Genomic DNA, 72,089 nt, shown 5'->3' with positions numbered 1-72,089 from the left:
GGAAAAATCATTTCGGGGATTTTATGCCGTTTGGACTCCGTTCCAGAATCAGATCTGAAAAGAGCCAAAAACACACAAAAAACAGAAATTGGCACTTGGCACTGGATTAATAAGTCAGTCCCAAAAAAGATATAAAAGGTACATAAAAGATCCAAAGATGACAAGATAACAACATGAAACCATCAAAAATTATATTTATGTTTGAGACGTATCAAATAGTATGTAGTGTTGAGCACCATGTTTAAGTAGAGAGTTACAGCGGGAAAAGAGGTGTTACACCGCTGCATAGAGAGGGAGAGAGTTGGCATTGACAACAACAAGATTGTTGATGTAGATCACTATCACGCTCCTTGCCCCGACGACAATCCCACACCACCAGGAGAGAGAGGGGGAGAGAGCCCCTTCTTATTCTTCTTCCTTGGCCTCCCATAGATTGGAGGAGAGTTCCCCCTCTGGTCCATTGCCTCCATGGCGGCGAAGGGGCAGGAGCCCCTCCGGCATTGGACCTCACTCTGTTTTCTCTTCTATTTAATGTACTTGTTTTCTGGCCCTTCACCGTTTCTTAAATTCCAGAGATTCATAACTCCGATCGGTCTAAAATTTTGAGGGGATTTTTATCAATAAATTAGCGTTCTTGCGCCCGAAGAAGAGCCCCAACTGACTTAAGGGGTGCCACTATACACCACCCCGCGATAGGGGCCCCAGGCGCACCCTCGTGTCTAGTGGAGGCCGTGGGCCTCCATTTACGTTGATTCCACCTCCCAAAAGTCACATATATTCCAAAAAAATCTCTGTAAATATTTATCGCGTTTGGACTTCATTTGATATGGATATTCTACGAAACAAAAAACATGCAATAAATAGGAACTGGCACTTGCAGTGGATCAATATGTTAGTCCAGTAAATCATATAAAATGTCGCCAAAAATATGTGAAAGTTGTATAATATTGGTGTGGAATAATAAAAAGTTATAGACACGACGGAGATGTATCAACATCCCCAAGCTTAATTCTTGCTCGTCCTCATGTAGGTAAATGATAAAAGATATAACTTTTGATGTGGAATGTGACCTAGCATAATCTTGATCATATATCTAATCATGGCATGAATATTAAGATACAAGTGATTCGAAGCAATAGTATATCATTTGACAAAAAACACATCCATACTCAGTTTTACTAGCAATGAATCATGTCCTTTCAAAATAACAATGCTTGAAGAATGCTATCCCTACAAAATCATATAGCTTGTCATGCTTGGTCTTCCTAGCATAATGTATAAATCATGAGCACCCGAGTGTCAAATAAAGAAATTGGATCGTACATTTTAACATGCTTCAACTTTTTATTACTCACTCAATACATGAGCGTGAACCATGGATATAACATAAAGGTGGAATAGAATATGGTGGTAGGTTTCAAACGGGTAAAATTGAAGAATAAAGTCTCGCATCAACTCGCCCTATTAACGGGCTATGGAGATGCCCATCAATAGATATCAAGGCGAGGAGTAGGGATTGCCATGCAACTGATGCACTAAGAGCTATAAGTGTATGAAAGCTCAATATTAAAACTAAGTGGGTGTGCATCAAACTCGATAATGAAAAATTCCCACTAGTATATGAAAGTGACAAAACAAGAGACTCTCTATATGAAGAATATGGTGCCACTTTGAGACACAAGTGTGGAATTAGCATGCCCCTTCTCTCTTTTCTCTCATTTTTCCTTCTCTTTTTCTTTCTCGTTTTCTTCTTATTTTTCTTCCTTTTTCTGTTTCTTTTTTTCTCATTGTGGTGGGATCATTTGGCCTCCCCCATTTTTCATTTTTTGTCCAGAGTCTCATCTCGACTTGTGGGGGAATCATAGTCTCCATCATCCTTTCCTCACTGGGAGAAAGCCCTAATAATGATGATCATCACACTTCTATTTACTTCCAACTCGATATGAAAACCTAATATGATAATATGACTCTATATGAATGCCTCTGGCAGTTTACGAGGATGTGCAATGATCTAGCATAGCAAATGATATCACAAAACGGACAAGCCATAGAAATATCATGCTAGCTATCTTACAATCATGCAAAGCAATATGAAAATGAATGCTCAAGTCATCAAAACAAAAGTAGTGGAAGTTGCATGGCAATATGTCTCAAAATGGCTATGGAAATGATATAATAGGTAGGTATGGTGGATGTTTTGAGGAAGATATAATAAGGCTTATGTGTGATAGAGTGTATCATATCACGAGGTTTGGATGCACGTGTGAAGTTTGCACCGACTCTCGAGGTGAGAAAGGGCAACCCACGGTATCGTATAGGCTAGCAAATTGCGGAAAGGTGAGAGTTTGTATATCCATGGATTCACATTAGTCACAAAGAACTCACATACTTATTGCAAGATTTTATTAGCTCTCTCGAAGCAAAGCACTACTCGCATGCCCCTAGGGAGAAGGTTGGGAGGAGTTAACCATTGGGCGACTCCGATTATAACAACACAAAGGATTTCAATCAAGGATAAATTACGCTCCAACTTCATTGCATAACCAGAGACTATACACGCATGCTTAGGAATCAAAAACCTTAACATCAATATTCTTACTAATCCACAATGATCAACTAGTGCACCAACATATTACTATCTTAATGTCGCAAAACTAATGCAAGGAATCAAACATATCATACTCAATGATCTACAAGTTTTATCTAGGATTTTATGACTAACCGTATAATGACCAATTCCTTTTAACTCTATAAATAGATATAAGTTAAGCATGAGGTTTGTCTACAAGTAACAGTTTTCTATATGTAGAGAAACAGGCAACCCAAACATCAAATGATATAAGTGAAGCAGATGAAGCATTCTCTAAATCCATACTCAAAAGATATAAGTGAAGTGCAATGAGCATTCTATAAATCAACCATGGACTATCTCATACCAGCATGGTGCATTAAATAAAAGTGAAAACTAAACACAAAATACGCTCCAAGATTTACGCATATCATGTGAACGAAACAAAGATGGAAACATACCAATACTTGTTGAAGAAAGATGGGATGCCTTCCGGGCATCCCCAAGATTAGATGCTTGAGACTCCTTGAATATTTACTTGGGGTGTCCTGGGCATCCCCAAGCTTTAACTCTTGCCTCTCCTCCATCTCCTCATACGGAGACCTCCTCGAACTTCAAACACTTCATCCACACAAAACTTAAGAGAAAACTCGTGAGACCCGTTAGTATAATAATGCAGATTACTACCTTAAATACTGCTGCAAACCCATTCATATTTTGTTTTTGCATTATAGCCCCCGCAGTATAACTTCTCCATGGCTTATACCATCAACACAATCGATAGTTTCATCAAATCGAGCAAAACAATGAATCAAAAATAGAATCTGTCAAAAACACGACAGTGTGTGTAATCTGAACATTGATCATACTTATGTAACTCAAAAATTCTGAAAAATTAGGACAAAATAACAAATTTTCATAGCATTACTTTTTAAAATTTCCATAAACTTTCGACGTTTGAGTAAAAAATGTAAATTCATGCACTACAACCAAAGTTTATGTTTTTGCACCGCACATACCAACAAGCAATCTTATCATCCTAAAGGCAAATCTTGGCACATTATTTTTATAATACAATGGTATTTATACAAGGGGATAATTATTTTTGTTGAAAATTTTATGTAATCAAGATTCACAATGTTTCCATGGGCATGAACAAAGTTCAAGGCTAGCCCCCACTTCAACGGTGCTCGTCCTACTCACTTTCATTGTTCCTTTTGAAAAAGTTTTAAGTTCCCCACTCTATTTCTTTGTTTTTAAATATTTTAAAAGAACACAACAGAAATAAATGACTCTCTAAAACTTCTGTGTTGCCTCCCTGGCAACACTTTCTTTAAAGCCATTAAGCCACGCATAAAGTGCTCAAGTAATGGATCCACCCGGATCCCTAGGTATATCAAAGCCAACTTTAATTAACAATGATTTGTAATTTAGTAGTGAGCACAAAGCAACATATATCATGCATGCATCTTGTCCACAAGCATAACAAGTATCAAGTTAATCAAAAAGGGATATTTCAAATGAATCCAAGGGATCATAGCATTCATCCTTCAGTATGTGTGAAAGAAATTAAACAATGTATGAGTTGAAGAGTTACTCTCATAAGAAGCTGGGTATGGGTAGCTAATCCCATCTTCCTCCTTTTGTTCTTTGCTCACCTCCTCATATTTTTCATCTAATGAGCTCACAGTTTCAGAAATTTCTTCTTCCATAGATTTCTCCAAAATATTAATCACTTCCAAGGCAGCCGTCATTCTTTCAATAAATTCATTAATATCAGCATTTTATTCATAATTATCATAGCAATATTTAAGTATGGCAAAATTTTCAGGTGTGTAAACAACATCATCATAATTTTCACACTTTTGAAACAAAGGTTCAATTTCATAAGCACCCTTAAAAGCAACAAATTGATCTATTCGTTCCACATCATAGTAATCATATATACCATTAGCATAACAAACTAAGGTTTCATTATAATTAAATTCACATGAAAAGGGAAGGTGTCGTGCCTTCATCCTAGAGCAACAAGTATAATCATATCTCTGGCATAAATTCCAAGCATACCAATGCAACTTATGAATTTGATCCCATAACAATTTCCCTTTTTGAGTCAAGTGATAATCCCTAAAGTATTCACATTGATCCAACATTACTCCCATTATCAAGTTGACTGGGATTTTCTCAGGATTATCAAAGTAGTGTTCAATATTTTCCACATAACGAGCATCACGGGTTTTAGGAGGTTCCCCATCTCCATGAGTGGCAAGTACAACTTATTTGTTTTGGTATTTTGTGTTTCATATCCACAACTAAAGATACAAAACAACTGATAACAGAAAATAAACATTACTAAGTGATAAAGCAAACAAGCACACACGAGAATATTCACCCCATGCTATTGCTCCCCGACAACAGCGCCAGAAAAAGGTCTTGATAACTATTGCCTCTTGAGCTTGCGTTGGTTTTTCCCTTGAAGAGGAAAGGGTGATGCAGCACAGGAGCAGTAAGTATTTCCCTCAGTTTGAGAACCAAGGTATCAATCCAGTAGGAGAATCGCGCCAAGTCCAGAGTACCTGCGCAAACACTTAAGAGCTTGCACCCAACACTATAAAGGGGTTGTCAATCCCTTCAAGATTGATTGCAAAGTGAGATCTGAACGTGGAAAGTGCAACGAAGTAAAAGTGTAAGGCTGAAAATATGGTGTGAAGTAGACCCGGGGGCCATAGTGTTCACTAGAGGCTTCTCTCAAAATAGCAAATAATACGGTGGGTGAACAAATTACTGTTGAGCAATTGATAGAACCGCGCAAAGTCATGACGATATCTAAGGCAATGATCATACATATATGCATCACGTCCGAGACAAGTAGACCGATACTTTCGCATCTACTACTATTACTCCACACATCGACTGCTATCCAGCATGCATCTAGTGTATTGAGTTCATGACGAACAGAGTAACGCGTTAAGCAAGATGACATGATGTAGAGGGATAAACTCAAACCAATGATGAAAACCCCATCTTTTTACCCTTGATGGCAACAACATGATGCGTGCCTTGCTACCCCTTCTGTCACTGGGTGAGGTCACCGCACGGTATGAACCCAAAATCAAGCTCTTCTCCCATTGCAAGAATCATTGATCAAGTTGGCCAAACAAAACCCACAACTCGAAGAGAATTACAAGGATATGAAATCATGCATATAAGAGATCATAAGAAACTCAAATAAGATTCATAGATAATCTGATCATAAATCCACAATTCATCGGATCTCGACAAACACACCGCAAAGAAGATTACATCGGATAGATCTCCATGAAGATCATGGAGAACTTTGTATTGAAGATCCAAGAGAGAGAAGAAGCCATCTAGCTACTAGCTATGGACCCGAAGGTCTATGGTGAACTACTCACGCATCATCGGAGAGGTCATGGTGTTGATGAAGAAGCCCTCCGTATCCAAATCCCCCCTCCGGCAGGGCACTAGAACGTGCCCCAGATGGGATCTTGCGGAGACAGAAGCTTGCGGAGGCAGAAAAGTATTTTCGTGGATCTCTCTCGTAGTTTTGGATTTTTTTTGAATTTATAGGCGGAAGAGGTAGGGAAGACGAGCCACAGGGGCCCCACAAGCCTGCTAGGCATGACCCCCCTGGCCATGCCTAGGGGGCTTGTGGGGTCCCCTGGTGGCCCCTGCCTTGGTTCTCAAGTCTCGTGCGTATCTTCTGTTCCAGAAAAATCTTTTAGGAAGTTTTATTCCGTTTGGACACCATTTAAAATCCTCCTCTGAAAAGGGTCAAAAACACGAAAAAAAGGAACTGGCACTTGGCACTGAGTTAATAAGTTAGTCCCAAAAATATATAAAAGGCATACAAAACGTCCCAAGTTTGACAAGATAATAGCATGGAACCATCAAAAATTACAGATACGTTGGAGACGTATCAAGCATCCCCAAGCTTAACTCCTGCTCGTCCTCGAGTAGGGAAGTGATAAAGACTGAATTTTTGATGTGGAATGCTACCTAGCATAGTTGTCCTTTGTAACTTCTTTCATGTGACATGAATGTTAAATCCGTAAGATTCGAAAAAATAGTTTGCTATTGACATGAAAACAATAATACTTCAAGCAAACTAGCAAGGTAATCATGAACTTTTGAAATAACAAGGCCAAAGAAGGTTATCCCTACAAAATCATATAGTATGGTTATGCTCCATCATCCCCACACAACTAATTTAAATCATGCACAACCCCGGTATTGGCCAAGTAATTGTTTTCGCACTCTTACTTTCTCAAACCTTTTACAACTATCATGCAATACATGAGCGTGAGCCATGGATATAGCACTATAGGTGGAATAGAGTGTGGTGGTTGTGAGACAAAAAGGAGGAGATGGTCACACTGACTCGGCGTATCAAAGGGCTATGGAGATGCCCATTAATAGATATCAATGTGAATGAGTAGGGATTACCATACAAAGGATGCACTAGAGCTATAAATATGTGAAAGCTCAAAAGGAGAACTAGTGGGTGTGCATCCAACTTGATTGCTCACGAAGACCTAGAGCAATTTTGAGGAAGCCCATCATTGGAATATACAAGCCAAGTTATATAATAAAGTTTCCCACTAGTATATGGTGGTGACAAAATGAGAGGCTCTCAGTCATGAAGAACATGGTGCTATTATGAAGCACAAGTGTGGAAAGAGATAGTAGCATTGTCCCTTCTCTCTTTTTCTCTTTTTTTGTTTGGGCTCTTTGGCCTCTTTTTTCTATCCCTTTCTTTTTTATTGTGGGCAACTTTGGCCTTTTTTTTATTTCTTAACATGGGACAATGCTCTAATAATGATGATCATCACACTTCTATTTACTCACATCTCAAATCTTAGAACGATGATGACTCTACAGGAAATGCCTCCGGTAGTGTACCGGGATGTGCAACGATCTAGCTTGGCGTATGACGTTGAAACATCTCGCTAGCTATCTTACAATCATGCAATGGCAATATGAGAGTGACGACACAAGTCATGAGATAGAATGGTGGGAGTTGCATGGCAATATATCTCGGAATGGCTATGAAAATGCCATAGTAGGTAGGTATGGTGGCTGTTTTGAGGAAGGCATATGGTGGGTTTGTGCACCGGTGAAAATTGTGCGGTACTATAGAGGCTAGCAATGGTGGAAGGTGAAAGTGCATCTATACCATGGACTCACATTAGTCATGAAGAACTCACATACTTGTTGGGAAAGTTTTTTTATTAGTAATCGAAACAAAGTGCTAACCGCATACTCCTAGGGGAAGGGTTGGTAGGTGTTGACCATCGCGCGACCCCGACCGCAACACAAAGGATGACAATCAATAGATCAATTATGCTCCGACTTCCTAACATAGCGGTTCACCATACGTGCATGTTACGGGAATCACTAACTTCAACACAAGTATTTCTAGATTCACAACACCCTACTAACATAACTCTTAATATTACCAGATCCATGTCTCAAAACTAATTGAGAGGAATCAAACTTCTCTTTCTACTCAATGCTCATGAAGATGGAAGTTTTTGTATCCTCTTTGGGTACCATCACCTTTGGGACTATTTTCATAGCACAAACCAACTACCAAGTCACACACCGCCGTGCTCTAAAAGATCTAAGCACATAGAGCAAAATTAACTAGCTCAAAAGATATACGTGAAGCGCGCTGAGCATTCTAGCAAATTCACGATGAGTGCATCAGTGACAGCCCGAGACCGACGTTCCAGAAGATTCCCCCTTTATTTCGTTTTCGTCGTGTGAGTATTTTTAATAGTCGCATCATTCGCATCATCTGCATTGCATCGGCATCCCGTTGCCGCCAGTTTTCAAAACTTGCATCCGTTGTTAGTTGTCGGTTCTCGTCGTTGTCCCTTCTGAACCCGACCACACACGCACGCGCCTGCGACATCGTCAAAACCTGTTTTTAAAAGTGTGTGTAAAAATTTCTCTGATTGGGTTGAAACTTGACGTGCGGTCTTATTTAGATGTAGGTAGGCCGCCTGCCAATTTTCATCGCAATTGGAGTCTGTCTGGTACCCGAACTGTCGACCGTAGCGGCACCGTATTCGGTCTTTCATAGGACGTTTTTTCGGTGTTTTAAATTACGTTGCCAGGCGCCCGTTTTCCCTCTCATCTCTGCCTAGTCCCTCTGCACAGTGCACCGACCTGCGCGCAACCTAGCCCGAAAACCTCTCGGAACCCGAACCCGACAGTCGTGACTATTAGATCCGGATCAACCCCGTAGTACCGCAAACCATCATCGGTTTGTCCATTGAACTTCCTAACCTATTTATCCCGATCGTCCAATTTAATCAAAGCATCCTAACCCTAATCTATTTCGCTATATATTGACCACCTAGTATAACCCTAGACCAATCCCTAGAAATTCCCCCCTGTCCAGTCGGCGCCGCCACCCACTCCTGGTCTCCTCCTTCCTCGGGATCGAATCCCGCAGTCGACCAACTCCATCCTCTTGGCTAGTGGATTAGCTCGCCGTAGCATCATCCGGACGTGTCCACTTCCCCATCTCCCGCCTCTATAGACGCGTCGCGTCCATGAGCTCCAGCCTCGAGCTCCTGCCATGGAGCCCCGTCTCCCTGCACGGGACCTTCCCCTCGGCCTCGACCCCATCTCCAGTAGGCCAGGACCCCGCGTCCCTCCGGTCCCCTTCACCTTGTTTCCCTCTCCCCCTGCTATCCCCTCTCAGAGCTCTCTCTCTCTCTGATTTTTTGGAGCTACAGGAGCGCAACGGGGCATGGCCAGGCCACGTCTTCGCCAGAGTCCCGTGTCACCGGTGCCCAGTAGGTCGTCCTCCCTCCCCATCTCTCTTTCCTGCCCTCCTTCTCCTTCCTCCTCTAATCCCTCTCCATCTCTGGTTATTTCTTCTCTATGTGGGACCGATCAGATCTCGCCCATAGGAGCTCAAACCCCCTCTCAAATCCACCTTCTACGGCCGAAACCGGCGCTGCCAAGGCCTGCCGGACCTCGAACCCCCTCCAAGCGCGCCATCCCCGACTGGTCCTCGCACACAGCAAGTCCAAAGCCACTACCTTCGCCATGTTCAGTTAACTGTCACTGTGCGCGTGCGTTTGTGGGGAAGAAGACCAGTGCGTTTCTTATTTGTAGGACTCGCCTGCTAGTATATCACTCGAGCACCACAGCCAAGCTGGCTAGCACCACTCGGTTTCATCCCAGAGGTCTGGGGTTCGAATACCAGATTTTCCAATTATTTTTGCCCTATATCTATTGACGTGCACCCTGTCGAAGAGCTCTACTTCTGCTTAGAATCCTTTGCTATAGCAAAACAGTTTGCTAGCAGAGTTGGCTAGCGCAGCCGCTCTGGTTCCAAGGGATCCTGGGTTCAAATCCTAGCTGCCCCATATTGTTGTTTTCCCTTGTATTTTTTTCTTTTAAATGTTGTCACGCTTGGGACTGACCTATTGCACAGTGTCTTCAGATTTGGCCCAATACTTTTTTTGATCTACGCTAGGAATTTTTCTATTTCAGGATATAGGATATAGGTATATTTTCAAACGCCCGTAGATTCTATTCCGTGCGTCGGATTTCGACGAGTTAGATGTGTAACTTGGCCAAAATTTCACGTAGATTAATAATTTCCGGTTTTCATGCATGATAAAATTACATAAACGTGTTGTTTGCTTCGGTTTGTGTGTCGATATGTTAGAAGCGGTTTAGGTCGTAGATATTTAATCGTAGCTCCGTTGGAGATGTGCCATATATGTAAATGGGCCAGAACGAGGAGTAGAATCACGTGAACCACTTTGTTTTGCCATTTAACAATCATAAAATGTGATTAGGACAAATCTGGACAGAATTAGAATTTAACGCATGGGGTCATTTCGGAGATGCTATATGTCGTTTCCGGCCTCATTTAAAATGCCTAGCTAGGTAGATTAATTTGTGCTTCACCCCTTGCCATGTTAACAACCTTTTAATATTGTCGTGATGATAAACGGGAGTGAACTAAATAATTCTTATGCGGAGTTCCGCCAATATGCAAATCGTTGCATATTGAACTTCACTTAATGTGTAGTGTTTGCGTGATGTGAATTACCATGCCACGCCTTGCATATTTGAAATGGACATGCATCATATTAGATAGTTCATCATGTCGTGTATTTGTCGTGGTGAATACCGTGTGTTGATTCTTGTTTCCGTTTTACTCTGTCTCGATAGAGTTCCGCAAGCGTGTCGGAAAGTGAGGACCTGTTCGACTAAGTCGGTTCGTTTGCTTCACGGTGTCGTTCTTCTTCCAAGAGGGATCTCAGGCAAGATGACCATTTTCCCAGATACCATTACTATCATTGACATGCTAGTATCATCGTTTCTGTCGCCATGTCTCGTTGCCTACCACCTGTTAAATATCAGCCACTCAACAAGGCCATGAAAACCTTCAACCTGTTCACAACCTAGCAAACCACTGGTTGGCTATGTTACCGCTTGCTTAACCATGTGTTAGCGTTGCTAGTTGCAGGTGCAGTTGCTTCCATGTGATAAGATGGGTTCCTTGTTATATCACCATATTAATGCTATTTAATTTAATGGACCTATATACTTGGTAAAAGGTTGAAGGCTCGGCCTTTTTAGCCTGGTGTTTTGTTCCACCTTTGCCCCTTTAGTTTCGTCTACCGGTGTTATGTTCCATAATTAAGCGCTCCTAACACAATCGGGGTTGTTATGGGGACCCCCTTGATAACTCGTTTTAGATTAAAGCTGGTCTCGCAAGGCCCAACTTTGGTACTACATTTACCTAATAACCTAATAAAATTGCATAGGGACTTTCCGGACCTCGAGGATAATTAATTAACCCCCGGGCCAGTGTTCCGCATGAGTGTCGGTCCCACCTGAGCGATGTCCGGCACCCCCTGGTCACCCATGGTTTAGCGATCCCGACGTCTAGCTCATCCGTCGTGTCCTGAGAACGAGATACGCGGCTCCTATCGGGATCGTCGACACGTCGGGCGGCCTTGCTGGATTAGTTTTACCTTTGACGAGATATCTTGTGCATCGGGATTCCGGTGATGCTTTGGGTAATCCCAGAGTTGATGTTTTCCACTAAGGAGACCGACGAGATCGCGAGCTTCTTGATCGAGGATTTCTATGCGGCTTGTGGTAATTTGTGATGGACTAGTTGGAGCACCCCTACAGGGTTAAATATTTTCGGAAAGCCGTGCCCGCGGTTACGTGGCAACGTGGAAACTTTGTTTAACACTCGTTCTAGACAACTTGAAGTTAACTTAATTAAAATATGCCAACTGAGTGCGTAACCGTGACTGTCTCTTTCGTGAGTTCCTTCTCCGATTGAGGACACGGTGGGGTTATGTTTGACGTATGTAGGTGTTCAGGATCATTCATTTGATCATCAGTAGTTCACGTCCGTTATGCGTAGATCATCCCCCTCTTTATTCTTGTACTCGTAAGTTAGCCACCTCATATTATGCTTAGTCGCTTGCTGCAGCCTCACCACTTAACCATACCTCACGTATTAAGCTTTGCTAGTCTTGATACCTTTGGAAATGAGAATGCTGAGTCCTCCTGTGGCTCACAGATTACTACAACACCAGCTGCAGGTACAAATAAAGGTTACTTGACGAGAGCGCGTTGATTGTTCATTTGGAGTTGCTTCTTCTTCTTCTTCTTCATCAATCTAGGATGGGTTCCAGGCCGACAGCCTGGGATAGAAAGGATGGACGTTGTTCTTCTTTTCTCATTTGTTTTCATCCGTAGTCGGACCCTAATTGTACTGATGTGACTCTGATGTAGCTTGTGGCGAGTGTAAGCCAATTCCATATATCTCATCTTTTCAGTACATGTACTTGTAACGATATCCATTCTTGCAAAACAACGAGATGCGCTTCTATCCCTGACGAGGCCCTCGTGCCAAATTGAGGATAGGATCGCATCTTGGGTGTTACAAGTTGGTATCAGAGCAGTACCGACCTAGGAGCCCCCTTGATTGATCGAACTTGGCCGAGTCGAGTCTAGTGAAAAATTGCTTGGAGTCTAGTTATATATCGGAGAGTAGGATTCTTTTTCTCCTCTTCTATGCTCTGGTGAGGAATCTCGACGTAAGATTTTAATTCTACTCCTCTTCTCACTCAATTTTTTTTAGGATCATGCGGATATTTTTGGAATCTATATGATGCCGATGTGACGAAGTTCTGTCTTGGGGCCTCCTGTGTGACTTGATTTCTTCCGGGGAGTTAAGCTCCAGGGGATTCTCGAGCACATCGTTATCATTCAGATTTCTTAGTATCTCAAAACGAAGGATGTTCGTAATTGCTTCAATACTAGTAGTGGCGAGATAACCCCGATGTCCCCAGTACTGGTGCAGATTGTTCGGGAGTACTGCCATACTTTGTATCGTTGTGATCACGAGGGTCTGTAGTAGATGAAGGTCCGAGATTCTGGTTATGTGTTGACGGATGTGATACAATGGACGGGTTAGTATAGGAGTTGTGTGATATATTACTCCTTGTATCCGTGGACCAGATTGCATGACCAGAAATTTTGGGAGTTCTTAGGTGGGAATTCAAGGAGTTACTTATAGGACAATCTTCCAACAAACGCATGATGTTAGGTTGGGGTTCGACATCTAGTGGATTCGTTTGTTCATGGTCGACTTACATCGGTTCTTGTTGTGTTTTAAAGAGTCCTTGTAGCTTGCTATGACTCGGGGACGCTTCGTATGTCGTGTGTACTGCCTTGCACAGGATGGCTACTATAAGGATCGAGCCCGTGCGTTCCTGTCCACGAAAATATCGGACGAAATCTCTCTCATGAGTTTGTTCTGGCTTGTTTCGTAAGCCGCATCCTTTGTTTTGTTGGAATATGGTAATTCGTGTTGCTTTGATGTCAAGCGGTGATTTCAGATCTTTTCTAAGCAGTGTTCTCATATTCTTATGAGAATGCAAATTCTTTTGTTTAATCAAGTTGTCTTATCAATTCTTGTCAACCGGAGTCGTCATATCAATTCTTTTCCAACCGGTGTGCTTCTCTTCAAGTGAAGTCAATCCTCTCTAATATTTGCAGGATCAATCTCTCTTTTCTTTCCGGAGTTGTCTCATCTGTCCCAAGTTGTCTTTGTTTTTCCCGCCCTCCTACCCTTTTCTTCAGTGATTCAATTCTCATCCAAGTGCATTTCATTTCATTATTGCTTCCGCTATCTTTTCTTTCTTTTGTTACCCGGTGATTCGTTGTGGAGATTCTCACGAGGTATATTTCATCATTTCTTCATTCTTGTTCTCTTTTCCAGTGAATTCAATTCAGTTGTCCCTGTTCATCATATCCTTTTCATCCTTGTATTTTTCCTGTATTGGAAATTCTTATCAGCCTATCTTGTTTATTCATTCCTCTCTTTTCTATCTGGAGTGTTGAAGTCATCTCAGAAGTTTCTTGTTTTCGATTCTTTTAATTATTTCGAGGGCCTCACCTCATCTAGTTTTCATTTGTACCGGTGCAATATCTCTCTTTCTAAGCAATCTTTCAACGATGGTTTCTTTGAGTGGGCCCATAACCCACATGTTCTTTCCCAGGATCTTATGTGGCTCTTGTAATCTTTCCGGAGTTCTCTTATTCTGTTCATCTATGACGTAAGTATGAATTTCATCAGTCATATTCTTTCTTCAAGATCAATTTTAATTAATTCTCATATTTGGCTCAACCTTGCATTTTTATTTATTTCGGAGTGTCTTAGTTATTCTTGGTGGTGTTCTCCTCATTTTGTTCAGCTTGGAAGACCGAAGAGGAGTTTTCTCAAATTTTGGTCCAGTCTCTTGGAGATTCATCTTTCAGCGTTGTGGCATCATCTTGAATTGTTTCCAATTATGAGTGTTTCATTTTTTGCTATCCGTGCATTTTTGAATTGTTTTCATTCTCGATCCTCCGAAGGCCATCATTTTAGAAGATTCTTCGTTCTCAGCTTTCAACTTTCATCCTCAATTCTTCTCAATTGTTGTCTCTTCGTTCGTCTCTCAATGATTCTGGTGTCTTGTTTAAGTTTTCTCTCAGGTGGCTCATGATCTCTTCGTTCTCATGTATCTCCATTAACTCTTCGTATTTCCATTCAATTGTGAATTCTTACCGGTGCTTCCTTCAATTATGCTTCATGTGGTGCATATCTATCTCTCTCTTCAAGTTTCTTTCAAGAAGAATAAGTGGTACGCTAAATCCATTGCTTGTCATCAATTAAACTTGATGAAGGATAAGCTTAACATAATTATTATTCTTGTTCATAGTGATTGTATTCTGCTTCCGGAGTGGCTCATGATATCAATTCTTTTCTCAAGTGCTTATCTTTATTTTCCGAAGTTCCAAGCTCTATCAAGTATCTCTTTGAGAAGCTTCATCTAAATCATTGCAAGGTCTTTAATCTTGTTCTTTCATCATTTCATGCCGGTGTTCTCCAACTGATTCGTCATGGTGGTGCATCATGGTATCAATTCATTGTCTCAAGTGTTCTTCAAGATTCTTGTGATAGTAGTTGCCATTCTCTTATTCATTCTTTGATCCTAATGATCTAGTTTTATTCCCTTGTTCCGGAGGCATTGTGATGTTGCTCTTTTGGGTCAATCATGTTGTTCTATCAAGATCATGGTGTTCACTTGTTCTATTTAGTTGTTTGTTATGAATCTTGTCTAATTCCCATCTTATCAAATTTTTGTCCCGTTTTCCTACCGAAGTGCTGCCGAAATTTTCGGTGAATTCTTCCTTGTTTCTCATATCATTCTTCATCTCTTGGCAACTTTCAAGGATCGTTGGTTTCACTCGTTTGTCAAAGAAGCGACTAAGTTTTACCTCTTCTTTCTCATCCTCTTCCCCGTTCATTCTTGGATCTCGGGTCGAGATCCTCTTGTAGTGTAGGAGAGTTGTGATAGCCCGAGACCAATGTTCCACAAGATTCTCCCTTTATTTCGTTTTCGTCATGTGAGTATTTTTAATTGTCGCATCATTCGCATCATGTGCATTGCATCGGCATCCCGTTGCCACCAGTTTTCAAAACATGCATCCGTTGTTAGTTGCCGGTTCTCGTCGTTGTCCGTTCCGAGCCCGACCACACACGCACGCGCCCGCGACATCGTCAAAACCTGTTTTTAAAAGTGTATGTAAAACTTTCTCTAATTGGGTTGAAACTTGATGTGCGGTCTTATTTAGACGTAGGTAGGCCGCCTGCCAATTTTCGTCGCAATCGGAGTCCGTCTGGTACCCGAACGATCGACTGTAGCGGTACCGTATTCAGTCTTTCATACGACGTTTTATCGGTGTTTTGAATTACGTTGCCGAGCACCCATTTTCCCTCATCTCCGCCTAGTCCCTCTGCACAGTGCACCGACCTGCGCGCAACGTAGCCCAAAAACCTCTCGGAACCCGAACCCGACAGTCGTGACCGTTAGATCCGGATCAACCCCATTTTACCGCAAACCATCATCGGTTTGTCCATTGAACTTCCTAACCTATTTATCCCGAATGTCCTATTTAATTGATGGTTCCTAACCCTAATCTATTTCGCTATATATTGACCACCTAGTCTAACCCTAGACCAATCCCTAGAAATCCCCCCCTATCCAATCGGCGCCGCCACCCACTCCTGGTCTCCTCCTTCCTCGGGATCAAATCCCGCAGCCGACCAACTCCATCCTCTTGGCTAGTGGATTAGCTCGTCGTAGCATCATCCAGACGTGTCCAGTTCCCCATCTCCCCGCTCTGTAGACGCGTCACGTCCATGAGCTCCAGCCTCGAGCTCCTGCCATGGAGCCCCATCTCCCTGCACGGGACCTTCCCCTCAGCCTCGACCCCATCTCCAGCAGGCCAGGACCCCGCGTCCCTCCGGTCCCCTTCACCTTGTTTCCCTCTCCCCCTGCTATCCCCTCTCAAAGCTCTCTCTCTCTCTCTGATTTTTTGCAGCTACAAGAGCGCAACAGGGCATGGCCAGGCCGCGTCTTCGCCGGAGCCCCGTGTCACCGGTGCCCAGCAGGTCATCCTCCCTCCCCATCTCTCTTTCCTTCCCTCCTTCTCCTTCCTCCTCTAATCCCTCTGCATCTCTGGTTCTTTCTTCTCTATGTGGGACCGATCAGATCTCGCCCGCAGGAGCTCAAACCCCCCTCAGATCCACCTTCTACGGTCGAAACCGGCGCTGCCAAGGTCTACCGGACCTCGACCCCCCTCCAAGCGCGCCATCCCCGACCGGTCCTCGCACGCAGCGGGTCAAAAGCCACTACCTTCGCCATGTTCAGTTAACTATCAATGTGCGCGTGCGTTTGTGGGGGAAGAAGACCAGTGCGTTTCTTATTTGTAGGACTCGCCTGCTAGTATATCACTCGAGCACCACAGCCGAGCTGGCTAGCACCACTCGGTTTCATCCCAGAGGTCTGGGGTTCGAATACCAGATTTGCCAATTATTTTTGCCCTATATCTATTGACCCGCACCCTGTCTAAGAGCTCTACTTCTGCTTAGAATCCTTTGCTATAGCAAAACAGTTTGCTAGCAGAGTTGGCTAGCGCAACCGCTCTGGTTCCAAGGGGTCCTAGGTTCAAATCCCAGCTGCCCCATATTGTTGTTTTCCCTTGTATTTTTTTTCTTTTAAATGCTGTCACGCTTGGGCCTGACCTGTTGCACTGTGTCTTCAGATTTCGCCCAGTTTTTTATCTACGCTAGGAATTTTGCTATTTCAGGATATATGTATATTTTCAAATGCCCGTAGATTCTATTCCGTATGTCGGATTTCGACGAGTTAGATATGTAACTTGGCTAAATTTTTGCGTAGATTAATAATTTCTAACTTTCATGCATGATAAAATTACATAAACGTGTTGTTTGCCTCGGTTTGCGTGTCGATATGTTAGAAGCGGTTTAGGTCGTAGATATTTAACCGTAGCTCCGTTGGAGATGTGCCATATATGTAAATGGGCCAGGACGACGAGTAGAATCACGTGAACCACTTTGTTTTGCTATTTAACAAACATAAGACATGATTAGGACAAATATGGACAGAATTAGAATTTAACACGTGGGGTCATTTCGGAGATGCTATATGTCGTTCCCGGCCTCATTTAAAATGCCTAGCTAGGTAGATTAATTTGTGCTTCACCCCTTGCCATGTTACCAAGATTTCAATATTGTCGTGATGATAAACGGGAGTGAACTAAATAACTTGTATGTGGAGTTCCGCCAATATGCAACTCGTTGCATATTGAACTTCACGTAATGTGTAGTGTTTGCGTGATGTGAATTGCCATGCCACGCCTTGCATATTTGAAATGGACATGCATCATATTAGATAGTTCATCATGTCGTGTATTTGTCGTGGTGAATACCGTGTGTTGATTCTTGTTTCCGTTTTACTCTGTCTCGATAGAGTTCCGCAAGCGTGTCGGAAAGTGAGGACCCGTTCGACTAAGTCGGTTCATTTGCTTCACGGTGTCGTTCTTCTTCCAAGAGGGATCTCAGGCAAGATGACCATTTTCCTAGATACCATTACTATCATTGACATGCTAGTATCATTGTTTCTGTCGCCATGTCTCGTTGCCTACCACCTGTTAAATATCAGCCACTCAACAAGGCCATGAAAACCTTCAACCTATTCACAACCTAGCAAACCACTGGTTGGCTATGTTACCGCTTGCTTAACCATGTGTTAGCGTTGCTAGTTGCAGGTGCAGTTGCTTCCATGTGATAACATGGGTTCCTTGTTATATCACCATATTAATGCTATTTAATTTATTGGACCTATATACTTGATAAAAAGTGGAAGGTTCGGCCTTTCTAGCCTGGTGTTTTGTTCCACCTTTGCCCCCTTAGTTTCGGCTACCAGTGTTATGTTCCATAATTGAGTGCTCCTAACACGATCCGGGTTGTTATGGGGACCCCCTTAATAATTTGTTTTAGATTAAAGCTGGTCTGGCAAGGCCCAACTTTCGTACTACATTTGCGTAATAACCTAATAAAATTGCATAGGGACTTTCCGGACCCCAAGGATAATTAATTAACCCCCGGGCCAGTGCTCCGCATGAGTGTTGGTCCCACTTGAGCGATATCCGGCGCCCCACGGTCACCCAGGGTTTAGCGATCCCGACGTCTAGCTGATCCGTTGTGTCCTGAGAACAAGATACGCGGCTCCTATCGGGATCGTCAAGATGTCGGGCGGCCTTGCTGGATTAGTTTTACCTTTGACGAGATGTCTTGTGCATCAGGATTCCGGTGATGCTTTGGGTAATCTCAGAGTTGAGGTTTTCCACTAAGGAGTCCGACGAGATCGCGAGCTTCATGATCGAGGATTTCTATGCGGCTTGCGGTAATTTGTGATTGACTAGTTGGACCACCCCTGCAGGGTTAAATCTTTTTGGAAAGCCATGCCCGCGGTTATGTGGCAACGTGGAAACTTTGTTTAACACTGGTTCTAGACAACTTGAAGTTAACTTAATTAAAATATGCCAACTGAGTGCGTAACCATGACTGTCTCTTTCGTGAGTTCCTTCTGTGTTCGAGGACACGGTGGGGTTATGTCTGACGTAAGTAGGTGTTCAGGATAATTCATTTGATCATCAGTAGTTCACGTCCGTTATGCGTAGATCATCCCCCTCTTTATTCTTGTACTCGTAAGTTAGCCACCTCATATTATGCTTAGTCGCTTGCTACAGCCTCACCACTTAACCATACCTCACCTATTAAGCTTTGCTAGTCTTGATACCTTTGGAAATGAGATTGCTTAGTCCCTTGTGTCTCACAGATTACTACAACACCAGTTGCAGGTACATGTAAAGGTTACTTGACGTGAGCGCGTTGATTGTTCATTTGGATTTGCTTCTTCTTCTTCTTCTTCATCGATCTAGGATGGGTTCCAGGCCGGCAACCTCAGATAGCAAGGATGGACGTCGTTCTTCTTTTCTCGTTTGTTTTCGTCCGTAGTCGGACCCTGCTCTTCTTCATGATGTTTATGTATTATACTGATGTGACTCTGATGTAGCTTGTGGCGAGTGTAAGCCAATTCCATATATCTCATCTTTTCTGTACATGTACTTGCAACGATATCCATTCTTGCGAAATGACGACATGCGCTTCTATCCTTGACGAGGCCCTCGTGCCAAATTGAGAATAGGATCGCATCTTGGGCGTTACAGCATGTCTCTCTAAAAAGGTGTGCAACAAGGGTGATTGTGACACAACAAAAAGAAAAGACTCCTACGATACAAGACGCTCCCAGCAAAACACATATCATGTGGTGAATAAAAATATAGCTCCAAGTAATGTTACCGGTGGATTGAAGACGAAAGAGGGGATGCCTTCCGAGGGCATCCCCAAGCTTAGGCTTTTTGGTGTCCTTGAATTTGGCTTGGGATGCCTTGGGAATCCCCAAGCTTTAGATCTTTCCACTCTTTATCCATTTGTCCATGAGAACATCACCAAAACTTGAAAACTTCACAACACAAAACTTAAACAGAAACTCGGGATAACATTAGTACAAGAAAACAGACTACCACCTCTTTAGGTACTGTAGCAATCTTGATTTCTATTTATATTGGTGTTAGATTACTGTATTCTCACTTTTCCATGGCTAGTACCCCCTGATACTATCCATAGTTTCATCAAAACAAGCAACCAACTCAACAAAAACAGAATCTGTCAAAAACAGACCAGTCTGTAGCAATGTGTATACTTCGTATACTTCTGGTACCTCAAAAATTCTGAAACATTATGACTGCCTGGGCAAAAGGCATATCAACCATCAGAAAAAAGAATGAACTCAAAAGCTATTTCTTAATAAACATGAAAAATAATCTCTTGAGTGAAAAGGTTCTGTCTTTTTCCAACAGGATCAAACAACCATCACCAAGACTAGTCATAAAGCATGTGCTTGGCTCAAACACAAAAAGAAACACAAAAGACACAATCATAACAGAATTATGATGGTGTGGACGCAACAAAACATAAAGAAAAAGATAAATTCATTGGGTTGCCTCCCAACAAGCGCTATTGTTTAACGCCCTTAGCTAGGCATAAGGCGATAGAATCACGTATCGTCGTCTTTGGTGCTCAAACCATAAGTAGCATGATCACTCATCATCTTAAGGTCTTCATCTTTCTTACTAGATGATTCGCCACTATTTTTAGGAACAAAAACAGACTTGGTGGCCTTATTGTGGGCAAAATTTGGAGTATTCTGCACAGCGGCAAAAGCGGAACCCAAGTTGGTTATAACATCCTCTAGTTTGCCAATCCTAGCGGAATCATGACCTAGTTTTTCGTTAACTGTGGGTTCCTTCACCTTTAAATTTTTCAAAACCATTCCCACCTTGGATCCGTACTTAGTGATTTGATTGTGGATATTTTTATCCAAATTCTCAATGAGATCGATCATAGCAACTTTATTTTCAATGACGTCCAGCCTACGCATCACATGTTCTAGAGTTAAGGTAGTTCCATTAACCATGAGTGGGGGTGAGCCTACAAAATTTATTACAGCTCCGTAAGAATCAACGGTATGGCTACCCGAGAAATTTCCGCCTACGATGGTGTCAAGAATATACCTATTCCAAGGAGAAATACCCACATAAAAACTACGAAGCAGGACGGTAGTAGATTGCTTACGAGTAGATCTACTCTGAGCATTTCAAATCCTATACCAAGCGTCCTTTAAGTTTACTTCCTCATTTTGTTTGAAATTGAGAACTTCGTTCTCGGGAGTATCGTTCGAAGCGGTGGGTCTAGCCATGAGGACAGGTAGACTATCCCACACAAACAAACAGAAAGCAAGCGAGAGAAAAGGGCGAACGAAAAGGCAAACGAAAAAGGCAACTATTTTTGTAATTTTTTGTTTTTCAGAAGTGGGGGAGAGGAAAACGAGAGGCAAAAAATTAAATGCAAGAGATGAGTTTGCGACACTTACTTGGATGAGTTCTTGAGTTGATCCTCCCCGGCAACGGCGCCAGAAATCCTTCTGCTGCCTCTTGAGCTTGCGTTGGTTTTTCCCTTGAAGAGGAAAGGGTGATGCAGCACAGGAGCAGTAAGTATTTCCCCCAGTTTGGGAACCAAGGTATCAATCCAGTAGGAGAATCGCACCAAGTCCAGAGAACATGCGCAAACACAAAAGAGCTTCCACCCAACGCTATAAAGAGGTTGTCAATCCCTTCAAGATTGATTGCAAAGTGAGATCTGAAGGTGGAAAGTGCAACAAAGTAAAAGTGTAAGGCTGAAAATATGGTGTGAAGTAGACCCGGGGGCCATAGTGTTCACTAGAGGCTTCTCTCAAAATAGCAAATAATATGATGGGTGAACAAATTACTGTCGAGCAATTGATAGAACCGCGCAAAGTCATGACGATATCTAAGGCAATGATCATACATATAGGCATCACGTCCGAGACAAGTATACCGATACTTTCTGCATCTACTACTATTACTCCACACATCGATCGCTATCCAACATGCATCTAGTGTATTCAGTTCATGACGAACAGAGTAACGCCTTAAGCAAGATGACATGATGTAGAGGGATAAACTCAAACCAATGATGAAAACCCCATCTTTTTACCCTTGATGGCAACAACATGATGCGTGCCTCGCTACCCCTTCTGTCACTGGGTGGGGTCACCGGACGGTATGAACCCAAAACCAAGCACTTCTCCCATTGCAAGAATCATAGATCAAGTTGGCAAACAAAAACCAACATCACGAAGAGAATTACAAGGATATGAAATCATGCATATAAGAGACCAGAAGAAACTCAAATAAGATTCATAAATAATCTGATCATAAATACACAATTCATCGGATCTCGACAAACACACCGCAAAGAAGATTACATCGGAGAGGTCTTCATGAAGATCATGGAGAACTTTGTATTGAAGATCCAAGAGAGAGAAGAAGCCATCTAGCTACTAGCTATGGACCCGAAGGTCTATGGTGAACTACTCACGCATCATCGGAGAGGTCAAGGTGTTGATGAAGAAGCCCTCCGTATCCGAATCCCCCCTCCGGCAGGGCACCAGAATGTGCCCCAGATGGGATCTTGCGGAGAGAGAAGCTTGCGGAGGCAGAAAAGTATTTTCGTGGATCTCTCTCGTAGTTTTGGATTTTTTCTGAATTTATAGGCGGAAGAGGTAGGGCAGACGAGCCACAGGGGCCCCACAAGCCTGCTAGGCACGGGCCCCCCTGGCCATGCCTAGGGGGCTTGTGGGGTCCCCTGGTGGCCCGTGCCTTGGTTCTCAAGTCTCGTGTGTATCTTGTGTTACGGAAAAAATCTTTTCGGAAGTTTTATGCCGTTTGGACACCGTTTAAAATCCTCCTCTGGAAAGGGTCAAAAACACGAAAAAAACAGGGATCGGCACTTGGCACTGAGTTAATAAGTTAGTCCCAAAAAAGATATAAAAGGTATACAAAACATCCAAAGTTTGACAAGATAATAGCATGGAACCATCAAAAATTATAGATACGTTGGAGACGTATCAATAACCCACAAGTGTAGGGGATCATTTGTAGACTTTTTTGATAAGTGAGAGTGTCAAACCCAACGAGGAGCTAAAGGTAGGCTAAATATTCCCTCAAAATTCTATCGACCATCGATACAACTCTATGCACACTTAACGTTTGCTTTACCTAAAAAGAGAATAAATCTAGAAGTACTTTGCATGAAAATAAAGAGCAAGTAAATAAAAGTTAGGAGTTGTCACTACAAGAAAAATGCTCAATTATGACCAAAAATAATGACGATGGTTTAATTGGTCATTGATCCATGACCAAAATGCCAAAAATAGTCATGGCAAGTCTAAGAGGGTCCAAAGCCCATAATGTTATGACGTTTTGTGTCCATTAGGTCATGATACTATTGCACAAATTGGTCATTAAGTGCTACCGATTGAAAAAAAGAAGAGAAAAAAAATGATAGAGTGTGTTGGATGAGGAGAGGGTTTTGAAGCGTTGGATGTAGCAGGAATGAATGGTCAGGATCTATTTCAGGGGAGTGATCTGTGGCCTCGCATGTGATAGGCTGGCTGCCCAAAGTGAAAAGAAACGAGAAAAAAAGTGAAAGACAATATCTCTCTTGGCGATCCCCATCTCTCTCTCCCCCATGACCACATCTCTCTTGGCGATCCCCAGCTCTCTCTCCCCCACGACCTATGGCGACCGATCCTTCTATCGCCCCAGATCCAGCGGCAATCGGCGGCTCCCAGCGCAGAGCCGTGATCACCTCCCTCTGCCCCCTCCTCCCCCCAGCCCGCATCACTTCCTCCCACTACAGTTTCAGTGGTGGGGTGGACCTCGTCGCCGGCGGCTTCCTGCTCATGCGACGCTAGCATAGAGGTATTAATACATTGGTACCACAACTTCGGCTCATTCTGTGTATACTATATATTATACAAAAAAAGGAAGAGTAAAAAAGGTTAGGACATGTGTAAAATGTATAAATACATATATGATGTTTGTCTAAACATATATGTTTGTATGTATTTCCCTATTTATGGAAAAGTTCACTGTAGTGTTTTTAATATACAATGATCTTATTTAAATATAAGAAGAACATTTGTTAAATATACAATGTGTGTTTTGTGTTATAAAAAGTTCTTCATATATTATTAAACGTTTTTTAGTATACAATGTATATATATGTGTATAATTTTTTCTATGTACAATACACACGCTTTATATGGTCCAAAGAAAAGATAAAAGAGACATGAAAAAAAGATTAACAGAAAAAAACCGATACGAGCCTAAAAAAAATAGGAGAAAACATAGACCAGAGCACGCGCGGCAAGAAAGAAAATTTATAGTCGCGAGGGCGGGGAGACAAAATTTTCGAGACTGCACATTTAACCCTAGTTCCCGATACCGATTTCCCATCTCCCGTACAAACCATCAGCCTCCGCTAGTTCACCTGTCCTCCTCGCGTTCCTCCAGGTCATCACCGGCGGCGCCGACGCTAAACCTGTAAACCACCTCGCGTCGGGCCCCTCCTCGTCTATGCCGAGCCGGGTGCCTCCACATCTATCCCACGCAAGCCCCTACCCGTCTTCCCACTCCATGCCCCTCCCGATTCAGATCACACCATGAGATACGGCAGCCTAGTGCCACCCCTCGAGCTGAGGCGACAGCGGTGGCGGCAGTACCGACTGCCGGATTTCAAAGTCCGCGAAGTCACCGGTGACGCGCACGGATCCCACTTCATCCGACAACGGGCACAGATCCAGCTCCATCCAGCGGTAAGCCAACGTGAGTGAGGAATTACCCAGCCCCCACACTCTTCTACTCATCTATTTATTCGTTTGGATTGAGTTATTAAACACTTTCTCATTTCGGTTGGGGGATCTAGAGGTCAGTCTCGTATGGATGCATAGTCAACGGCAAGGCGGAGCACAACACGGACGTGTCCTTCACACTTGATGACGGCATCGGCCGCACCGATTTCATCAGATGATGAGTGCAGCTCAGCAAATGGCTTGCTTGTACTTGAGTTCTGGATGTATATTAAAGGGTACATTTTTACACCTTTTTTTGGATTTCATTGATGGATGTTGACTGTGGGATTTGTCCAATGCTACAACTTCAATCTTCACTAGATGGAAATGTTGTTGGGTGTTAGTACAACAGTGCAAGAAATCCAATAATGAGAAATAAACGTGTAGGTTCTTAACCATCTTCAATTAATTCAGTTATTGAGTTCCAAGCTGAACGTGGTTTCCTCATAGACTAGTGATTAACCAATCGCCCTTGGATAAACTGGTTGTCCTCCAGCCTGAAAATAAAGGGAAAAAACTGCTTCAGATTTAGGACTGTTTGATCGTCTATATAGTGCATTTGTTCATTCTCAAAATTTCAGTGTTAGGACTAGCATATTGTCTACTTTTTAGTGTTAAGTCACGCCATGTACTAAAAAGAATAGTTAATCAATGGTGTGCTAAGTTAAACTATAATGTTATGCGTACAACCAGAACCAAAAAAATGAGATCTATGTATATTCCCTTTAATTATTTATTTTATACATTTTTGTGTGAGGGCTCTTTACAAGAAGCAACTGATTCATTTACAAAATCATGTTAATATTTTTTTTCTTATAGCGGTCATGCTGCGGGCAGTAGTTGTGCGGTCTGGCGTCGGCGCCAATGGAGTTCCCGTCTTCTCCCTTGCATCGCGAGCGCAGTGCCAGACTGCCGACATCGGGGTTGCTCGCCACATGGCCGACTCGGAGGTGGAGACTCTGTGACTTGGTTCATCACCCTTGAACCTCCATAGCCAACGCTGTAGGTCAGTTTTTTTTGTATTCCCGACTCTGCTGCTTCAGTTGGCAGCCAATTAAGCTGCAACTTGTATTCCCTCCAACTTCGCACGTGGATGTTGCAATAGCATACTTTATTTCCACGATTACTTTTTTGTGGTAATAACCTATTACCATGCGTCCAATCACAACGGTTGCCAACGAATGTCGTTTTGTGGCAATAGGTACTTATCGCCACAAATCGGTATGTATTACAACAAATGATTTTGTTGCAATAGACCCGGATCTTCGTAGTGTTAATACGTTGATTCTATGGCATCTAAAGTTTCTTGCTATAGGCCTCTGACTAGGCTTACTGATGAATATGGAGAACTATGGTGCAGTTATGCATTAGCCCACTAATCTATTACCATGCATGTCTACTTTTGTACAACTATTTTACCAAAACTTGATCGTTTATACGACACAAGGTGCACTACAGACGATTAGGGAGCAGCAAATAAAAACCACGTGCCCAAATTTATAAATTTAACTCCAATACTGCACTATTATGGTGCGATGTATTATTCTTATATGAAACAATGTTAGTTTCCCTTAATTTTTCCAGAACTTTTCCATAGATAGTATAATCTTAAACTCTTCCCTTTGTAAGTACCAAATTAACAACATGATCAATGTTCATAAGTCAACAAATTAAGTGCTACAAAACATTAATGTGCAGTTTCTGTTTCATGATGTCATGACTCGATTTCAATGTAAGTCATTAGATTTTACAGGTGAGGTTGCCGTCTTTTCATTTTTGCAAGGTGAGGCTGCATTCATCAAAAGAATATGGTTAATTTATAATTGATTAATGTAAGTGTTATATCTGTTTAGTGCTATTTAAAATATACATTTTCGCTTTTTAATAGGGACAAATTATGCCCTGCTGTAAACACCCGTGAGTGATGCAACATGGCTGGCAGAAACAGATTTAGCCCAGTAATGTGGCATAGTCATTATCCCTTTGTCATTTCAAGTGACTGCACCTTCATTCTAGACATATCAAAAGAGGCGTGCTCTGTAATTGCAGTGACTTGTTTGGCTGCCCTTTTCATTGCTAAGTTGTCCAATGCATACATTCTTCTGTAATTTTTCGGCACAATTTAGGCATTGCCATGATCTGACCATTTCGTCTGTACTCTTCACCTTATTTGTGAAAAGCATCTCTAGTGAGCATGGTCACATGCATGGGTACTAAAAAAGTAAGATGTGGAGCGATGACATGCCTGCCTTCATCAACCTGGGTTCTTCCTCTCTTTGATCCAATGGTGCACACCAGGCATCAGCGACAGCCTCATCGCCTATAACTCCAAAGATATTCTAGCGTGGGAGGTGAGATATAGTGATGTATATGCTTTAGATTTGTTCCGTATATTAGCTGTTTGAATCTGTAACCTGGTTTGTGCATGCAAAGATTTCCGTTACTGTTGGATTAAGCATGTCTGATATATTCTTGGTCTTTCGAGCTTGTTTATCTCGGTCATTATTCACTGTTTACACGAGCTAATAGAGTAACATCTGTTCTGTTTAAGATCAACCTGTTGACAGTATTAGGCATAAGCCATTGTATGTGTAGTGCACATTGCAGGTGCCAGTTATTCCAATTTCTTTCTTTAGCTAGGCTGTTTGTTAGTTCATGTATGATCTGGACAGTTTAAGTGTAGTGCTAATCTGGACTAAGGTTGTACAACAGTAGTATCACAATGTTTTTTTTCACTACACAACACTATCTAAACAAAATGCAGATTTTGACAGGGTGTAATGAGATTTATCTCTTCCCTTGTAGCTTGAGATGGATTCTACTTTTCAGTTTCTGATACAGAAATGCTTAACAATATGCCATATTAGGTGCACTTATTACTCCAGCTTGTATCGAGTATATATATATAGTTTTGTTGGACCTTCCAAATATGAGCTATCATTGTAGCCCAGATGGAGTTTCATTAGTTTTTTTCCGTATAGTCTTGCTTTGCTTCATCATCTTCTTTTTTCCAGATAACGCGGATGATTTTGTTAGGTTATCTGATCTTCTACAACCTTTGCTTCCGCAACCTCAATAGTGGTGCCCGCCACTTCCTCGGTTTAGGTGAGTCCTTGGTCTCCTCTCTCTTTCTCTCCCTGATGGTTCGGCCATCAAGCCGTGGGTAACTGGTGCTGGTTATCACTCCGATGATTCTGTCTTCAAATGTGTGGTTGTGATAATCTACATGGCTTAGTAATGGCGTCCATGTTCAGTTTTGATAGGTTTGTTATGTTGGGATTTTAAGTTTTTAATGGCTATCAAATAGAACAAAATGCTTGCATGTCGTGAAGGGCTGTGTATTGATAGAACAAGTGCTATCCTTCTCTTGGAAATGATCATATCATGTGTTGCGCTTCAGTCCCAAGGATAAATTCTCTAGTGTTAGCTATGAGTCATGTGTATGTGTCTTCAAAAGTAGAACTGATAGGAGCAAAAATACTAGATTAATCATGTGTTATTGGTGCTATTAGATGTAACAGCTGAATATGCGAAAATAAGATAAATGCGCACATGCCCACCTAGTTGGCGCCACCCTAGTACATGCAAGCATACGCGTAGTCAGAGCTCAATACACTACCACTGTTGGAGGATGAAATAGTTCTAATTTATTTATTGCTTGTATATTATAATATTTGATTATTTTGTATGCTTTCTTATGTTTGATTATTTGAACTACCAGGATGATTTGAGCACCCAGAAGAAGTAGAGGACAGGTCAGGAGGAGGGAACAAGAAGCTTCGTTTATCATTGATGTTATGCGTGATCAATAAAAACTTGTGCTTCTCATCCAATCTTTGTCGAACTATGTTGATGTGTGATTATGCACTTGTTGTGCCCTTTTGTTGTGCACCTGCACTTGTAGAACTATTTTGTTGTGCACTTGTTGGGCCTTAAACCTTTATGTGTAGAGGACTCAATAGATGATGTATTGTAATTCATGTGATGTGCTACTGGAATGAAATATATACAACAAAATTGCAATCTTTTATTCTTTTGTATTTGTCTTTTTAATGGGCCTATCCTTAGATATACATGCTTTTGGCAAAATAATGCATGAGCCTAAACAATTTAGACATTTTTAATAATAAAATAGTATTGGTGGAGGCCCATGTAGACAAGATTATTGAATTGGGCTGTGAAATTTATGATGATTTCATTTGGTCACTCGCAATGCCATGTCAGCACAGCCACGTCAGATCCTACGTGGCTCACACAAATGGGTAATGACCAAACCAAAATTTTGGTCAATAGAGCCCTATGACCAAAATTTTAGAAAGGTCAAGTTTGTTCATTCTTGACGACCAACTGTTGACCTTGTAAATTTGGTCAAAAAAGGTCAATAAACAACAACAATGACGAATCAATGACCAATATAGGGAGTCATAATTGACCTTGACCTTGTAAATTTGGTCAAAAAAGGTCAATAAACAACAACAATGACGAATCAATGACCAATATAGGGAGTCATAATTGACCTTATTTCTTGTAGTGTGTTTAGTAGAAAGCTTTTTGTGTAATGCAAGATAATATTTTTTCCATAGGCAATTGAATATAACATGATAGATACTTATGATGTGCGATGAGTGAGAGGCATACACTAACACACTTTCCGTACTTGGATCATATGCACTTATGATTGGACCTCTAGCAAGCATCCGCGACTACTAGAAATCATTAAGGTAAACCCAACCATATCATTAAACATCAAGTCCTCTTTACTCCCATACGCGCACAACTCCCTTACTTGGGTGTAAGTATGTGTCACTCTCGCCACCCACTATAAGCGAGCCATGAACATATTGCAAACCCTCTAGCGTGTATCCTTCACGTGTGCGCATCACGGAAGGCACCTTAGGACAACACCATATCAACGCACAATTCATATCAATAACATCATATCATAATTAATCCGTAGGACAAAACGGATCTACTCAAACATCATAGGATAACCACATATCATTGGGAAATAGTATGTAGTGTTGAGCACCATGTTTATGTAGACAGTTATAGAGGGAAAAGAGGTGCTACACTGCTGCATAGAGGGGGAGAGAGTTGGCGTTGAGGGCGGCAAGATTGTTGATGTAGATCGCCATCACACTCCTTTCCCCACCGACACTTCGACGCCACCAAGAGAGAGGGGGGAGCCTCTCTGTTTCTTCTTCTTCCTTGATATCCCCCTATATGGGAGGAGAGTTTCCCCTCCCGTCCATGTCCGGCATAGTGGCCGAGGGGCAGGAGCCCCTCCAAGATTGTATCTTCCTATCTGTTCTCTTCTGTTTCGTGTTCGTGTTTTCTCTCCCTTCACCGGTTCTTAAATTCCCGGAGATCCGTAACTCCGATCGGGCTTTCTTGCTCCCGAAGAAGAGCCCCAACTTACTTAAGGGGTGCCCACTAAACACCAACCCGTGCCAGGGGGCCCAGGAGCGCCTTGGTGTCTAGTGGAGGCCGTGGGCCTCCGTTTACATTGATTCCACCTCCCAAAAGTCACGTATATTCCATAATAATTCTCTGTAAATTTTTATCGTGTTTGGACTTCGTTTGATCTAGATATTCTGGGAAACAAAAAACATGCGATAAACAAGAACTGTTACTTGGCACTGGATCAATATGTTAGTCCAGTAAATCATATAAATTGCCAAAAATCTGTGAAAGTTGTATAGTATTGGCATGGAGCAATAAAAAAATTATAGATACGACGGAGACGTATCACTATAATCTTAGATATGCATGTGTAGGATGTACTTGACTAGTCACAAATTGCTAAAACTGTCCCACAACTAAAATTGGGAAAGGCTAAGTTTTTATTTTGTCAAGTATTCTAATCACTACAAGAATCAGATTCTTTACCGTCTGCCATAGAAGATGGCAAAGGGCCACTCCATGGACGACAAAGACCTTTGTTGTCCACTGGCTAACGGCAAAAGATCTTTGCCACCGGTCTATGTAGACCAGCAGACGACAAAGGTGCTAGACGGCATCAGACAACTCTTAGCTTCATTAGGTGGCTAACCGCATCCTTTGCCGTCTACGAGGTGATGGAAGCCTTTGTCGTCTACCAGCTCATGTCACCACTAGCTCTGCCAGCCAGCCGCCTGCCATGTGCTTTGCCATCTGTCTGGGTGCCCCTTTGCCATCTGTGTGAGTGCCCCTTTGCCCTCTGCCTTGCTCTAGCTGATGGCAAAGTGACCATATGGGTTAGACCTGCTGCTCCTAGGTTGCACAGGTAGTTGCCACGTGACACCTTTGCCATTAGTTGACAGATGGCAAAGGCCTTTATCGCCGGCTAGCAGACGGCTAAATGCATGTATTGCCAATTCTTTGTTTGTTTTTAGTTATTCCTGTGCATTTTCAGAATATTTCTATGATATATATAATTTCGAACATTATATATAGTTTCAAATATCATATAAGAAGCATAGGCCATGTATCCAACATCACCGTGAAAATATTGATCAATACAATAAATAGGCTAGCTTCACATTGTTCATACATATATACACATAGTTTCAAACATCACAATGTTCATCCATACAAATCAAAACAAAAACAAAATAGTAGGAGTCCATCCATGCCAGCTTCCATGAAGTGAATCAAATCCGCAAAATGAGAATAACAAAGTTAGAAGAAGAATAAGAAGAAGAAGAAGAAGAAAACTAGAAGAAGAAGAAGAAGAAAACTAGAAGAAGAAGAAGAAGAAAACTAGAAGAAGAAGAAGAAGAAGAAGAAGAAGAAGACTAAAAGAAGAAGAAGAAGAAGAAGAAGAAAGGATGATTATGATGATGAAGACGAAGAAGAAAGAGAAGGAAAATAATAAGAAGAAAGAAAGAAGAAGCTCATTCTTCTTCTTATATTATTTCTTTTTCTTCTCTTTCCTCTTCCATTCTTTCCCTTTTATGTCATTTTGGAGCTTATTATGTCATTTTGGAGGAAAATAAGCTAAGTATATGACATTTATGAGCTAACCAAGGTTATTATGCCATTTTGACCCAACGAAGCTAATTATGTCATAAATGAACTAAATAAGCTAATTAGGTCATTTTGGAGGATAATTAGCTAAGTATGTCTTTCTTGGGAAAATAAGCTAACTATGTGGCATAATAGGGTTAACTAGCTTGTAGGAAGCTAAGTACACATTTGTTAAGAAGAACACTAGAGAAAAAATACCATCATTGTCACGGAGGATGTGAAGCACCGGGGTTGCTTGGGGCGGTTTCAGGTGGATAAGGTTGCCCTGGAGAAGGCTTGTGTGATGCAGCTCAGGAGTTATTCTGCACCAAAGATCATTTGCAATGTCTTGTTAGCATAATGACACTAAAATGTTAATACTAGTAAATAATTACCATTCTAATGAAACTCACTGTTCCAACCACACGAATGACTAGCATAGGCGGAGGGGTCTAACCGGTCTTCTCGCACATAGATTGCACATTTGATTTTGACGACTCAATCATATTAGTTAGTAATGAAACAAACATTACATGCATGATTTGGCTAATATGAAAAAGAAACATACCACAAGGAGCTCGTACATGACCCGGTTATCCGCCTCATTCAGTGCCCTATCCTCCTCCAACAACCGAGCCGTCTTCTCTTTCGCGGCCTGAGCCGTCTCTAACGCCACCCGACCCCTCTTGTATAAAAGCTCCTTAAGAGGTGCCTGGGCTGTCGCTCTCTCTCTCTGAAGAGCAGCCTGCAACACCACTCCTTGTTAGAATTGTAATCATCGATGGTCACTATCAGCGTTCTGGGAATGGGGGTACCCAGACGTGCCTCCCTGTCACCCAAGGCTGGCCCACTTCATCAAGCAAGCACAATCGGGCACGACACCACTCAAGGCAAGGTTCGGTCAAGCCTTGCAAGGAGGAACAACATCAAGACCCGCAGGGGGCCTCATCAGGACCACTCCAGAGCGACGGATATTCTGAGGCGAGACCCGGCCTCAGGAGTCAAGGATGACGCGGAGGAAGGACATGCGAGCAGCAGACAACAGGATGGAGCAGTTCCCCCTTTAGTGCAAAGGGGGCAAGGACGAACCGGGGTCCCAATGCATCTTCCAAAGGTTTCCTTTCTGGTGCAACAAGGCCACCGCCTCCTGCCAGCAGGACAAACGTCATCCCTGGGCCCGTCCCTGCAACACTGGCAGCCACTTTGCAGGCGAAGACTACCTTTAGGCAGGAGAGCATGTTCCCCTGTTCCCCTTCAAAATTGGTCGTTGTGGGATCCCTTCCCGCCGAAATGATAAGGGAAGAGGATGGGGTCCGCCACTATATATATAGAGAGTAGGTTACTTCATAAGGGGATCCGATTCATCCATTCGCCCACAGGCACCACACAAAGGCCACCGAGCCTCCGGAGGCCCTCGAACACTATACTAGTTCATCTACTAACCTCCGCGAGAGGTAATCCACCAAAGCAGGAGTAGGGTATTACGCTTCTCAACGGCCCGAACCTGGGTAAACTGCCGTGTTCTGCGTCTTCCTCACCATCGAGTGAGTTCTTTGCCATCCCCATCGAGTAGCGAGTTAGGTGAGGCGAGCCCGTGAGAGATCATCGAACACGCCCCTGAGTTCAAATCTTTAGGGTTTTGCGAAGCTCGAAATCCGACATTTGGCGCACCAGGTAGGGGGTGTGTCAAGGTCTTCTCCGAGCTTCATCTTCCCGAAGCCCCGCTGCTCCGATGACCGGCACCCAACAAGCTTCTTCGAGCCTCGTCGAGCTGGCTTCCAACCGTCATACCACAACGGCCGAAATCATGTGTACCGGCATTGTGGTACCAGGCGGCTCATACCAGAGCATCAACATCATCTTCACCGTCGCAACCACCCGCGCCACCCAGGCGCACGGCGGCTGGGCGGCGCCCCCGGGATCCACGAAGCGCCGCATCAACTTGGGGGACCTCGGCGCGCACGACGCGCTGCAAATGGCGAGCGAGATGCTCTGCCATCGACCGACGCAAGGGGCCTTCGACGCTTGAGCAGACCACATCACGGAGCTGATCGCCAGCGCCCAAGAGGCCATCCGACCCCACTCTTCTTCAAGGCCGCAGGTGCCGGGCGCCAGGGGCTCGCACCTCGTGCCGGTCCTTGGGCGTGCAAGTGACGGGGCCCCTCCTGCGCTGGGCGGGGTTGAGAGAAACTCGTCGCATGTTGCCCTCCTCCTCCTCGAAATCCCAGTGGCCGGCCTCGAGGCACTGCATGCCGAAAACCATGAGGGGCATCAAGAGAACAGCAGGACATTCAATGCACACACTGGCACGCATCACCAAGACCAGGTCGGCCCCAACAACCCGAGGTGTCCAGGTGGGAGCGCTCCCTCATGCGCAGCGAGTGGGAGGCAGAGGCATCGACGCGGGCGAACTACGACGATGGAGACACGCCAGGCTACCAAGGGGGGAGTCTGCACCGGGCAATGGCGGGACCAGCCAACGACGACAACAGGAGAAAGCGACTTCGTGTGGAAGCCCATCACAAGAAGATCTCCGAGCAACGCGACCGGGGGGACCTCCCCCCGCCGCAGAGAGGGACAACTACCGTCGCGCTGCTGAATGGCCTTGGAGGTTGATCGAACACCTACGTGGAGCCTTATGTACCATGTTATGTAACACCACCTGACCCTCCCGTCGTGGAAGAGCCTCAAGCTTCCACCCCAGGCGCCAGTCCTCCTCAGGAGTAAGGAGAACACTCTGAGGGAGGCGCACCCAAGCCGTGGGGGCATGACGCCAGCCGCCGCCCCCGCGGAGAAACTCTGAAGAACCGCGTCCCCGGCCTCAGGAGGACGAGTCAGATAAAGCAGCGATACACAAGTGGCGCGGGTCACCCGCGATGACTATGATGCTGGTGTGGGCGCCGAGCGCCGGGCCTCACGAGGCGCCCCTGAGGCGCAACGAAGCTATGCGAGGTAATTTTTTGGGTTCACTGCTCTAGGGGGTGTCTGGTGGCTGCATGAACTTCAAGTGTTCAAGGCACACCTCTGCCCATCATATCATTTATGCATGCTTCCATAACTTTTGCTGCATCCATTCGGTGATCTAACATCTTACCTTGCTTGCAACTTTGGGCAATCTACCCCCCCCCCCCCCCCCCCCCCGCTCGGAGGTTCCGGCCGGTGCGCGTCGCCCCGTCGCGGGTCCTGGGGAGGCCCCGTGGCTTCCCAAGGCCACAATCAACATGATGAAATGGGGGCCGCTTGAGCATCAAAAGGGGGCTCCTAAGCATCGAGCCTCAGGGGCCTTACCGGTCATAAGCCACCTGCCACCCTTCATGCCGTCCACGAACATTCGGTCGTTATCAGGGGTGGCAGGGCTTGACCCCGTAGCTGCGTTCGTCCATTCGGTCGCAAGCAATGGCGGTTCGGAAATGTGCAGGACTGGGTCTTGGCGATGCGGAGCCGCTCGAACGTCAAAGGGGCCTCCTGAGCATCGAGCCTCAGGAGCCTTACCGGTCATAAGGCCACCTGCCACCCTTGATGTCGTACACGGACACTCGGTCGTTATCAGGGGTGGCAGGGCTTGACCCCGTAGCTGCGTCTGTCATTCGACTGTATGCAATGGCGGTCAGGAAATGCGCGGGACTGGGACCTGCCGACGTAGAGGAGTAGAAAAGCCCTCAACCACTCTCAGGAGAATGAGCGTACGGGGCCTCGAAGGGCCCCATCTACCAAGGGATCACGAGCAAACCGCCCCAAAGGAGGAAACATCGTGAGGCCGGAGCGCCCTCGCGTTCGCCCTACAGTCCCCGTGGGACGTGCATCAACCCGTGACACCTCTGCATCGTCCTTCAATCCTTCTGGAGCCTACTTCATCCCGTGACACTCTCACGTAATAACGAGTTGCAGATGTATACGCCCGGGCCCCCCCGAGGACGCGGAGGGGTCCCTCCCACGCCGAGTGGATGACCTATGCTCGATGCTGGGTGAAGACCCAAAAGGAATCAGGCGCCTATGCCTCGGGGATAGGGACACTCGCGAGGCCAAAGCGTCCTCGCGACCTCCCAGATACACCCCCCGTGACACTCTCACGTAATAACGAGCTGCGGCTCTATACGCTCGGGCCCCCCCGAGGATGCGGAGGGGTCCCTCCCAGCCTAGTGGAATCCCTATGCTCTGTGCTGGGGGGAGATGGCGGCGGAGATTAGCCTAGGTGCCAGATGCGGCGTTTGCTTGCTTCTTCCTGGAGCTTGAATTATCATGCGTTGGACTTAAATTTGTCGATTTCAAAAGTTGATGTTTGAAAAACAAAAAGGGGGGAATTTTCTCTTGCACTTTCTTGTTTTGCCGGCTTTGAAGCCTGCTTTTCTGGATGACATTTTCTGCGGAGCTAAACGCTCCGCACCGCCCCTAGGCGCCAAGGAGCATGAAAGCAAGGACTTTCCGTCCCACGGGCAAACATTTTCAGCGGTCGACCCCCGCTCGGGGCCTCGGAACAAAGCACGATACCACCACTAAGAGTCTCGGGAGGCCTGAGGGTGCCCTGGGGCGATGACCAAAGGGACGGAATGGGGAATCACTCGAGCACCAAAGGGGGCTCCTGGGCACCACTTTAGGAGCCTTACCGGTCATAAGGCCACTCACCACCCATAGTTCCGTCCTGGAGATCCGGTCGGTGTCGGGGGCGGCGGGCCCCCGCTCCGTGAAGTGCGTCGAACCTAATGGCGGTGGGGAATGTGCGGGACCGTGGCCTGTCGGTGTAGAGCGGCTTGAGTGTCAAGGGGGGCTCCTGAGCAACATGCCTCAAGGGCCTTACTGGTTGCAAAGCTACTCGGCCACCCAGGTGTCGCCCATGTCGGCACCCCGGGCGTCGGGGCTTTGCCCCGTGAGGAACAACCTTGGTAACGGGTTGCGCCTCACGGTGGCAGGGAAATGTGCGGGACCGGGACCCGTAGACATAGAGTGCGGAAAGGGTCTCCACCCCGTCCCACCGACAAAGAAGGAGCTACCCAGGAGGAGCTACAGAAGGGACCGACGCAAACCCACGAGCTAAGTACCCCACAGGCCCAGACGGGGGCCATCTAGTTTCGCGTCGAACCAAGAACGAATTAAAAACACGCGTACTAACAAAAGGATGGAGGGTCTAAGGACAAAGGTGCGGCAAGGAACGATGATCGACCAAGCGTGTAGCGGCACAAACGATGCCTTGGGAGGATGGGACCTCCTAAGGGCCCTGGCCACCATTGCCCCCGAGCAACGACTGGGTCATCGATGTGCCCTATGCAAGGAACCAAGCCGCAAGGACTACCAGTGAGAAAGCCGTCGATTCAAGAGCGAAAGGAAAAAGGGAGAATTGCGAAGGTAACATACAAAAGTTTAACGCTCGACACAACATAGTTCATGGTCCAACATTACAGGGGTAGGAGAACAAAAGCTGGGGGACCCCTCGGGGGAGAGGCCGCCGACACTACCCTTGGCGCTGACATACTCGACATCGTATCCCGCCTCCTCATTGGAGATGGGCACCGGATGTACCGCTGCACCAAGGCATCCACGCACGGGCGCACTTCATCCTGGAGAAGACGCCGGAACTCAGCGGGCACCGGCTCGACGATGCGCTGGAGATCAAGCTGCGGGACGAGGCGATGCAGGTTAGAGAAGACGAGCGTCAAGGCAAGGCCTGAAGCTCGCGCGCGTCGGACGTGTTGTCCTCCTCCATGCAGGAGATGCCGACCTCCAGCATCTCCACCACCTTCTGGAAGAAGGCGAGGTAGCCCCAGTCGCTGCTCACCCTTGGCAGCGCCGGGGCATCCCCCACGAAACGACGCGTCACGCATGCCGCCCGCCCGGCGATGATTTCGAACTGCTTGGCACGCTGGACTCCATCATCCAGGCATACGCCGCCTCGTCCTGGGCGTCCTGAATGGCATCGTCCGCCTCGTGGACCCGTCTCTGCAGCGACGCCAACTCCTCCTTGGCCTCCGCTTCGCCCTGGCGGGCGGCCTCAACACTCTCGAGCTGAGCCCGCGGCCCCTCCGCCTCCTCCTGAAGCTCGCCGAGCTTGAGCTTCTTGGCTGCGGGTGCTCTGGAGAAAAGGGAAGATCAACCACCAAGCAGCGGACGGGACAACAAGGAAAGGGGGTGCAAACGAGGGATTTACTCATCAATCAGAGCCCAGCGGCGGCGGACGTGTGGCGACCCTGAGGGCCCTCCGCTGCTGCTCCCGGGGGCGGACGAGGGCACGAACGGAGCCGCGCGTTTCCCCGTGGTAGGATTACCTCGTGGAGACGCCATGGAAGACGAAGAAACGAAGGGGAGAAGAGGCTTTTCTCGGCGGAGCAAAGGAAGCAAAGAGGAAGCTCAAGATCGCAGTGCCTTCCCCTTGCCGGGGGCAGGGCAGATTTATAGGCGAACCGCGGCCACCAAGCGTCGTGGGAGCGCGAGCGTTGCAAGCCCCTTGGGTGCCGCGAGGTGGGCCGGCAGGCGCATTGCCGCCCGCATCGCCTCACCTAACAACCGAACAGTCATGTCCGTGAGGGCCGTTGGGCGTGGGCCGGCCGCGCTGATGCCATTCAATGAGTAACAATGATGGCCAACGCGGTTCTTAGAGATCGTGCCATCGTGGTCTGGTGCGTCCCGGACGCCTCGGGGAGTGAGAGCGTCGCTGCATGGTGGCTAGACACGAGTTCCGCGTGGCCTTCAGGCAATTAGGGCCCACGACACCTTGGGCTGTCTCCGAGGCTTCACCCAAAAGCCAACCCAAGCATGCCGTGGGCCCGGGGGCTACTGTCGGTGTTCTGGGAATGGGGGTACCTAGACCTGCCTGCCTGTGGCGCAGGGCTGGCCCACTTCATTAAGCAAGCACAATCGGGCACCACATCACTCAAGGAAAGGTCCTCACGAGGGGCCAAGCCTCGCAAGGAGGAAGAACATGAAGACCCGCACAGGGGCCTCAACAGGACCCCTCCGGAGCGGCGGATATTCCGAGGCGAGACCCGGCCTCAGGAGTCAAGGATGTCGCGGAGGAAGGATTTATTCATTCGCCCACTGGCACCACACAAAGGCCACTCAGCCTCCGGAGGCCCTCAAACACTATACTAGTTCATCCACCAACCTCCACGAGAGGCAATCCACCAAAGTAGGAGTAGGGTATTACGCTTCTCAGTGGCTCGAACCAGGGTAAACTGCCATGTTCTGTGTCTTCCTCACCATTGAGTGAGTTCTCTGCCATCCCCAGCGAGTAGCAAGTTAGGTGAGGCGAGCCCGCGAAAGATCTTCGTACATGCCCCTGAGTTCGAATCTTTACGGTTTTGCGGAGCCCGAAATTCGACAGCCACACACACAATGTAATGGAGGAAAGTTTTATGTGTCCGTATATCTAACACCGATGGCGAGATCGCCTGGCCATGGACAAGGCCTTATATGAGGACATGAGCTCGTTTGGCACGCCTCGATCTCCAAGAGAGTGAGAGGAAATGTATCAACCCATCTCCAAATTCTATCGAGCCATGGGGCCTCCCGCCACCAGATATCATCACGAGCTCTAGTTCCAAAGGATGTTGACTCTGTTTAAAGTCCTCCCCTTTCCTCGCCTTCCCCACCTCGTTGTGACTCATGAGCTTGTGGTGGGAGGATATGTTAGTTAACTACTCTGGATGATCGAGGTCAGAATCAGAGAATGCCTTGGCCTTCTTGTAGGAGGCAGTATGGGCCATGGCTTAGAGGGCATGCGGCTCTGGCACCTCATTGTTATTGTGATGCCTTGTAAGAGATCAACAAAGTAATAGTAAAGGGCTCAAGCTAGCATGAGGAAGGAATTGCATGAATCATGAAACAAACCACATACCTAGTTCCGCCCGAACTGAAATAAGTTGGCGCTCCCTTGATGGTGTGGCACACCAACCATTTGGGCACGCCGGTCCTTCGCATTGTCGTGGACGGCTCGCCATTGACATGTGCACCACTCATCCACCAACGTCTCCCAACAATCCATCTTATCCACACACCATCTCGGGGGCACCTATAAGTTAGTAAAGAGAATTTGAGTGCTACGCCCATGAATCAAATCAAGGAAACTAAGTACAAGGAGTTAAGAATAGGTAATTACCTTCATGTACTATGATGACCCACAAGTGTAGGGGATCTATCGTAGTCCTTTTGATAAGTAAGAGTGTCGAACCCAACGACGAGCAGAAGAAAATGACAAACGGTTTTCAGTAAGGTATTCTCTCCAAGCACTAAAATTATCGGCAACAGATAGTTTAGTGATCAGGTAATTCGTAAGGGGTAGCAAGTAACATATGTAACAAAGGTGCAGCAAGGTGTCCTGATCCTTTTTGTAGCAAAGGACAAGCCTGGACAAACTCTTATATAAAGAAAAGCGCTCCCGAAGACAAATGGGAATTTCTGTTAAGCTAGTTTTCATCATGCTCATATGATTCGCGTTCGTTACTTGGATAATTTGGTATATGGGTGGACCGGTGCTTGGGTGCGTCCCTTACTTGGACAAACCTCCCACTTATGAGTAACCTCTCTCTCAAGCATACACAACTACTAAAAAAGAATTAAGTTAAATCTAACCATAGCATGAAACATATGGATCCAAATCAGCCCCTTACGAAGCAACGCATAAACTAGGGTTTAAGCTTCTGTCACTCTAGCAACCCATCATATACTTAGTACTTCCCAATGCCTTCCCCTAGGCCCAAATAATGGTGAAGTGTCATGTAGTCGACATTCTCATGAAACCACTAGAGGAGAGACAACATACATCTTATCAAAATACTGAAAGAATACCAAATTCACATGATTACTTATAACATGACTTATCCCATGTCCTTAGGAACAAACGTAACTACTCACAAAGCATATTCATGTTCATAATCATAGGATTATTAATATTTATTAAGGATATGAACATAAAATATTCCACCAAATAAACCAACTAGCATCAACTACAAGGAGTAATCAACACTACTTGCAACCCGAGGTACCAATCTGAGGTTTGAGGCAAAGATCGGATACAAGAGATGAACTAGGGTTTGAAGAGGAGATGGTGATGATGAATATGTTGATGGATACTGACCTCCTCTCGATAAGAGGATCGTTGGTGATGACGATGGCTTCGATTCCCCCCTGCGGTAGGGAAGTTTCACACGCAGAATAGCTCCGCGGGAGCTCTAGATTGGTTATGTCAAAGTTCCGCCTCGAGACGGCGGCGCCTCGTCCCGAAAGCTCTGATATGATTTTTTCAGGTCAAAACCCTTCATATAGTAGAAGATGGGCACCGGAGCCCTGTCGGGGGGGGGGCACAAGCTAGCATGGCATGACGAGGGGGGGTAGGCCGCGCCCTTGTGGCGTGTGACTACTTGGTGGGTCCCCTCTGGTATTTCTTTTGCCCAATATTTTTTATATATTCCAAAACAATTCTCCATAACTTTTCAGGACTTTTGGAGCTGTGCAGAATAGGTCTCTCAGATTTGCTCCTTTTCCAGTCCAGAATTTCAGCTGCCGGCATTCTCCCTCTTCATGTAAACCTTGTAAAATAAGAGAGAAAAGGCATAAGTATTGTACCATAATGTGTATTAACAGCCCATAATGCAATAAATATCGATATAAAAGAATGATGAAAAATGGACGTATCACCCCCCAAGCTTAGACCCCGCTTGTCCTCAAGCGAAAGCCAAGATCGATAAATATGCCCACATGTTTAGAGATAGAGGTGTCGATGAAATAAAATACAGTCATGAAGGCACCATTGTTATCTTTAGAACAACAACACATATTTTCATAGAGTATCTTATGCTAGAGTAACAATTCATTCACAAGGCAAAATACGAATCAGCAACTCTATTGAGAACTAACACTATGATTTCAATCATTGAAGCAATTCCAATTTATCACAACGTAGGAAAGAGTCAATATAAGAGCTTGTAAAGCAAATCCACATAATCAATCATCTTATGGACTTTCATAATTGCTAAAACTCATGCGGTACCTATGAGGTCAAAGCTTCAATCGGACAAAGAGAAAGATAGGGGCTTATAATTTTGCCTCCCACTATTTACCTCAAGGGCAAGGTCAACAGTAATAACCCACGATCACCCACATTCAAGTGGATATATTTGTCTAGATCATTCCCCAACACATGACGCTTGCCAAAAGATAAAGGCGAAATAAAGGAAATGGTGAATATCACCACGACTCTTACATAAAGGTAAGTACTAGAAAGTAAAGGTAACAGATAGGCCCTTCGCAGAGGGAAGCAGAGGTTGTCATGCGTTTTTATGGTTGGATGCGCAATCCCTTAATGCAAAGGAACGTCACTTTATATTGCCCCTTGTGATAAAGAACTTTATTATGCAGTCTGTCGCTTTTATTTCTTCTATATCACAAGTTTGTATAAAGTTTATTTTCCTCGCACTAATAAATCACACATATTAAAAGAGCAATTTTTATTACTTGCACCGATGACAACTTACTTGAAGGATTTTACTCAATCCATAGGTGGGTATGGTGGACTCTCAAGGCAAAACTGGGTTAAAAGTTTTTGGATGCTCAAGTAGTATATCTACTTGGTGTAGAAGATTTTGGTAATATGAGGTGGAAGCAAGCGACACATGTTGGAAGATCTACAACCATATAACTTCTATTCGGCAATAAGCAAACATAACTCATTATGTTGTCTTCCTTGTCCAACATCAACTTCTTAACATATAATATTTTAATGAGTGCTCACAATCATAAAGTATGTCCAAGATAATATATTTATATGTGAACCTCTCTTTCTTTATTACTTCCTTATAATTGCAACAATGACCAATAGCTTTGTTTCTCAACTCAATTTTGTTTCAGTCGACATACTTTTTATATGTGAAGCCATCACTCCCCATAAGATCATTATGTATGCTCTTTTGCTTCTATTCTAAACTTCTTTCTATTTCTATTTATCAATATCATTGGAAGCAAGCAAAGCCCTCGACTCAAAACTACTCTTTATTATATAACTCTTGGAGTTGCTTACATCGGGGGAACATAAATAAAAACTCAAAACTAAATCACACTAAAACTTTATTCTACTAGATCAAGATATAACGAAAAGGATCGATCGAAGAAAGAACGAAGAAAGTAAAAGGTGTTATGGTGATACGATACTGGGGCACCTCCCCCAAGCTTGGCACAACCCAAGGGGAGTGCCCATACCCATGTGTTTAGTTGCCTTTCTTCGGAGGTGGTGGTTTTATATTCTTGCCGATGATGCCCCTCAGAATGCGATTCTCATCCTCAAGCTTATTATTTCGCTGTCTGAGATCCATTATTTCCTTGTGAAGTTTTCTAGTGACGATTAGGGCTCCCATAACCCATGGATGTTCCATTACTTCGGGGGAAAAGACAACACTCTTTTTCATATTTTCATATGTAAGAAATTTAGCATTGGGAGGTGTAACTGAATTCAGAATTGCTGAGCTATGAAGTTCTTCCAATATGGCTTCAGGTTGTAAACTAGAGGTAACTTCTTGGTCTTCCTCCATAACTTCTATTCGTTTTAAGTCACCTTCTAAGTTTTCCTCCGTGGCCTACCCGAAGTGGATGGCTTTGCTGAATCCCATGACCCCTGGAGTCAGGTGAAAGGCACGGTTCTCCCCGACCGACTCTTGCAAAGACATCATGCTCTAAATCTGCTGCAGAAACAACTCAAAAACGAAAACAGGAGATATTGTCGAGATACGAAGGTCAAGTCCTTCAGGATATTATATAATGAATTTTTACCAACCCGAATGAGTATTCCACAAGGAAACGCAGTCCGGAGGGTGCATCAGGTGGCCAGAAGCATGTAGGGCGCGCCCTCCTGGCTTGTCGCCTCCTCGTGCACTCTTCGGATTGCCTTAAATTTCCCTAATTTTTTAAATATTCCAAAACTGATAAAAATTTCCATTGGAAAAGTTTTGGAGTCGGTTTGCTTACTGTAACAAATACCTATTCCTTTTTGGAGTCTGAAACGTTCTGATAGGTCTTCCTAATGTACTCTTCCGGAGTTATAGTATTGATAATATTGGCTTCAACATTTATGGGAGTACCTGAGATATAATGTTTGATCCTTTGCCCATTTACCACCTTCGGATTTGTGCCTTCGGTGTTGTTGATCTTGACGGCACCAGAACGATATACTTCCTGGATAATGTAAGGACCTTCCCATTGAGAGAGAAGTTTTCCTGCAAAAAATCTTAAATGGGAGTTGTATAGCAGGACATGATCACCTACGTTGAATTTGCGCTTTTCTATCCTTCTATCATGCCATCGCTTAACCTTTTCTTTAAACAACTTGGCATTCTCATAGGCATGGGTTCTCATTCATCAAGCGAGCTAATGTCAAATAACCTCTTTTCACCAGCAAGTTTGAAATCATAGTTAAGCTCTTTAATTACCCAATAAGCTTTATGTTCTAGATCTAGAGATAAGTGACACGCTTTACCATAAACCATTTTATAGGGAGACATACCCATAGGGTTTTCGTAAGCGGTTCTATAAGCCCATAATGCATCGTCAAGTTTCTTAGACCAATTCTATCTAGATCTATTAACGGTTTTTTGTAAGATCAATTTAATTTCTCTGTTTCTCAATTCTACTTGCCCACTAGATTGAGGATGATAAAGAGATGCAATTCTATGATTAACATCATATCTAGCTAGAATTTACGGAAAGCACCATGAATAAAGTGTGAACCACCATCGGTCCTTAAATATCCGGGGACTCCAAATCTAGGGAAGATAACCTCTTTCAGCATTTTAATAGAAGTGTTATGATCAACACTACTAGTTGGAATAGCTTCTACCCACTTAGTAACATAATCAATAGCAACTAGAATATGAGTATACCCATTGGACTTTGGAAAATGTCCCATATAATCAAAACCCCAGACGTCAAATGGTTCTATAACTAGAGAGCAATCATAGGGATTTCCTGATTGTTGGAGCACACCCACACAAGCCGTTGCACCCACGTAGCTCTCTCCCTCAACTCTCTCTCTCTGTAACTAGTTCTCCTGGTCATATGCATCCTTATCGCATGCACTAGCTTAGTGGAGTTAGTTGCAGCAGTAGTTGAGTTAGTGGCTGCACCTGTGTGTGGTTGTACTGGTATATATGTAATATCTCCGTTGATTGAATATAGTGCGATTCCAATGACCTCTGTGATCTTCCTCCTTTCATGGTATCAGATACCGTCTTCTTCCTCGTCGCTTCCGCTCACCCCCTCCAATTGACATCTTCTCCGAACAAAACTCCTCCCACTCCTCGAACCCTTTCGCCGACGATGCCGCACCCTACATCCACCCCCAATTCTCCACCATCCTTAATCTGAACCCCAACCTATATGTCCCTGTGCGCCTCCAATAGGACCCACCCAACTTCACCACGTGCAACACCTTCTTCAAGGCCCTCCTTCGCTCCTACACGCTCATGGACCACGTTGATGGCTCCATCGACGCACGTCGCCGCCGCTCCGACTCCTGCTGGACCCAGATCGACTTGACCATTGTCCGGTGGCTGTATCTCATTGTCTCTGAGGAGATCATGGTGACCATCGAGTATGACGATGAGACGACCCTTTCCCTATGGACGGCGATCCGGTCTCTTTTCCTTGATAATCACGCTCAATGCGGCTGCCTGGCGCTCGAGGCCTTCCACACACCCCGGCAAGGGCATCTCTCCATCGGCGAATATTGCACCCGCCTCAAGGTTTTGGCGGACACTCTCCGAGACTGCGCCTTGACTGTGGACAACCGTGGCATGGTCTCCAATCTGGTACGTGGGATCAACAACAAATTCGCTCATGCTGTCACGCAGATGACGTACGATGACTCGAAGCTTCCCACGTTCATCCAAGCGCGCACATATCTGCTGCGTGAGGAGCGCTGCATCGACAACGACGCTACCTGCGAGTCCTCCACCGCCCTGTTCGCCGGCCGAGCCCCGACACCCTCTCCACCGGCTCCTACTCCGCAGCCGGCTCCTGCGCCCGCCTAGCCCAGCGTGCCCAGCCCTGGCGGCGCTCGTCAACGGAAACGCTCACGCAAGGGGGGCATAGCGTCGGCGACCAGACTGGTGTCGGCGGCCACCCCACTGGCGCTCCCGTGGCACCCCACCCATAGCGCCTGCCTTCGGCGGCTACGACGGCTACAACCCCTGGACTGGGGTCGTCTAGGCTTGGCCGATGCCGTTTCGTCTGCTCCCTCGCTCGCCGTGTGCTGGCGTACTTGGACCTCACCCTACGGTGGCGCAGGGCATGCTCGTATCCACGTACGGTGCCCCGCCTGCTCCTTCGCCGGTCCAGGTGCCGTCCACACCAGGCAATCCTTGGGACTACGTTGCCCTCCACGCTGTGCTGAATCAGCTGTCCCGACAGCCCTACACTGACGGTGGCAATTGGTTTCTTGACATTGGCGCCACCTCCCACATGAGGGCCAGTCTCGGTATGCTTCAATCTTCCACCCCCTGTTTATCTCTCCCTAGCATCACTGTCGGTAATGGTGCTTCTCTTCCCGTGTCATTTACTAGTTCGACCTCCATCCCTACCTCCTCCCAACCCCTTCATCTCTCCAATGTTTTAGTTTCCAATTAACTCATTACAAATCTTATTTCTGTCCATGCACTTACCCGTGATAATTTTGTGTCTTCCTCTCCAGGAGCGTCTTCTTTGACGATCTCGTCTTCCCTTTTGTGCAGGTGGTCTCGCCGTCTCAACCACCCTCTTCGCGCCGGCTCTCACGGGTGACCAGCCACAACCCTCATCATCACCACCAGCGGCCCGACAGCGCATGGCTCCGCCCGCGCCCACACCATCCTCTTCACCACGGATGGCTTCCCTGACTTTTGCGTCTCGCCGGTCCGCTAGGTCATCAACCCCGGCCGCCTCGGCGCTCATGCGGCTCGTTCGGGTGCTAGAGAACCACCTTGCTCTCCTCCGGCTGGTTCGGCTGGCTCGGTTGGTTCGGCTTCGCCCATGATCGGTTCGCCTACCCCATCAGGCTCTTCTCCCACCTCAGCCGCATCCGCATCTACCGCCGCTCCTGCTGGACCATATACTGGTCAGCCCATGCGTACCCGGTGCAAGGCGGACATCCATTGCCGCAACACGCGGTATGATGATGACTAAGTCCTCACTGTAGTCACCGCTCCCTCGCCGTTGCCATCGTCTGTGCGGGTTGCCTTGCGTGACCCTCATTGGAAAGCGACCATGCAAGAGGAGTATGTCGCACTCGTGGCCAACTGTACATGGCGCTTGGTTCCTCGTCCCCCCCAGCGCGCATGTGATTACCGACAAATGGGTATTTCAGCATAACCTTCTTCCTGATGGTGCTCTCGATCATTACAAGGACAGGTGGGTCATTCGAGGGTTCTCTCAGCGCCCTGGTATAGACTACACCAACACATTCCTGCCCGTCGTCAATCCTGCCTCCATCCGCCTTGTACTTCAGCTCGCGGCGGCGCGCTCATGGCCGGTTCACCAGCTCGACGTGAAGGACGCGTTCCTTCATGGCGAGCTCTCTGAGTACGTGTACTGTCAACAACCTTCCGGCTTCATCGACCCCTCACACCCCACTGACCTGTGCTTGTTGTCCAAATCACTTTACGGTTTGAAACAGGCTCCACGCGCATGGTTTCAGAAGTTCACCGGTTGCCTTCAGGACCTCGCCTTCACCGCCACGCGATCCGCTGCTTCTCTGTTTGTGCTTCATTGTATCCGTGGCACCGCGTACCTCCTCCTTTATGTCGACAACATTATACTAACGGCCTCGTCCACTACGCTGCTGCATCACATCATCGGGCGCCTCCACCACCCTGTTGCTCTCAAAGACTTGGGTCCTCTCAAGTTCTTTCTTGGCATACAGGTGCAGCGATCCTCATGTGGATTCTTTCTTCATCAAGACCAGTACGCTAAAGAGTTGTTACAGCGCGCTGGCATGACGGACTATCGGCCTGCGCCCACTCCCGTTGACACAAAGCCGAATGTTTCTGCCACGGATGGTGCCTTGGCTGACGATGCTTCCACCTATCAGAGCATAGCCGAGGCATTGCAATACCTCATGCTCACACGACCCGAGATCACCTATGCCATTCAACAGTTATGCTTGCATATGCACGCGCCTCGCCAGCCACATTGGGTGATGGTGACGCGGAACCTCCGCTATGTTCGTGGGACGACTTCACACGGTCTCTCCATCACCGCCTCTTCACCGTCTGAGCTGGTCGTCTACACAAACGCGGATTGGGCCGGCTGCCCCGTGATACGTCTCCGTCGTATCTACTTTTCCGAACTCTTTTGCCCTTGTTTTGGACTCTAATTTGCATGATTTGAATGGAACTAACCCGGACTAACGCTATTTTCAGCAGAATTGCCATGGTGTTGTTTTTGTGCAGAAATAGAAGTTCTCGGAATGTCCTGAAAATTTACGGAGATTTTTTCTGGAATAAAAGAAAAATACCCGCGCAAAGATCCACCAGAGGGGGCGTGCCAGTGGGCCACAAGCCCACAGGCCGCGGCCACCCCCTAGGTCGCGTCGTGAGGGCTTGTGGGGCCGACGTGGTACCACCGCGCCCAAACTCAGCTCTATATCTTCCGTCTCGCCCAGAAAAAAAATCAGAGAGAAGGTTTCATCGCGTTTTACGATATGAAGGCGCCGCCACCTCCTGTTCTTCATCTAGAGGGCAGATCTGGAGTCCGTTCGGGGCTCCGGAGAGGGGAAATCGTCGCCATCGTCATCATCAACCTTCCCCCATCAAGAATACCATGATGATCTTCATCGTTCGTGAGTAATCTCATCATAGGCTTGCTCGACGGTGATGAGTTGGATGAGATCCATCATGTAATCGAGTTAGTTTTGACGGGGATTGATCCCTAGTATCCACTATGTTCTAGATTGATGTTGCTACTACTTGGCTATGCTTAATGCTTGTCACTAGGGCCCGAGTGCCATTATTCTAGATCTGAACCTATTATGTTGTTGCCAATATATGTGTGTTTTAGATCCTATCTTGCAAGTTGTACTCACCTACTATGTGTTATGACCCGACAAGCCCGGAGTGACAATAGCCGGAACCACTCTCGGAGATGACCATAGTATGAGGAGTTCATGTATTCACCACGTGTTAATGCGTTGGTCCGGTTCTTTATTAAAAGGAGAACATTAATATCCCGTAGTTTCCATTAGGACCCCGCTGCCATGGGAGGGATGGACAATAGATGTCATGCAAGTTGTTTTCCCTAAGCACGCATGACTACATACAGAATACATGCCTACATTAGATTGATGAACGGGAGCTAGTTACATATCTCTCCGTGTTATAGCTGTTACATGCTGAATCACATCCGTAATACTCATCCATTACCGATCCACTGCCTACAAGTCTTTTACTACTGGTCCTTGCTACCTTACTTTGTCCTGGCTTGTCCCTTGCTACAAAAGGGATTGGGCCACTTTGCTGCCACTACTGTCACTTTGCTGCTAGCGTTGCTACTGCTGCTGCTGCTACTGTTGTTCCTTGCTACTTCGCTGTTACTTGTTGCAAGATCTTTTCCGACACAGTTGTTGGGGAAGAATAGTTACCCGCTCACGTGCAACCTACTGGCGCCATTGATACAACAGTTAGGAATAGTCTGCCATCAATAGATCGTTTTTGACACCGTTGCTATCATACTACTTTGCTACTGATACTTTGCTTGCAGACACTAATCTTTTAGGTGTGGTTGAATCTGACAAACTCAGCTGCTAATACTTGAGAATATTCTTTCGCTTCCCCTTTGGCGAACCGACAAATTTGGGTTGAATACTCTACCCTCGAAAACTGTTGCGATCCCCTACACTTGTGGGTTATCAAGACCTTTTTCTGGCACCGTTGGTGGGGAGGCACATCTATATTCTCTGAGTCACTTGGGATTGACGTCTGTTGATCACTTTGAGAAATCCGAAAGATCCTAGAACTAAAATCTTGCCTTCCACTACGAGGAGTGGTAAGGAACTGCCATCTAGCTCTGCACTTGATTCACCTTCAGTTTTGAGTAAGTTTGCGACTTCGCCACCTGCTAGAAATCTTGATATGTCGCCTGTTCTTGATGATGCTACTTCTGATGCCCATGATGCTATGCTTGATACTATGCCTGATGATGCTATGCTTGATACTATGCCTGATGATGCTATGCCTCATACTGCTTTGTCACTAGGTGCATTCCTTGATGCACATATTGCTAGAGTTGCTGCTAGACGTGATGATACTTCTAAAACTGCAGATACTATTGAAGTAGAACCTTCTACTATGCCTGAATTGCGTGTTATGCCTGAGCGCTATGTTATGGAGGGAGAGATAGCTGAGGTCTTTCTTGCGTGTAAGGATAGCTATGATGTTGAGAAACTACTGCTGAAGTGGAAAGAAAAATCACTGAACGCTAGGATGAAATACGACCCGAAGTTTGCTATTTCGCCTATCTTTGTGACCGATAAGGATTATGAATTCTCTGTCGACCCTGAGTTAATCACTCTGGTCGAATCTGATCCTTTTCACGGTTATGAGTCTGAAACGGTTGTAGCCCATCTTACCAAACTACACGATATAGCCACCCTATTCACTAGTGAGGAAAAGATCCGCCACTACTATATCATCAAGTTGTTTCCTTTCTCGCTAAAGGATGATGCTAAGACCTGGTTCACTTCTCTTGCTCCTGGTTGTGTGCGTAGCCCCCAGGATATGGTCTACTACTTCTCTGAGAAATATTCCCTGCCCATAAGAAGCAAGCTGCCTTGCAGGAAATATACAACTTTGCTCAAGCTAAGGAAGAGAGTCTCCCACAAGCTTGGGGGAGGCTGATCCAGCTACTGAATGCTTTGCCTGATCACCCTCTTGAGAAGAATGAAACACTTGATATCTTCTATAATGGACTTACCGATGCTTCCAAAGACCACCTAGATAGTTGTGCCGGTTGTGTTTTTAGGGAACGAACCGTAGAAAAAGCTGAGATTCTACTGAATAACATCTTGTGCAATGAGAATGCTTGGACTATTCCCGAACCACCTCCTAAGCCAACTCCGAAGAAAAGAGGTATTCTATTCCTCAGTACTGAAATCTAAAGATGTCAAAAATCTACCACCTATCAAAGAGATCGATGGTCTCGATAACCCGATACAGGTAGTAGAAGTAAATTCTCTGCATAGGTTTGATGAGAGTGATATTCCTTTTGATAAACCTGCTAGCTTATGCCTGGATGAATTTGATAACTTCGTTGCCAAACAACATCGTTCCAATGATTATGTTAGCAGACAATTGGAACAGAATGCTCATATGCTTAGTCATTTAAGTGCTTGTGTGGACAGAAACGTCAATGATCTTAAGCTGCCAAGTAAACATGCCTCTATGGTTACTACTCAGGTAGAACAAGTACTTAAAGCACATAATGACTTGCTCAATGAGTTGAATGACAATTCCATCAGAGTCGTTACTAGAGGCGGTAGAATGACCCAGGAACCTTTGTATCCTGAGGGCCATCCGAAGAGAATTGAACAAGATTCTCAAGGAGTTAGCACTGATGCACCTAGTCATCCTAGAAAGAAGAAGAAAGATGATAGGAACTTGCACGCTAGCAACCCTGTTGCTGCTACACCTGAGAGTCCAAACAATGCCTCTGTCTCTGATGCTGAAACACAATCTGGTGATGAACACGAGCCTAATGATAATATCAATAGTGATGTTCATGTTGATGCTCAACCTAGCAATGATAAGGATGTGGAGATTGAACCTGTTGATCTTGATAACCCACAGCCTAAGACTAAGAGATACGATAAGAATGAAGTCACTGCTAGGAAGCATGGTAAAGAAAGGGAACCATGGGATCAGAAACCCATGCCCTTTCCTTCCAAACCATCCAAGAAAAAGGATGATGAGGATTTTGAGCGATTCGTTGAAATGATCAGACCTGTCTTTCTGCAGATGCGTTTAACAGATGTGATCAAAATGTCTCCGTATGCTAAGTACATGAAAGATATTGGTAGTAATAAGAGGAGGATACCTGAGGTTGAGATTTCCACCATGCTTGCAAATTATACCTCCGAGGGTGGAACTCCTAAGAAACTAGGTGATCCCGGTGTCCCCACTATACCTTGCTCCATTAAAGGTAAATACGTGAGAACTGCTTTATGCGACCTCGGAGCCGGTGTTAGTGTTATGCTTCTCTCTCTTTATGGTAGACTTGAACTGGATAAGTTGACACCCACTAAAATTTCTCTACAAATGGCCGACAAATCAACTGCTTCCCTATCGGCATTTGTGAGGATGTGCCTGTTGTTGTTGCTAATGTCACTATCTTAACAGACTTTGTTATTCTGGATATTCCCGAGGACGATGCCATGGCGGTCATCCTCGGAAGACCCTTTTTAAACACCGCAGGGGCTGTTATAGATTGCGACAAAGGCAATGTCACTTTCCATGTCAATGGTAATGAGCATACGGTGCACCTTCCGAAGAAACAATATCGAGTACATTGCATCAATGCTATCGAAAAAACTTCATCGATTCTTATTGGGAGCTTTGAATGCCCTATTCCTCGTGTCAAGATGAAGTATGATTTGCTTGTTGGGGAGATACACATCCCCATTGAGGTGACCTAGTGACTATTGGAAAATTCTCCGTTCTGTTTTGCGATTCGAAAAGGTTTGTCGAGGAGACTTGATCAACCTCATTGGCGGATTTTCTTTCGATGACCATGAGATGGATGAATCGAGGAGTCACAAACCTCTGTTCCAAGCTTTCAATATAGGTTGATTAGAAGAAAAATGATAGATTTAGTTTAGTTTTCCCTATTTTCTGTTTTAGCGTCCGGTAGAAAAGTACCCTGAAAATAAAAGTTCTCCGAACGTCCTGAAAATCAAGTATGATTTTTTCTGTAATTTTTGAAAAATTCTGAGACAAAGAGCTTGTCTGGGGCTGCACCAGTGGGCCACAAGCCCTAGGGGCACAGGCACCCCCCTGGCCGCGCCTCCCAGGCTTGTGGGGCCCACAGGCACACCCACCACTCCTTCTTGCTCTCATCTGGTTCTCCTACCTCCAGAAAAAATCGTTTCGCAGCTCAAACCTGTGTTCTTGCTCCTCTTGCTGGGATTTTCGATCTCTTTGCTCAAATCACCATTCTCCGAACTGTTTTGGGGAAATTACTCCTTGGTAAGTGACCCCTCCATTGGTACAATTAGTTTTTGCTCTAGTGCCTTATACTCCGCGTATTTTTTCTGCCTTGTTGACCATGTTCTTGAGCTTTGCATGCTGATTTTAGCTGGTCCCAAGTAGTTTTAATTCGTAATATGGCCTCTAGGCACTTGTGGGAGTAGTTGCTATGAGTTTCGTTGAGCCTTATTCACTTTTCCTTAGAATCACTAAAAATTTCAGAAATTTTCAAAGATAGAAAAGGGAACAGATGAGGAGGTTCTTAAGAGGCTCTTCAAGCCGTGACCCCAAGGATGATGGAAGTGAGAACAAGCCCAAGCATTTAGTCCCTCGAATCGCAGAAGTTCGAGCGTGCGAGTGGCCAAGCGACGTGTTCTTACGCGCCACTGGAATTTATGAGGACTTTTATCACTTGGTGGAAAACGCAGGCCTTACCGCCTTCGTTGAAGATAAGTGTCCGCAATACCTCCTCCTCACTAATATCTTCGTACAAAGCTTTAACTTCTATCCGAGGAAGAATCCTCCTATGGTTGAGTTCAAACTTTATGATATCCCCCAACGCATGTCACTCCAGGATTTTTGCAATGTTTGCAAATTACCTTACGTTGGGGATATTCATGAACCTCGTCCACGGGACTTGGAAGCTTTAATCGGTACAATTGCTGTAGGAGAGGAGAGAGGAGTGTCTTGTGCTAGAGTTGCTAGCATTCATTTTCCCGTTCTTCGGTACTTCTCATTATTTGTGGGAAAATGTTTGATTGGCCGTGGGAAAGCTGGGTCACTTAGTTCCCCAGATCTTGTGGTCTTGCGCGGAGCCCTCTATAACGATAAAACTTATAGCTTTTGCGCTATAGTAGCTCAACGGTTGAACCTGAACCATTCTAAAGTTGTTGTCTATGGAGGTATCTATGCTACCAGTCTTGCCAGACACTTTGATATACCCATTAGACTAGAGGAAGAAGAAGAGGTTCTTCTTCCCGAGAGATATCTAGATTACGATAGCATGGTTCGCCATGACTTTCTTGATAGAGATATAAATAGAAGGATGATTTATAACCTAGTATTTAGTCAAGGTACTCATGAGATTATTACTTTTCCTGCTCCCTCTTTGTTCAATCTTCATGCAGGCAGGTACATTATTATGCCCTCGTACATCTACGCATATTGGGGCTTAGCCCAACCACAGGTGCCCGTGCCCGAGCCACCAGTCGAGTACCAGACGCCGGTTTAATAGTGGGAGCCGGAGGAGCTCACACATTAGTGGCATCCTCAGTCCACTCTGGAGTATCCCGAAGCTGGTTATTTCCCTCCTTGGCAGTAGACCAACTTAGGCCAAAAGCCTAAGCTTGGGGGAGTACATGTTCTCACCGACTTTACATTCTTGCTTATGCTTTCACTTTGTTAGCCGGTGTTCACACTTTGCCATTGTATCATCCATGCTAGTTTATTTCTTTTTCTCGTTTACTTTTCGTGTGTCTGTCTAGTTTGAAAAAAAACCAAAAAGATTTCCTTTTTTTCTTTTGCTTGTTGGGAGCTTTCCCGTGTAAATAGTTTTCTTTTTATTTGGGTCAAGGTAGAAGATATTGGTTACAATGTTTAGTGGCTCTTCCATGCATACATGTTTAGCTTTCAAAGAGCCATATTACTTTGTCATCTCCTTTGTGTTTGCCTGCAGATTCTAGCTTTAGTACAATGCACGAGCACGCTTATTATTGTTCACACCGTTCGGTCGTGCAAGTGAAAGGCAATAATGACGATATATGATGAAGTGACTGAGCCTGGAAAAGCTGGTATGAACTCGATCTAATTTGTTTTTGTAAATATGACCAGCTCATCATGTCTGATTCAGCTTTGTTGTGAGAGAAACATGTTTGAAATGACAACTTAGAGATCATAGTTGCTTATGCCATGCTTACTTAGCTAGGAGCTTATAATGGTTTGTCTTGGATTCCCACATGAATGTTGAGATGACTATGATGTAGTATGATAGGATGGTATCCTCCTTTGAATGATTCAAGTGGCTTGACTTGGCGCATGTTCACGCATGAAGTTGAAACAAAATCAACATAGCCTCTATGATGTCCATGTCCATGGTGATTTATGTCCTACTCATGCTTGCACTCAATGTTAGTTAATCTCAATGCATTTTGATGACTGTTGTCGCTCTCTAGTTGGTCGCTTCCCAGTCTTTTGCTAACCTTCACTTGTACTGAGCGGGAATACTGCTTGTGCATCAACTTCCATAAACCCAAAGTTGTTCCATGTGAGTCCACCATACCTACCTATGTGCGGTATCTACCTATCGTTCCAAGTAAATTTTCATGTGCCACTCTCTAAATCTTCAAGAAATAATATGTTTTGCATGCCCGGACCGCTTATGTGGTGACAGGGGGCTATTGGTATCTTCCATGCTAGGCGTGTTATCCTCGATATTTGTTTATTCACTATCATTCACGAGAAAGGGCCCGATAATTGGAATTCCCAGTTCCATGCTCAAATCAAAAAGATAATTGCAAACAAAACTCCCCCAGGATTGATGTTGGTATGGACAGTACCCGAGGATTCGGCTAGCCGTGGAGTGTGATTGATTGGTGGTGGGGGAGTCAAAACTTTACTTTTCTGTTTGGGAACCGCCTATAGCATGTGTAGAGTGGAAGATGTTGAGAACTCTTAGTCATTACGTTGACAATAAAAGCATGCCACCCAAAATTATTATCTCTGTTTTCAGAGCTTGAGCTCTGGCACCTCTGCAAATCAATGCTTCCCTCTGCGAAGGGCCTGTCTATTTATGTTCCTGTTGAGTCATCCTCCTCTTACAAAAGCACCAATTAGAGAGCACCTCTGTCATTTTTATGCTTTGCTTTTAACTGTATTGAGTATGACTATGACTGGATCTTCTTTGCCTTGAATTACAATGTTTAGTCAGCCTTTGGTCTTTGAAGGTGCTCTGCATTTATGTTTTGCGGTCTCAGAAAGAGCTAGCGAGATACCACCTATTCGTACTGCTTCATGTTGTTTTGATTGAAGTATTGACATTTGAGGCTTATTATTATTTGCTCGCTAGTTGATTATGCCATTGATATGAGTTTACCGTGAGACCTAGATGTCATATTCTTATGTGGTTAGCTTGTGATCTTGCTGAAATTCTGGTTATGAGTTACACATAGTTGCAACAACAAGATCAAACAGAGTTCGTCAAAGTTTTTCTTTTGTCTCTTTCATTTTGTCAACTGAATTGCTTGAGGACAAGCAAGGCTTTAAGCTTGGGGGAGTTGATACGTCTCTGTCGTATCTACTTTTCTGAACTCTTTTGCCCTTGTTTTGCACTCTATTTTTCATGATTTGAATGGAACTAACCCGGACTAACGCTGTTTTCAGCAGAATTGCCATGGTGTTGTTTTTGTGCAGAAATAAAAGTTCTTGGAATGTCCTGAAAATTTACGGAGATATTTTCTAGAATAAAATAAAAATACCTGCGCAAAGATCCACCGGAGGGGGCGTGCCAGTGGGCCACAAGCCCACAGGCCACGGCCACCTCCTAGGTCGCGTCGTGAGGGCTTGCGGGGCCCACGTGGCACCACCGCCCCCAAAGTCAGCTCTATATCTTCTGTATCGCCCGGAAAAAAAAATCAGAGAGAAGGTTCAATCGCGTTTTATGATACGGAGGCGCCGCCACCTCTTGTTCTTCATCTGGAGGGCAGATCTGGAGTCCGTTCGGGGCTCCGGAGAGGGGAAATCGCCGCCATCATCATCATCAACCTTCCTCCATCGACAATTCCATGATGCTCTTCATCGTTCGTGAGTAATCTCATTGTAGGCTTGCTGGACGGTGATGAGTTGGATGAGATCTATTGGGTAATCGTGTTAGTTTTGACGGGGATTGATCCCTAGTATCCACTATGTTCTAGATTGATGTTGCTACTACTTGGCTATGCTTAATGCTTGTCACTAGGGCCCGAGTGCCATTATTTTAGATCTGAACCTATTATGTTGTTGCCAATATATGTGTGTTTTAGATCCTATCTTGCAAGTTGTACTCACCTACTATGTGTTATGACCCGACAAGCCCGGAGTGACAATAGCCAGAACCACTCTCGGAGAGGACCATAGTATGAGGAGTTCATGTATTCACCACGTGTTAATGCGTTGGTCTGGTTCTTTATTAAAAGGAGAACCTTAATATCCCGTAGTTTCCATTAGGACCCCACTGCCACGGGAGGGATGGACACTAGATGTCATGCAAGTTCTTTTCCCTAAGCACGTATGACTACATACAGAATACATGCCTACATTAGATTGACGAACGGGAGCTAGTTACATATCTCTCCGTGTTATTGTTGTTACATCATGAATCACATCCGTAATACTCATCCATCACCGATCCACTGCCTACGAGTCTTTTACTACAGGCCCTTGCTATGTTACTTTGTCCTGGCTTGCCCCTTGCTACAAAAGGGATTGGGCCACTTTGCTGCTACTACTGTCACTTTGCTACTAGTGTTCCTACTGTTGCTGCTGCTACTGCTGTTCCTTGCTACTTCGCTGTTACTTGTTGCAAGATCTTTTCCGACACAGTTGTCGGGGAAGAATAGTTACCGGCTCACGTGCAACCTACTGGCGCCATTGATACAACAGTTAGGAATAGTCCGCCATCAACAGATCATTTCTGACACCGTTGCTATCATACTACTTTGCTACTGATACTTTGCTTGCAGACACTAATCTTTCAGGTGTGGTTGAATCTGACAAACTCAGCTTGTAATACTTGAGAATATTCTTTCGCTTCCCCTTGGCGAACCAACAAATTTGGGTTGAATACTCTACCCTCGAAAACTGTTGCGATCCCCTACACTTGTGGGTTATCACCTCGACACGCGCCGATCCACGTCGGGCTATTGCATGTTCCTTGGCGGCTCGCTGCTCTCCTGGTCGTCCAGGCGACAACCTAAAGTGTTTCGTCCAGTGCGGAGGCCAAGTATCGGGTCGTCGCCAATGCCGTCGCCGAGTGCCGTTGGGTACGCCAGCTTCTGCATGAGCTTCACGTCAACCTCGCCAAGGCTACACTGGTGTACTACGACAATGTCTCCTCCGTCTACCTCGCACAAAATCCAGTTCATCATCGGCGGACAAAACATATTGAACTTGACATCCACTTTGTGCGGGAGAAGGTCGCCTTGGGTCACGTACGCGTTCTGCACGTGCTGACATCGCAATAGTTCACCGACATCATGACGAAGGGCCTCCCCTTTGCCGCATTTGATGAGTTCAAGGCCAGTCTTCGCGTCTCTGATGGCGCCGCTGTGACTGCAAGGGGAGGGGGGGTTGGGGGGGGGGGTGTTGGAGCACGCCCAGACAATTCGTTGCACCCACGTAGCTCTCTCCCTCAACTCTGTCTCTCTGTAACCAATTCTCCTGGTCATATGCGTCCTACTACCTCTTGAGATTGCGTTGGTTTTTCCCTTGAAGAGGAAAGGGTGATGCAGCACAGTAACGATAAGTATTTCCCTCAGTTTGAGAACCAAGGTAACAATCCAGTAGTAGTATCAAGATGAGGCACCAATGTACCTGCGCAAAGACAAACAAACTTGCACCCAACGCTATAAAGGGGTTGTCAATCCTTTCACGATTATCTGCAAGGTGAGAACTGAAGGTGGAAAGTGCAAGAAAGTAAAAGTGTAGATCTGAAAAATATGATGTGAAATAGACCCGAGGGCCATAGTGTTCACTATAGGCTTCTCTCATGATAGCAAGTATTACGGTGAGTGAACGAATAACTGTCGAGCAATTGATAGAGTCACGCAAAGTCATGATGATATCTAAGGCAATGATCATACATATAGGCATCACGTCCGAGACAATTAGACCGATACTGTCTGCATCTACTACTATTACTCCACACATCGACCGCTATCCAGCATGCATCTAGTGTATTGAGTTCATAACAAACAGGGTAACGGTTTAAGCAAGATGACATGATGTAGAGGGATAAGTTCATGCAATATGATATAACCCCTATCTTTTTACCCTTTATGGCAACAACACGATGCGTGGCTCGCTACCCCTTCTGTGACTAGGTGAGGACACCGCACGGTATGAACCCAAAACCATGCACTTCTCCCATTGGAAGAATTATAGATCAAGTTGGCCAAACGAAACCCACAACTCGAAGAGAATTACAAGGATACAAAATCATGCATTGTAACATCCCAATTTTCTTAAATTCGGATGTTAATAGATCATTCATATGCATCTCATATTTTTTCTATGCATTATTTGCTCTTCTGAAAATTTTATTCATTTTGCAACTTCGGGAAATTTATTGGAGTGGAGATAATATGACTTCTCCCGTGTGAAATAAAAAGTTCATGATGTTTAGAATGTTATTTGGAGTTACCGACTTGGTTTTGCAAACTTTTATAATGTCCTAAATTATCTTTAGTTAAGTTTTCAAATGCTTTTTGCGTGGCCTATTGCATTAAAACTATTTTTCAAAATATGCACTAGGTGGAACTAGGTTCCTTTATTATTTATTAGGGGATTTATTTTATACTTATATATATGTGTCTATATTAGCATTTTAATATATATATATATCTATATGTATATGTATATATTACTAAATGCGTATATTATACGTATATATTTTGTGTATATATATATTACTATTTTAGTATATATTTATATCAATATATATTTTGTTGGTATTTATTTAGCTAGAAAAATATTTATTTGTTTTCTTTTAATTCTTATTTTTCGTAGTTGTTTTCCTATAAAAAAAGAGGCTTACCTGGCCGAGCCAAAGGCTCAGCCCAGCTAGCTTTGACCACACCCAGGCTCCTGGCCCCAAAGTGCCCCAGCGAGTGTATACGAGGGGGCTTCACCCCACGTGCCCCATCGAGCCACATGCCCAGGTGGCCAGCGCACCAGCCCCAGCACGCCACGATGCACACCACCAGGCCAAACCGCCCAACGACCGAGTCGCCCACCGCCTGCCAGCGGGCCCCGCCCTTGCTACGCCAGCGCCAGGGACTCTTTCCCGAGCCGAAGTCGACTCTAGGGCTCGTTTCTCCTGTCCCCAGCAGGACTCCCATCGACCAAGGATCTTTTCTCGCGAGGGCATAAAGTCCCTGGGACCGAAGCCCCAGGAACCGAAGCTCCACGCCCGAGAGCTGCAGCCCAATTTTTCCCTCCTCCCGATTCGCCCCGGCGCCGCCTCGCACGCACAACAGCCTCGAGCTTCGCAAGAACACGCCACTCACGTTCGAGTTTGTGCGTGTTCGTCGGAGTTCGCGGAGCCGCCATCACCGGAGTCCGTTTGACCGTCACCGGAGCATCATCGGAGGAGCCACATCGAGACGGTTCCGTTTTCCCCACTGTTCGTGGTGAGAACGCACGCACGAGCCGATTCAACAAACCCCGATGAACAGCTTCTGGGCGAATATAATCTGTTTTTAATCTGTTTCTGGCTTTGTCATATTCTCGGTATAATTTTGAAACTAGTTTATCTTTTTACTCGTAACTCCGATTGAGGAAATTCTTTTTCCTGTGACCTCGTATTGATGAGTAGAACATGTTAGAACCAGTAGTTTTCAGTTTTGCGAAAATTAATTTTTTTGTTAAAACAGATTTATTTTAAAACTACCGGAGGCCATATTTTGCAAACCGTTCATCCGGTTTAGTTGATTCTTTTTGCGTTGTCATCGTATCAGCATGTAGATGCTTTTATACCTGCTGCCATGCTATTTATGCTTGGGTTTTAAACAAGTTGTTTTATTGCCGATGGTTTCATTTGGTGTTATGTGATTTTGGTGATTGATTGGTGTGATTGTTTGCAACGTGTAGATTGTGCGGAGTGCAACGCAAACTATTGTGAGGAGTGTGACCTTCTGAACCAGAATCAAGGCAAGTTACATGTTGATCATCCTTTACCTATTATTTTTCTATGCATGTAGTATTATATCACCCTATGAAAATTATGCATGTATAGGAATATTATCATTGCTATGCTATTGAGCTATATCCCCTCGTCATTGAAAGATCGTGGTATTTGTAGTTTTGCTATGCTATGTCGACGGGGATTGGTTCCTGTATTCATTGAGATTATGTGAGGATTACTACAAAATAAATTTGAGTAGAAATTAAGGATATAATACACCTCTGGGCGGATATGGTATTGCTGGGTGGTTTCAAGAACATCATGGTTTCTACCCTCTGAATGTAAGTGGAATGCCGCACAGGTTCAAAAAGATCAGACAGACTTAGTGACTAGTAGCTTCCGTGCGCAACCACTAGCTATATGGGCTCTAGCTTAGTTGAGTAGGTTGTGGGAACCTGGCCTGGGCAAAGCTAGCAGATGTAGATATAAATAGGTGTACCGGCTTGCCGTTGGGTGGAGGTGACTGCTTCTGCAAGACTTCGTCTCAATCTTCGGGTTGGGTCTAGTGGGTACAGTGTGCAAACCTCTGCAGAGTGTATAAACTAATCATGATTAGCCGTGTCCCCGGTTATGGACAACTTTGAGCAGCTAGGCCATTACAGTTGTTGGATGATCTTGACAGATGACACACTTAATAAAATTTGATGGGAAACTTAATAATGGTAATAGGTTGGAGTTGGAGATGCCAATTCAACCATATGTGAGTTATTGTAGCAAACAAATTAAAACTTGACTATTAGGTAGTTATGAGGATAAAATTAGCTTTCTGCAAAATAACCATCAACCTTTCTCTTGTTATATTATACATGTACATGTAGGTCTGTTATATTACTTTTTCCTGTGTAACTTGCCAATACATTCAAAGTATTGACCTATATGGCTGCAACGTATCATGTTGCAGGATATTCAGACGAGGAGTAAGGTACGGTTAGGGTCGCGAGTCTTCACTCAACATCGCCGGTGGGCTATGATGGGACTCATCGTTATTATTCTTGTACTTTTCCGCTGTTTAATAGAATAAAGCTAGCTAAGTGCTATGCAGATTGTTATATTTTATAAATTCTGGATCATACGTTATTATAAATGATGCACTTGCTATATCTGGTTTTCATCTATACTGTGTGTGCTAGCGAGTCGATCCAGGGACTAGCATAGTAAAGCACAGAGACTCAAATCCTTCGAGGTTTGGTCGTTACATGCATATAATAGATCAGAGGAGACTCAAATAATATTCATAAATAATCTAATGATAAATCAACAATTCATCGGATCTCGACAAACACACCGCAAAAGAAAGGTACATCGGATAGATCTCCATGAAGATCATGGAGAACTTTGTATTGAAGATCCAAGAGAGAGAAGAAGCCATCTAGCTACTAGCTATGGACCCGAAGGTCTGTGGTGAACTACTCACGCATCATCGGAGAGGCAATGGTGTTGATAAAAGAAGCCCTCCGTGTCCGAGTCCCCCCTCCGGCTGGGCACCAGAACGGTCCCCAGATGGGATCTTGCGGAGACAGAAGCTTGCGGCGGCGTAAAAGTATTTTCGTGGCTCTCTCTGGTGGTTTTGGATTTTTAGGGAATTTATAGGTGGAAGAGGTAGGGCAGAGGAGCCACGGGGGCCCACAAGCCTGCTAGGCCCGCCCCCCAGGCCGGGGCTAGGGGGCTTGTGACCTCCCCCGAGGTCCCCTGCCTTGGTTCTCAAGTCTCCCGCGTATCTTCTGTTATGGAAAAAAAAATCATTCCGCAGGTTGTATTCTGTTTGGACTCCCTGTAATATTCTCCTCTGAAAAAGGTCAAAAACACGGAAAAAACAGAAACTGGCACTTGGCACTGAGTTAATAGGTTAGTCCCAAAAAAGATATAAAATAGCATATTCATGCATACAAAACATCCAAAGTTGACAAGATAATAGCATGGAACCATCAAAAATTATAGATACGTTGGAGACGTATGAAGCATCCCCAAGCTTAACTCCTGCTCGTCCTCGAGTAGGGAAGTGATAAAGACTAAATTTTTGATGTGGAATGCTACATAACATATTTGTCCTTTGTAACCTCTTTCTTGTGGCGTGAATGTTCAGATCTGTAAGATTCACAACAATAGTTTACTATTGACATGAAAACAATAATACTTCAAGCAAACTAGCAAATTAATCATGAATTTTTGAAATAACAAGGCCAAAGAAAGTTATCCCTACAAAATCATATAGTCTGGCTATGCTCCATCATCCCCACACAACGAATTTAAATCATGCACAACCCTCGTATTGGCCAAGTAATTGTTTTCGCACTCTTACTTTCTCAAAGTTTTTCAACTCTCATGCAATACAAGAGCGTGAGCCATGGATATAGCACTATAGGTGCAATAGAGTGTGGTGGAGGTTGTGAGGCAAAAAGGAGGAGACGGTCACATTGGCTTGGCGTATTAATGGGTTATGGACATGCCCATCAATAAATATCAATGTGAATGAGTAGGGATTGCCATGCAATGGATGCACGAGAGATATAAGTGTGTGAAAGCTGAAAAGGAAAACTAGTGGGTGTGCACCCAACTTGCTTGCTCACGAAGACCTAGGGCAATTTTGAGGAAGCCCATCATTGGAATATACAAGCCAAGTTATATAATGAAAATTCCAACTAGAATATGGAAGTGTCAAAACAAGAGACTCTCTATCATGAAGAACATGGTGCTATTTGAAGCACAAGTATGGAAAAAGATAGTAGCATTGTCCCTTCTCTCTTTTTCTCTCTCTTTTTTTTGTATGGGCTCTTTGGAATCTTTTCATTTTTTGGTGGGAACCTTTGGCCTCTTATTTATTTATTTATTTCCTCACATGGGACAATTCTCTAATAATGATGATCATCACACTTTTATTTACTCACAACTCAATACTTAGAACAATGATGACTCTATAGGAAATGCATCTGGCAGTGTACCGAGATGTGCAACGATCTAGCTTAGCGTATGACGTTGAAACATCTCGCTAGCTATCTTATGATCATGCAAAGGCAATATGAAAGTGACGACACAAGTCATGAGACGGAACGGTGGGAGTTGCATGGCAATATATCTCAGAATGGCTATGAAAATGCCATAATAGGTAGGTATGTTGGCTGTTTTGAGGAAGGTATATGGTGGGTTTGTGCACCGGCGAAAGTTGCACGACACTAGAGAGGCTAGCAATGGTGGAAGGTGAAAGGGCATCTATACCATGGACTCACATTAGTCATGAAGAACTCATATACTTATTACGAAAGTTTTATTAGTAATCGAAACAAAGTGCTAAACGCATACTCCTAGGGGAAGGGTTGGTAGGTGTTAACCATCGCGTGATCCAGACCGCCACACAAAGGATGACAATCAATAAATCAATTATGCTCCGACTTCCTAACATAGCGGTTCACCATACGTGCATGCTACGGGAATCATTAACTTCAACACAAGTATTTCTAGATTCACAACACCCTACTAACGTAACTCTAATATTACCAAATCCATATCTCAAAACTTAATTGTTAGGAATCAAACTTCTCCTACTAATCAATGCACTTGAATATGGAAGTTTTTATTATATCCTCTTTGGATGCCTATCATCTTTAGGACTACTTTCATAGCACACACCAATTACCAAGTTACTGAGAGAGAGCACTCTCAAAAAGATATAAGTGAAGATCGAGAGTTTTTATTTCTACAAAATATGACACCACCGTTCTCTACAAATATTTAAGTGAAGCACTAGAGCAAAATTATCTAGCTCAAAAGATATAAGTGAAGCACATGCGAGCTAAATTGCCTAACTCAAAAGATATAAGTGAAGCTCAATGAGTATTCTAGCAAATTCACGATGAGTGCACGTCCCTCTCAAAAAGGTGTGCAACAAGGATGATTGTGACATAACAAAAAGAAAATACTCCTATAATACACGACGCTCCAAGCAAAACACATATCATGTGGTGAATAAAAATATAGCTCCAAGTAACGTTACCGATGGATTGAAAACGAAAGAGGGGATGCCTTCCCGGGGCATCCCCAAGCTTAGGCTTTTTGGTGTCCTTTAATTTTTCTTGGGATGACTTGGTCATCCCCAAGCTTAAGCTCTTTCTACTCTTTATCTCATTGTCCAAGAGAACATCACCCAAAACTTGAAAACTTCATGACACATAACTTAAACAGAAACCTGTGATATCATTAGCATAAGAAAACAAACTACCAACTCTTTAGGTACTGTAGTAAACTTGATTTCTATTAAGATTGATGTTAGATTACTGTATTCTCACTTTTCCATGGCTAGTACCCCCCGATACTATCCATAGTTTCATCAAAATAAGCAATCAACACAACGAAAACAGAATCGGTCAAAAACAGACCAGTCTGTAGCAATATGTATACTTCGCATACTTCTGGTATCCCAAAAATTCTGAATAATTATGAAAATTAGGGCAATTTTCATATCAACCAGTAGCAAGAATAATCAACTCAAAAGCTCTTTCTGGATAGGAATTACAAATAATTTCGTGAGCACAAAGTTTATGTCTTTTTCAGCATGATCAAACAACCATCACCAAAACTAGTCATAAAGGTTCTACTTGGCACAAACACAAAAAGAAACATAAAAACACAATCATAACAGAATTATAATGGTGTGTACACAACAAAACAGAATGCAAAAAAGCAAAGATAAATTCATTGGGTTGCCTCCTGACAAGCGCTATTGTTTAACGCCCTTAGCTAGGCATTGATAATTCAATGATGCTCACATAAAAGATAGCAATCGGACACGAAGAGAGCATCATGAAACATGTGAAAATCACATCTAAGTATAACATACTTCCTATGCATAGGCATTTTATAGGAAAACAAATTGTCAAGACAACCATTAGTTACCATATGCAAGGAAGAAGAAAGAGACAATAGCAATCTCAACATAACGAGAGGTGATTTAGTGATATGAAAATTTCTACAACCATATTTTACTCTCTCATAATAATTACATGTGGGATCATATTCAAATTCAGCAATATAAATATCACATAGGGTATTATTTTCATGATCCACATGCATGCAAAGTTGATGCTCTTCAAAAATAGTGGGATTATCATCAACTAAAGTCATGACTTCTCCAAACCCACTTTCAATCTTATTGCAAACATTATTATCAATATCATATTCATCATGAGGCTTAAACAAATTTTTAAGATCATAAGAAAAATCATCACCCGAATCATGATCATTGCAACAAGTAGTGGACATAGCAAAACTAGCATCCCCAAGCTTAGAGTTTTGCATATTTTTAGCATGATTGTCATTAATAGGATTTATAGTGAAACCATTGCAATCATGCTTTTCATTCAAGGATCCCTCGTGAATCACTTCATAAATTTCTTCATCACAATTTTCAGATTCACGCATCTCAAGCAAAACTCCATAGAGATAGTCAAGTGCACTCGACTCACTAGCAATTGGTTCAACATAATTGGATCTCTTAAAGAGATTAGCAAGTGGATGAGGATCCATATCAATAGATTTTCAGCAATCGAAGATGCTAGCATATTGAAGGCACATAGAACACAAGCAAAGGAAAGGCAAACGAAAAAGGCAAATATTTTTGTAAATTTTGTTTTTTTAGAAGTGGGGGAGAGGAAAACGAGAGGCAAAAGGCAAATAATGTAAATGCAAGAGATGAGTAATCGATAGTTACTTGGATATGCTTCACGTTGAATACTCCCCGGCAACGGCGCCATCAATTGGCACGTTGACGGGAGACTATTCTTGACTTGATCCTCCCCGGCAATAGCACCAGAAATTGGCACGTTGACGGGAGACTATTCTTGACTTGATCCTCCCCGGAAACGGCGCCAGCAATTATTCTGGCTACCTCTTGAGCTTGCGTTGGTTTTCCCTTGAAGAGGAAAGGGTGATGCAGCACAGTAGCAATAAGTATTTCCCTCAGTTTGAGAACCAAGCTATCGATCCAGTAGGAGTATCAAGATGAGGCACCAATGTACCTGCGCGAAAACAAACAAACTTGCACCCAACGCTATAAAGGGGTTGTCAATCCCTTCATGATTATTTGCAAGGTGAGAACTGAAGGTGGAAACTGCAACAAAGTAAAAGTATAGATATGAAAATATGATTTGAAGTAGACCCGGGGGCCATAGTGTTCACTAGAGGCTTCTCTCATGATAACAAGTATTACGGTGGATGAACGAATTACTGTCGAGCAATTTATAGAATCGCGCAAAGTCATGATGATATCTAAGGCAATGATCATACATATAGGCATCATGTCCGAGACAAGTAGACCCATACTGTCTACATCTACTAATATTACTCCACACATCGACCGCTATCCAGCATGCATCTAGTGTATTGAGTTCATAACAAACAGAGTAACACTTTAAGCAAGATGACATGATATAGAGGGATAAATTCATGCAATATGATATAAACCCCATCCTTTTACCCTTGATGGCAACAACACAATGCGTACCTCGCTACCCCTTCTGTCACTACGTGAGGACACCGCACGGTATGAACCCAAAACCAAGCACTTCTCCCATTGCAAGAATTATAGATCAAGTTGGCCAAACGAAACCCACAACTCAAAGAGAATTACAAGGATACGAAATCATGCATATAGGAGACTCAAATAATATTCATAGATAATTTGATCATAAATCCACAATTCATCGGATCTCGACAAACACACCGCAAAAGAAAGTTACATCGGATAGATCTCCATGAAGAACATGGAGAACTTTGTATTGAAGATCCAAGAGAGAGAAGAAGCCATCTAGCTACTAGCTATGGACCCGAAGTTCTGTGGTGAACTACTCACGCATCATCGGAGAGGCAATGGTGTTGATGAAGAAGCCCTTCGTGTGCGAATCCCCCTCCGGCAGGGCACCCGAATGGTCCCCAAATGGGATCTTGCGGAGACAGAAGCTTGCGACAGCGGAAAAGTATTTTCGTGGCTCTCTTTGGTGGCTTTGGATTTTTAGAGAATTTATAGGCGGAAGAGGTAGGGCAGAGGATCCACGGGGGGGCCACAAGCCTGCTAGGCCCACCCCCAGGCCGGGGCTAGGGGGCTTGTGACCTCCCCCGAGGTCCCGTGCCTTGGTTCTCAAGTCTCTTGCGTATCTTCTGTTATGGAAAAAATCATTCCGCAGGTTTTATTCCATTTGGACTCTGTTTAATATTCTATTCTGAAAAAGGTCAAAAACACGGAAAAAACAGAAACTGGCACTTGGCACTGAGTTAATAGGTTAGTCCCAAAAAAGATATAAAATAGCATATTCATGCATACAAAACATCCAAAGTTGACAAGATAATAGCATGGAACCATGAAAAATTATAGATACGTTGGAGACGTATCACGTCCTTATCGCATGCACTAGCTTAGTGGAGTTAGTTGCGGCAGTAGTTGAGTTAGTGGCTGCACCTGCGTGTGCTTGTAATGGTATATATGTAATATCTCCATTTGTTGAATATAGTGCGATTCCAATCACCTCTGTGATCTTCCTCCTTTCACTGACGTCTACTAATATTACCAATTCTTTGGCATTCATCACAAGACAAGACAAACCTACAAGCATCCTTGAAGAGGGTAGGCCAATAGAAACTAGATTGTAATACCTTGTGTGTAGTTCTATCTCCAGCGTGATGTCCTCCGTAGGCCTCAGATTGACACTTGTATAGGATCTGTCCCTGTTCATGCTCAGGTACACAACATCTAATAATACCATCTACTCCTTCTTTATAAATGTGTGGATCCTCCCAAAAGTAATGTCTTAAATCATAGAAGAACTTTTTTTTCTGTTGGTATGTAAAACTAGGAGGTATAAACTTAGCAACGATGTAGTTAGCATAATCAGCATAACAAGGAGCATTGCCTGAAGCATTTATGAGAGCTAATTGTTCATCAGGAAAGCTATCATCAATAGGCAGTGGGTCATCAAGAACATTCTCTAATCTAGAGAAGTTATCTGCTATGGGGTTATTAGCGCCCTTTCTATCAATAATATGCAGATCAAATTCTTCTTCTTCTTCTTCTTCTTCTTCTCTTCTTCTCCTTCTTCTTCTTCTTATTTTTCTTCTTTTTCTTCCTTCTTTTCCTTTTTCCTATTCTTCTCCTCTTCTTCTTTTCTTCTTCTTCTTCTTCTTCTTCTTCTTCTTCTTCTTATTCTTCTTTTCTTCTTCTTCTCCTCTTATTTTTCTTCTTATTCTCCCTTCTTTTCCTTTTTCCTATTCTTCTCCTCTTCTCTTCTTCTTCTTCTTATTCTTCTTCTTCTTCTTCTTCTTCTTCTTCTTCTTCTTCTTCTTATAAATGTGGAGTTAGTTACGAGATATTGTATTACAGAATGAGTAAAGAGACTTGTCGGTAACGAGATTGAACTAGGTATGGACATACCGACGATCGAATCTCGGGCAAGTAACATACCGAAGGACAAAGGGAACATCATACAGGATTAACTGAATCCTTGACATAGAGGTTCAACCGATAGAGATCTTCATAGAATATGTAGGAGCCAATATGGATATCCAGGTCCCGCTATTGGTTATTGACAGGAGAATGTCTCATGTCATGTCTGCATAGTTCTCGAACCCGCAGGGTCTGCACACTTAAGGTTCGGTGATGTTTCGGTATAGTTGAGTTATAGGTGGTGGTAACCGAAAGTTGTTCGGACTCCCGTATGAGACCCCGGACGTCACGAGGAGCTCCAGAATGGTCCGGAGGTAAAGATTGATATATAAGAAGTCCTGTTTTGATCACCGAAAAAAGTTTCGAGCTCATCGGTAGTGTACCGGGAGTGTCGGGAGGGTACCTGGGACCATCGGGAGGGGTGTCACGCCCCGAGGGGCCTTATGGGTTGTGGGAGGATACAAACCAGCCCCTAGTGGGCTGACATAAGCTCCCACTAAGGCCCATGAGGTTTGAGAGGCAAAAACCCAAAGGTGGAAAAGGTGGAATGGGTTTCCAAGTGGAAAGGAGGAATCCTACTCCTAGTAGGATTAGAGTAGGACTCCTCCACGTCCAATTTCGGCCAAACCATGAGGGTTTGAGGTTGCCTCCTCCCCTCTCTCCCTCCTATATGTACTAGAGGTATTGAGGGTTTTTGAGACACACAATTTCAGCCACGTGCTACCCTCTCCTCTAGTTTGTAGTTCTTCCTCTAGATCGGATTTCTGCGGTGCTTAGGCGAAGCCCTGCACGAATAGATCAGCACCATCACCGGCGCGCCATCACGCCGTCGAAGAACTCATCTACTTCCCCGTCTCTCTTGCTGGATCAAGAAGGCGGAGATCATCATCGAGCTTTACGTGTGCTGAACGCGGAGGTGTCGTCCGTTCGGCACTAGATCAGGATGGGATCGCGGGACGGATCGTGATGAGATCGCGGGACAGGCTACGATTTGGATCGCGAAGATGTTCCACTACATCAACCGCGTATTATATACACTTCCGCTTAGCGATCTACAAGGGTATGTAGATTCACTCTCCCCTCTCGTAGATGATCATCACCATGGATAGGTATTGCATGTGCGTAGGAATTTTTTTGTTTCCCATGCGACGTTCCCCAATAGTGGCATCATGAGCTAGGTTCATGCGTAGATGATATCTCGAGTAGAACACAAAAGAGTTTGTGGGCGTTGATGTGCAATTTTCTTCCCTCCTTAGTCTTTTCTTGATTCGACGGTATTGTTGGATTGAAGCGGCCCGAACCAACATTACTCGTACGCTTACGAGAGACCGGTTTCATCGACTGACATGCAACTTGTTGCATAAAGATGAGTTGCGGGTGTCTGTTTCTTCAACTTTAGTTGAATTGGATTTGACTGAGGCGGTCCTTGGAGAAGGTTAAATAGCAATTTGCATATCACTGTTGTGGCTTTGCGTAAGTAAGATGCGATCATACTAGATACCCATAGCAGCCACGTAAAACATGCAACAACAAATTAGAGGGCGTCTAACTTGTTTTTGCAGGGTATGCATGTGATGTGATATGGCCAAAGACATGATGTGATATATTGGATGTATGAGATCATCATGTTGTAATAGTTAAATATCGACTTGCACGTCGATGCTACGACAATCGGCAGGAACCATAGGGTTGTCTTTAAACTAACGTTTGTGCTTGCAGATGCGTTTACTATATTGCTAGGTAGTAGCTTTAGTAGTAATAACATAGATAGCACGACAACCTCGATGGCGACACAATGATGGATATCATCATGATGGAGATCATGGTGTGGCTCCGGTGACGATGAAGATCATGCCGGTGCTTTGGTGATGCAGATCAAGAAGCACAAGATCATGACCATATCATGTCACTTATGAATTGCATGTGATGTTGCTTAGAACGACGGTAGCATTATAAGGTGATCCCTCACTAAAATTTCAAGATAAAATTGTGTTCTCCCCGACTGTGCACCGTTGCGATAGTTCGTCTTTTCGAGACACCACGTGATGATCGGGTGTGATAGACTCAGCGTTCACATACAACGGGTGCAAAACAGTTGCACATGTGGAACACTCAGGTTAAACTTGACGAGCCTAGCATGTACAAACATGGCCTCAGAACACAAGAGACCGAAAGGTCGAGCATGAATCATATAGTTGATATGATCAACATGGAGATGTTCACCACTGAAACTATACTCAACTCACGTGATGATCGGACTTGAGTTAGTGGATTTGGATCATGCGCTACGCGAATGACTAGAGGGATGTCTATTTTGAGTGGGAGTTATTAGTAATATGATTAGCTAAACTCAATTATCATGAACATAGTCAAAAGGTCTTTGCAAATTACGTTGTAGCTTGCGTTGTAGCTCTACTGTTTTTGATATGTTCCTAGAGAAAATTTAGTTGAAAGATGATAGTATCAATTATGCGGACTGGGTCCATAAACTGAGGATTGTCCTCATTGTTGCGTAGAAGGCTTATGTCCTTAGTACACCGCTCGGTGTGCTAAACCTCGAGCGTCGTCTATGGATGTTGCAAACATCAAACATACACGTTTTTTGATGACTATGTGATAGTTCAGTGCGTAATGCTTAAACGACTTAGAATTGAGGCACCGAAGACGTTTTGAACATCACGAAACATGTGAGATGTTCCAAGAGATGAAATTG

Source organism: Hordeum vulgare, chromosome 1H, assembly GCF_904849725.1.
Source record: "Hordeum vulgare subsp. vulgare chromosome 1H, MorexV3_pseudomolecules_assembly, whole genome shotgun sequence".
Classification (NCBI taxonomy): Eukaryota; Viridiplantae; Streptophyta; class Magnoliopsida; order Poales; family Poaceae; genus Hordeum; species Hordeum vulgare.
Note: the sequence above shows the minus strand (reverse complement) of the source record.